This window comes from Hyperolius riggenbachi, chromosome 6 (genome assembly GCF_040937935.1).
Source record: "Hyperolius riggenbachi isolate aHypRig1 chromosome 6, aHypRig1.pri, whole genome shotgun sequence".
NCBI lineage: Eukaryota > Metazoa > Chordata > Amphibia > Anura > Hyperoliidae > Hyperolius > Hyperolius riggenbachi.
The window spans coordinates 358,717,664-358,789,752 of NC_090651.1; the positions used below are offsets into that span (position 1 = coordinate 358,717,664).

Genomic DNA, 72,089 nt, shown 5'->3' on the forward strand with positions numbered 1-72,089 from the left:
ATAACGCAGACAGAGTACATTGGTGGTACCGTGGTAGCGACTGAGTCAGGAGGAGGACAAAGCGGGCGTTCAGTTCAGCAGCAGCAGCAGCAGCAGCACAGAAGGACCATGGCAACATACTGGTGCTAGTAGTAGCAGCACAGCGTCATAGTGCTGGCCAAAAAATTAAATGCACCCGGTGACCCGGGCAGTGATAACGCAGACAGAGTACATTGGTGGTACCGTGGTAGCGACTGAGTCAGGAGGAGGAGGAGGACAAAGCGGGCGTTCAGTTCAGCAGCAGCAGCAGCACAGAAGGACCATGGCAACATACTGGTGGTAGTAGTAGTAGCACAGCGTCATAGTGCTGGCCAAAAAATTAAATGCACCCAGTGACCCGGGCAGTGTGAACGCAGAGTGTAGTAGCAACTGAGTCAGGAGGACAAAGCGGGCGGTCAGTTCAGCAGCTCAGAAGGAGGACCATGGCAACTTACTGGTAGTAGTACCATAACACCAAAAAATTAACCAAGGTAGGCACTAGGCAGGTAGTAACTGTCTTTATAAAGGCAGGCATAGTTAACAACAGCACATGCAGCAGCCACTTCATGTCCCCCTGTGTCCGACAATAGGGGCCAGGAACTCACCTTCCACCCAAGCCTGGTTGATTTTCAGGAAGGTGAGTTTGTCCACAGAGGCGTGGGAGAGCCGAGAGCGCTTCTCTGTGACCACGCCACCGGCCGCACTAAAGCATCTCTCTGAGAGGACACTGGAAGGAGGGCAGGATAGGAGTTCCAGGGCGTACTGGGAAAGCTCGCTCCAGATGTCCAGTCTCTTGACCCAGTACTCCAAGGGGTCCACGGGGCTGTCGGTGTCATTGAGCCCGCTGGATGACCCCATATAGTCAGACACCATGGTGGTCAGTCGTTGCTTGTGCTGGTTGGTGGTGGATGCTGTGGCGGGCACCTCTGTTCTGGGCTGCTGCACTGCATACAGACTCTTGCTTAGGCTCTTCAGGTCTCCGGGGCGCCAGTTGCTGCTGCTGCTGCTGGTGGTTGTTGTTGTGCTGCTAGTGGCAATGGCAGGCACCTCTTGCTGGCTTGGCAGAGCAGTTACAGTGGGGGTGGAAGGCTGGGGGAATTCTTCCAGTAGTCTGCGCACAAGGGCCTCCTTCAACTCCCTTGTGCGTTGCTCGGTGGTGGATGGCGTCATTAAGTCTCTCAGCTTCCCCTTCAGACGGGGATCAAGCATCAAGGTAATCCAGATGTCCTCCCTTGAACGCATCTGGATCACCCGGGGGTCCCTGCGAAGGCAGCGCAACATGTGCACAGCCATGGGAAACAAGTGGGCCCTGCCAGCAAGATCTTCCTCGTCCTCGCCATTGTCCCATAACGCATGCCTGTCCTCTTCCTGTGCCATGTCGTTGTCCTCCTCAAACCGCCATCCACGTACAACGCCTGCTGCACTCTGCTCCTCCTCCTCCTCCTCATTCAGGTTAGGGACCTCCAACTCTTCCACTACCTGCTGTGAGCCCTCCTCTGAGCTGGACTGTGCTGCCATCTGCTCCTGTTCTTCCAACTGCCTCAGGGCTTCATCCCCACGCTCAATTAAATTGTCCATTGCCTGCTCCAGTAGACAAACCAAGGGCACCCACTGGCACACAGAGGCCCGCTCCTCACTGACCATCTTGGTTGCCTCCAGGAAGGGACTCAGCACCAGGCATACTTGCTGCATCAGTGTCCACTGAGTGGCAGTAATCATGGGGACTTGCTGGTTGCTGGGGACACTTGGGTCTAGCATGTAGGCCCTAAGAGCCAGCCTGTGCTGACACAGCCGCTCCAACATGGCCAGAGTCGAATTCCAGCGAACTGGCATGTCGATGATCATCCGGTGTTGTGGCCTTCCATACTGCTGCTGTAAGGTGGACAAGAGTGCAGAGGCAGTGGCTGACAGGCGGAAAAAGCGTACCACCGCCCGGGCATCCTGCAGCAGCTCGCTCATCCCCTGGTAGGTGCGCAAGAAGCGCTGCACCACAAGATTGAGCACGTGGGCCAAGCAGGGGATGTGCTGGAGGTTTCCCTGCTGCACTGCTGCCACCAGGTTTGCCCAGTTATCGGCTGCCACATACCCCACTTCCAGGCCTCTGGGGGTCAGCCACCTCCACTCCTGCTTCCTGAGGGCGGCCAGGACGTTGGTGGCCGTAAGCCTCTCCTTCCCCAGGGTCACCAATTTTAAAAGGGCTTGGCAGTGCCAAGGCTTGGCGCTGCTGCTGCCGAGGCGGGCTTGCTTTCCGGGTGCAGAGGGAGTGTCGTGACAGGACCCTTCTGCATCCTCCCTGATCCCGCGTGGTGGCACCACTAGCTGGGCTGATGCGCTCTTGTCCTCCCTCCCTTCCATCAGTGTCACCCAGTGGGCCGTAAAGGACAGGTAGTGACCTGTCCCAAATCTGCTACTCCACGAGTCCATGGTCACATGGACCCGCTTGCCCACAGAGTAGTCCAGGGAACGGGCCACGTTTTCCACCGCAAACTTGTGGAGTGCTGGGATCGCGCTCCTGCTGAAATAGTGGCGACTGGGGACTTGCCACTCGGGGATGCCAAATTGGAGCAGCGTCCGCATGGCGCTCCCCTCCTGCACCAGGGAGTAGGGAAGCAGCTGTGATGCCATGGCCCGGGCCAGCAAGCCATTTAGTTTGCGGATCCGCCTGTGGCTTGGAGGCAGAGGCTTGGTCAGACCCTGAAAGGTGTCGCTCAGCAGGGTCTGACGACGCAGGGATGCAGGGGAGACAGAGGAGAGAGACGAACACTGGCTGCCAGCCTCAATGTCTGTGTCCTGAGTAGCCGAGGTGGAAGAGCGCTTGCGTGCTACTACTGCTGCTGCTGTGGGGGATTCACGACCCTGAGGGAGGGATGATGCTGCTGCGCTGGTGGGCCTTCTGCTCTCAGGAACCCCTACCAGCAGTGCCTGCTTCCTCTTAAACTCCGCATACTCGCGGCAGTGGCGGCTTCTCAGGTGGCCCTAGAGGGATGAGGTACCCATCTTGCTCAGACTTTTCTTTTGCTGTATAACCTGCACACCGCATACCTTTTGTCATCAGTACATTCCTCAAAGCAATCCCACACTGGTGACTTTAATTTACTGCGGCCCCCACTAGCAGAGGGTGCAGCGGAACAATGTGTGGTAGTAGTTGCCGGGGGTTGCATGGTGGTGGTGCCGGCTGAAGCAGTGTCCTGTCTACTTCCTCCACGCCCACTGCTGCCGATGCCCCTGCCCCTGCCTGACATATGGCGATATCCTTGCCTAGGCCGAGGTGACTCGTCATCCTGCTCTGCCTCTGACCATTCTTCCACGGACTCAGCAGGCTGCACATAGTTAGGGTCCACAACATCGTCATCATCAGCAGCATCTTCATAATCCAGCTCTTCCTCTGACTCCACCGCCTCCTCTTCTGTCCCTACATCCCCAGACACAGACCCCTCTTCTTCATCACCAGAACTCAACAACGCTTGTGATTGTGGCCCGATCTCAATCTCTGCCACATCAGTCCCCAGTAAGTCCTGAGCTTCTTGCATCAGCAGGTTCCCAGAAGCCGGACTGAGGGACAGAACGCTGTCATCCTGGGAGGGCTGCTGACCAGTGGGTGCTGGGGTGGATGTCACAACAAGCGTGGGACGTTGGCTGCTGCTGCTTGGAGTGGTGCTCACAGTAGAGGTCTGGGAGGAAGTCATGATATCCATGAGTACGTCAGGTTCCATTTGCTCAACCACCACACGGGGACCAGAAACTTTAAAATATTTGGACAATGGTGTCCGCTGACTCGGCCCAGGCTTTGCTGCCCCACTTTCTGCTGCATCATGACCACGTACAGCTGGGCGTCCTCTCCCTGGACGTGGAGCAGTCCCAGAAGTGGCTGAAGCAATTGAACTCCCTTTCCTCTCACCCCGCGAAACCCTGCCAGACATGTTGCTAGTAATGAATCACTGGATGCAGTGGGCACAGTACAAGGTCACTGAAGGATGCAGTGGGCACAGTACAAGGTCACTGAAGGATGCAGTGGGCACAGTACAAGGTCACTGAAGGATGCAGTGGGCACAGCAGTGGGCACTGGATATACAACTAGGTCACTGAAGGATGCAGTGGGCACAGCACAAGGTCACTGAAGGATGCAGTGGGCACAGCAGTGGGCACTGGATATACAACTAGGTCACTGAAGGATGCAGTGGGCACAGTACAAGGTCACTGAAGGATGCAGTGGGCACAGTACAAGGTCACTGAAGGATGCAGTGGGCACAGCAGTGGGCACTGGATATACAACTAGGTCACTGAAGGATGCAGTGGGCACAGCACAAGGTCACTGAAGGATGCAGTGGGCACAGCAGTGGGCACTGGATATACAACTAGGTCACTGAAGGATGCAGTGGGCACAGTACAAGGTCACTGAAGGATGCAGTGGGCACAGCAGTGGGCACTGGATATACAACTAGGTCACTGAAGGATGCAGTGGGCACAGCACAAGGTCACTGAAGGATGCAGTGGGCACAGCAGTGGGCACTGGATATACAACTAGGTCACTGAAGGATGCAGTGGGCACACAAGGATGTCACACTGTGTAATGAGATGCTCATATGCCAGCGAGCGAGCAGTGGGCACTGGGCACGGCACAAGGTCACTGACAGAATGAATGAACAGCGCTGGCAGAGAGTGGCGGCGCCGGCGGTGTGACTGGCTGCCTGCAAATAGTACAAGTGTATAACTGTCACTGGAATATACAAGTGAACACTGCAGCTGCACTAACCTGCCTGCCTGCACTACACACAGATAATCCCCACTCCCACTACACTGACTACACTGCAGCACTGAACCTGCCTGCACTACACACAGTTAAATAATCACTAGACTCCCACACTCCCACTACACTACACTGACTACAACTAACTACAGCAATCACTCACTGACTAGCTAACTGTGTACAGTATAAGAGCAGTGTTAGCAAAAAAAAAAACGCTTTGTTTTTAACACAATAAATGCACTTGCTCAAACAACAATGGCCTGGAGATAATCCTCTCAGCACCACAGTCTAGCAAGGACAGAGCTTTTCCATCATGGCCGCCGCTTTATATTCAGAAGGGGAGGGCATAGCTCCCCTCCTGTGATTGGTTGCTAGGGCCTGGCTGGGGCACTCTGATTGGCCTGCAATGTGTCACTCCCGCATAGTTTGACGCATTTCCGCAAACCACGACTTCAGCGCCGGGTTTCACGAGCGTGAATGCGGATTTCTGTTCGCATTCACGCGAAGCCGAAGTAGATTTTCGTGGTTGAAAATCTATTCACGGATTTTCGTGTCCGAGGCGGAATGCGTCAAAATGGTCGTGAATCCACGCGTAAGCGTGATCACGACCTGGCGGTGAGCACCACTGGGCGATCTATTGGTGTGGGTGGGTGATCAGATTGCCCGCAAGGGGCAGGTTAGGGGCTGATTGATGGGTGGCAGTGACAGGGGGTGATTGATGGGTGATTGACAGGTGATTGACAGGTGATTGACAGGTGATTGACAGGTGATCAGGGGGGATAGATGCATACAGTACACGGGGGGGCGGGGGGGGGGGGGGTCTGGGGAGAATCTGAGGGGTGGGGGGGTGATCAGGAGGGGGCAGTGGGCAGGGGGGGGAGATAAAAAAAATAGCGTTGACAGATAGTGACAGGGAGTGATTGATGGGTGATTAGGGGGGTGATTGGGTGCAAACAGGGGTCTGGGGGGTGGGCAGGGGGGGGTCTGAGGGGTGCTGTGGGTGATCTGGGGCAGGGGGGGGAGAAATCAGTGTGCTTGGGTGCAGACTAGGGTGGCTGCAGCCTGCCCTGGTGGTCCCTCGGACACTGGGACCACCAGGGCAGGAGGCAGCCTGTATAATACACTTTGTAAACATTACAAAGTGTATTATACACTTTGTATGCGGCGATCGCGGGGTTAACATCCCGCCGGCGCTTCCGTATAGCCGGCGGGATGTTGCGGCGGGCGAGCGGTGACAGGCGCCGGCGGAGGATCGCGTCACGGATGACGCGATCGCTACGCCCATGCCCTTAGAAGGACCGCCGCCTCTGTGGGTGAGCCGGTCCTTCAGGGCTCCGATCTGTGCGTTAGGCGGTCGGGAAGTGGTTAACCCAATAATGAAGCAATATTTAAGGTCTCAAATGAATCCAGATCAGGGGAGACAACTATGCCCAAATATTTAAAGAGACTCTGTAACAAAATGTTCAGCCTTATTTCTTCTATCCTATAAGTTCCATACCTGTTCTAATATGGTCTGGATTACTGCAGCCTTTTCTAGTTGCACTGTCTCTGTAATATATCTAATCTTCATTTCTTTGTCAAGCTTTGTCGACCCAGGGAGGAAGGGGATGCCTCTGCTGTGATAGGGAGAAGTTATGCACGCCCCCTCCAGGCTCTGTGTGTGTGCATCCCTGCTCTCAGTTTCAGCTTGTCAGATGCAGTTTGTGAGGCTGAGAGGGGAGGGAGCTGCTGTTTGTTACATGCTGAGAAACTGTGACTAATCCCAGACTGGAGTGCAGATAATTCACTATGTAGTAAAAACTTGGAGTATACTGTAACATGATATACACACACACACACACACACACACACACACACACACACACACACACACACACACACACACACACACACACACACACGTGTGTGTGTGTATATATCTATCTATATATCTATATATATAAAATCGTGTGTGTGTGTGTGTGTGTGTGTGTGTGTGTGTGTGTGTGTGTGTGTGTGTGTGTGTGTGTGTGTGTGTGTGTGTGTGTGTGTGTGTGTGTGTGTGTGTGTGTGTGTGTGTGTGTGTGTGTGTGTGCCGCGATCACGCAAAAACACCTTGACCGATTTCAACGAAACTTGGTATACAAATCCCTTACTACCTGGGATGATATGTTCTGGGGGTCTCACATCCCCCCTGCACATCTGGGTGGAGCTACAAACAATGGAAAAAATGGAAAAGGCTGCCATTCTCACAGTAATTGAGCCAGAGTCCCCACACTTGGCACAGTTGGCCACTTGGTGACTGAAGTTGCAAATCCAGGAAAAGTGGGCGGAGCATAAAACAGAAATTTCAGACATTCATTTTAAATGGGAAAATGTAAACTGCAGCCATTCTTACACTGTTAATCGCAGGATTTTCAAACTTGGCAAACTTGGTCACTGGGTGAATGAGATTAATATTCAGGAAAGTGGGTGGAGCCTACAACAGCCAATCAAAATCCACCTATTGATTTTCAAGGGTAATATTTAAACTGCTGCCATTCTTACACTGTTAATGGCAGAGGCTTCAAACTTGCTACAGTCGGTCTTTGGGTGACTGGGTTCCAAATTCACAAAAGGGGCGGGGCCACAAACAGCCAATCAGATTTCCTTGGTGGATAAACTGCTTCCATTCACACATTTTTGATGCCAGGAACCTGAAAGCTCACAAACTTGGTCATTGAGTGACTGTGGGTCAAGGTTACAAAAAGTGGGCGGAGCCAAAAATAAAGTTCACTAGGAAAATATAAACTGCAGCCATTCTTACACTGTTACTGGCAGGGTTCTCAAACTTTGCACAGTTGATCACTGGGTGAATGAGATGAATATTCAAGAGAGTGGGTGGAGCCTACAACAGTCAATTAAAATTCACCTGTTGATTTTCAGAGGGAATATTTACATTGCTGCCATTCTTACACTGTTAATAGCAGATGCTTCAAACCTGGTACTGTTAGTCACTGGGTGACTGGGGTTCAAATTCGTAAAAAGGGGGCGGAGCCACAAACAGCCAATCAGATTTGTTTAATTTCAATGGGAATATACAAATTATTGATGCCAAAAGCCCAAAGTTCATAAACTTTCATTGAGTCATTGAGTGACTGTATGTTAAGGTTAGAAAAAGTGGGCGGAGCCAACAACTACATTTTATTCCAGGGGAAAATATAAAACGGCAGCCATTCTTACACTGTTAATGGCAGGGTTCCCAAACTTGACACAGTGGGCCAATGGGTGACTGGGATTAATATTCAGAAATGTGGGTGGCGCCAACAACAGCCAATCAAATTTCACTTATTGATTTTCAAGGGGAATATTTACATTGCTACCATTCTTACACTGTTAATGGCAGAGGCCTCTTACCTGATAGGTGACTGGGGTCCAAATTCACTAAAGGGATTGATTTCAGCTAATCTGTTATTGGCAGGGTTCTCAAACGTGACACAGTTGGTCATTGGATGACTGGGATTAATATTTAGGAAAATGGGTGGAACCTACAACAGCCAATCAAAATTCACCTATTGATTTTTAAGGGAAATATTGAAACTGCTGCCACTCTTACACTAATAATGGCAGAAGCCTCAAACCAGCTTCAGTTGGTCATGAAGTGGCTGGGGTTCAAATCCACTAAAGGGGTGGAGCCACAAACAGCCAATCAGATTACTTTACTACATAAACTGCTTCCATTCACACAATTTTGATGGCAGAAGCCAAAAAGCTTAAAACTTGGTCACTGGGTGACTGGGATTGATATTCAGAAAAGTGGGTGGAGCCTAAAAAGAAAATCAAAATTCACCTGTTGATTTTCAAGGGGAATATTTAAATTGCTGCCATTCTTGCACTGTTAATGGCACAAGCCTCAAACCTGGTACAGTTGGTCATTGGGTCAAAAAAGGGGTGGAGCTACAAACAGCCAATCAGATTTGTTTCATCTCACTTGTAAATTAAAAATTATTGATGCCAAGGACCACAGAGGTCACAAACTTGGTCATTGAGTGATTGTGTGTCAAGGTTACAAAAAGTAGGCAGAGCCAAAAACAAATTTCACTAGGAAAATATAAACTGCAGCCATTCTTACACTGTTAATGGCAAGGGTTCTCAAACTTTGCCCAGATGGTCACTGGGTGACTGAGATTAATATTATGGGAAGTGGGTGGAGCCTATAATAGCCAATCAAAATTTACCTGTTGATTTTCAAGGGGAATATTTAAATTTCTTCCATTTTTGCTATGTTAATAACAGATGCATCAAACCTGCTACAGTTTGTCCCCCAAACTGGGTACAGTTATTTATTGGGTGACTGGGGTTCAAATTCAGAAAAGGGATGGAGACACAAACAGCCCATCAGATTTGTTGCATTTCAATGCAAATTATTGATGCCAAATACTGCAAAGCTCACAAATTTGGTCATTGAGTAATTAAATAATTGTCTGTTACTGTTACAAAAAGTGGGCATAGCCAACACCAGCCAAATACATACCCAGGCAATGCTGGGTCATTAGTGGGTGGAGACAAATGCAAATTTTACTGGGAAAATGTAAACTGCAGCCATTCTTACACTGTTAACGGTAGGGTTCTCAAACTTTGCACTGTTGGTCACTAAGTGAATTTGGGATTAATATTCATAAAAGAGGGAGGAGCCTACAAAAGCCAAACCAAATTCATTTATTGCTTTTCAAGGGGAATATTCAATTGCTGCCATTCTTGCACTGTTAAAGACACAAGCTCAAAACCTGGTACAGTTGGTCATTGGGTAACTGGGGTTCAAAATCAGAAAAGAGGGTGGAGCCACAGCCAATCAGATTTGTTTCATTTCAATGTAAATTATTGATGCCAAACAATGCAAAGCTCACAAACAAGGTCATTGAGTCATTGTGTGTTAGGGTTAGAAAAGTGGGCGGAGCCAACACCAGCCAAATACATTCCCGGGCAACGCCAGGCAATCAACTAGTACATATATATATATATATCAGCAAACGAGTACTGCCACTCCACACTTTCTAATGCCTTGGCGATATCTAAGGACAAAATCACTGTACGGGTATATCACCTGCATTATCTGCAGGCCGGGCAGTTGCATATTAAGAATTTCTTTAGGGATATTAATTGCTGTGGACTTAGAGGGTATAAATCCAGATTACTCTAGTATAACAATATTCATAATTTCTTTGGCTTACCGATTCTCCAAGACCTTCGACAGAGTCTTCATATCTGCCATCAAGTTGATCTTTCAGGAGCCAGAGTGATTTCTCAATATCGTGTTATGGTTGTGGCTGGACGCACATGTGCTCAAAATAGTGGAGGTTGAAATCATGTGGTGTCTATAATTAGCTCCAGCCAAGTGAAAATTGGGGGGGAAAATCATATTTCATTCCAGGATTTTTTGTCCAGTCTATCTATGGTTCTGCATTGGTTATCTCTTCTAAAAGTATTTCCCATTAAATACACTTTTGGAAAAGAAAAAGTGTAGAAAACGTTAAAGGAGATCTGAAGTGAGATATGACTTGATGAGATACATGTGTGTGAAAAGTCCCAATCCTACATAGAATTAGCCTGTGCTTTTTTTTCTTCTTTGCTTACTCACTTGAATGCATACATGTCAAACTCTGGAGTGTAGGCCACATCTGGGCAGCAGAGCCATCAAATTTGGACCGTTAGTGGAGTCCCCACTTTGCATTATGTTTGACCCACTCTAGACGACCAGGGATGCAATATTTAAGGTCAAGCCCTTGATCACCAGAGAGCTGTACAGGGGAGGGAGGAGGATCATTAGACACCAGGGAACTGTATATGGGAGGGAGGGGTCACCAAGAAACTGTATAGAGGAGGGAGGACCACTAGACACCGGGAACTGTATAAGGGAGGAAGGACCACTAAACACCAGAGAAATGTATAGAGGAGGGAGGACTACTAGAAACCAGAGAACTGTATGAGAGAGGCCATTTGACATCCTTTGCCGGCATTTGGGAAGTGCATTGAATTTTTACCCAAGCAGAGGGATGCTTGAGCTGCACGGTTAGCTGGTTCTGGACAAAGCAGGTAATTTCAGTGCACAGCACCTGAGTTGGGCGCCGCTATAGCACTAGTGCTATAGTCCGCGGTCTGTGCACAGGTAATTCAGCGTTAACTCCTCGAATTATTTCTCCCTCCTAGTTGATACGATTTAGAGAGGGAATACTTTTAAATGCCGCCAGGAAGGGAGAGCTGTCATTCAGACTTTCTGGCAGCATATTATATACGCGGTCCTAAATGCTACCAAGTAGCCTCCAGGACAACATGAGTCAATGGGAAAATATGGGGTCGAGCTTAACGTTTGTGCAAACAATGTAAACAATCATACTAATGGCTATCCATTCATTTAAATGGACAGTGCTTAAACAAGCACTGCAAGTGTTGTTAACTGCCATATACACGTCCTTGTGAACCAGCCCTGACTTAGAATAATATTTTCAGGAGTGTATTAATCTTGCATCAGCTGCTGTCTCTCAGGTCTCTGAACAGTCACTTATGCAGCTCTGACTAAAATTGTCTAGTTCTAGTTTCCTTCTCCAGAGGCAAGGGAGACAGATGATTGCAACTTTAACTGCTAATTTAAGGAACTATATACTGTATATCCTTGAATATAAGTCAACCCCATGTATAAGTAGACTCCAATATTTGACCCTCTTAAGCTGGAATTCTTTATTAACTCAATTATAAGTCTACCAAGCAAAGGTAATGGCGGAACTTAGGGAAGAATTAACAGCTGCTCTTGGGGACCAGGAGGTGTTAATGGTTGCACTGCAGAAAGTATTGCAGCCATTAACACCCCACTGTCCTTAACGTACAGCCAATAACCTGGGATGCTGAAATCCATATTCAGATAAAATCCGGATAGTTGTTATCCGGATTTCATCCTGTTAAATAAAATCACCTGTGCGGGTGGGCGAGGGTCAATCTTACCTATATGACGTCTTCTTAGGTCCGTCCCTCAGCCAGGGCCGGTTTAAGCAACAATGGGGCCCCAGGGCAAAATAAACCTGGGGGGCCCCCCCAACAGATACCCCGGAACAAAAATCGGCATTAAGGGACCTTTTTTGCAGCTGGTATAGTCAGGGTGTGAAGCCCCAATCGGTCGGAGCTCCACATTCTGGCTATCCCAGCCTGCATGGGGGACAAGGGGTTAAAAAGTTTTAGGAGGGGGAACCCCACGTAATGTTTTTTTTTTAAATTCCAGCACTCTAAATATAATTTTTTTGGGGGGGAAATAGGAAAAAATGCCAGGAATCTTCATACAGCCATATTGCGGCTGTATAGCGATCCCTGGCCAAAGCGCTGCGGCTGCGTATGGACCCCCTGGAAACCCCGTCAGGAAATTCATTGCTCTTTCCTTTGATACATGTAAAATTACACTACCGTTGGGTTTGCTACTAAAAGTGACATTTACCGCATTTAAAAGTATACTTTTTTCCTTCGAAACTTTAAAATCGATTTTCTCAAAAAATATAAGGTCTTTTTGAAAAATAGTTTTTTTCCTCTTATTCCCAATGATCTCCTTAACATATCCTGCACATTTAGGGTTTCTAGCATTTAAGGTGGATTTGCTATTAACCATTAAAGTCGGTGGGTTTTTAAATGTGTATTTTTTTTCCTTTGAAACTTTAAAATCAGTTTTCTCAAAAACTATAGTCGATTTGAATTTTTTTTCCTCTTGTAGCTACTGGGGGCCCCTACAAGCTCTGGGGCCCCGGGGCAATTGCCCCCTTTGCCTCTATGGTAGCGCCGGCCCTGCCCTCAGCGCCTCCCACAATGCGGTCCACGCGCGTCACGTGAGTACAAACACTTCCTCTTTCAACCCGGAAGGAGGAAGTGTTTGCACTCACATGACCGCTGCATGGACCGCATCATGGGAGGCACAGAGGGACGGACCTAAGAAGACGTCAGATAGGTAAGATTGATCCCCCCGCCCAGCCCGCACAGGTGATTTCATTTAACAGGATGAAATCCGGATAACAACTATTCACATTTCATCCGAATACGGATTTCAGCATCCCTACCAATAACTTTTCCAGGCCCCCAACTGCAGCAGTTAATCACCCCCTCCTGCACCTCAGTACCTTTCACCCCGGCCCTTTTCCTTGTTAATTGTTGTGGCCAGGAGGACTTTCAGACCAGTGTTTTCTTGCCATTTCCTTTGACAAGAAAGCGTCATCTACCACTGGATAAATTGCTGCAAATGGGAATGTCACAAATAGTACACACATTACTCAGTGTTGCTTGTGACTTGTGTATAAATTGACCCCTGATTGATTATTTAGTGAGTTAGCCCTAAATGTATATACTTATAGTCGTGTACACTGTATACAGTAATATTTCATTTTGTAAATTATTAAAATACCAGCGATTAGAACAGCAAAAATGCTTCCCTAGTTCCACTTTGTTTTATAGTTTGTTATGAAAAGCAATATTCTGATTGTTGTTGTTTTAGTCCCGTCTATGAAATCCTTATTAGTTAATTGTAGATGGAACTATGAGATATCTGTCCATTGGGGGTAGGTAGTTCAAAATCATTTTTTACTAATATAAAAAAAATTCCTTCACCATAGCAATGCAACATTGACATAATGATTAAATAACTATCTCTGTGTAACCTTTATCGACAGGCCACCAAGGAATTACATCCACTGGAAAACATTTTATCACTGCATTTCTGCCAAATAAGAAAGATAACAGTCTTTCTACTTTGGATATTTTAGTAACTGGAACAGTGCCTTCTAATACCAGTGTCTCTATCAATGTCCCCACAAGCAATTTTATGAAGACATTGACAGTTGGACAAGGAGAAACTGCCACTACTACAATCTCTTTTAATGAAGAAGTAAAGGGAACATCTCTGTCCTCTAACGTTGTGGTGATTAAAGCAGATTCACCCATCACTGTGATGTCTCGGAATTACAGAGGCAACAGTGGTGATGTGGCTTTGGTTTACCCTGTTGTAGAGTGGGGAGCAGAATATTACGTATCCACACCACCAGTTGGACCAGAAACTGAGAATAAACAGTTCTCTGTTATTGCAGGAGAACTGCCAACAACTGTTGACATTTATCTAACAGGAAGTGTACGTTATGCAAAAAGGAAATTTACAAAGGGTGAGAAGATGACCATCAACCTTTCGCCACTTCAAGCTTTCCTAATGCAGAGTAAAGACGATCTTTCAGGAACAAGAGTGCTTTCTCAATACCCTGTTGCAGTTATAGCTGGGCACTCATGTGCTGAAGGTAGTGGAGGTTGTAGTCATGTCTATGAGCAACTGAGTCCTGTTAGTCCCTCATGACATACATATTATGAGATGAGTCCCTAAGGTAACTATTCATGTATTTTATGTATTTTTTTTTAAACGTTGTCACTTTTTTTTTGACAAATGTAGTTATAAATGTCAGGCTGTACGCTGCATACGTTATATGCCACACACAGTTACTTAAAGGACAACTGTAGTGAGAGGTATATGGAGGCTGCCATATTTATTTCCTTTTAAGCAATACCAGTTGCCTGGCTATCCTGCTGATACTCTGCCTCTAATATTTTTAGACATACCCCTGACCAAGAATGCAGAAGATCAGGTGTTTCTGACATTTTTGTCATATCTGACAAGATTAGCTGCATGTTTCTTTCAGGTGTGATTCAGACACCACTGCAACCAAATGAATCCGCAGAGCTGCCAGACAACTGGTATTGTTTAAAAGAATAATAAATATGGCAGCCTCCATATACCTCTCACTACAGTTGTCCTTTAACCACCTTAGCGGTATGGACGAGCTCAGCTCGTCCATTACCGCCGGAGGGTGCCGCTCAGGCCCTGCTGGGCCGATTTTGATAAAATAAAAAGCAGCACATGCAGTCGGCACTTTGCCAGCCACGTGTGCTACCTCATCGCCGCCAAAGTGCGGCGATCCGCCGTGTGCAGCGGCGAAAGAGGGTCCCCCAGCCGCCCGTGCCCTGAGCAGCCGGAACAAATAGTTCCAGCCAGCGCTAAGGGCTGGATCGGAGGCGGCTGACGTCAGGATGTCGGCTGACGTCCATGACATCACTCCGCTCGTTGCCATGGCGACGAGGAAAGCCAAACAAGGAAGGCTGCTCATTGCAGCCTTCCTTGTTACTTCTGATTGCCGGAGGCGATCAGAAGTGCGCATCGGGAGCGCCCTCTAGTGGGCTTTCATGCAGCCAACTTTCAGTTGGCTGCATGAAATAGTTTTTTTTTAATAAAAAAAAAAACCCTCCCGCAGCCGCCCTGGCGATCTCTAATAGAACGCCAGGGTAGTTAAGCGTTCGTCAGCAGTGGCCTTCTGTTTACAGGCAGTCTGATAACAATAGTTCAATTCTGCTGCACAGCAGGATTGAACCAAGTGTTTTATTTAGGAAACTATGGGGTTGGGGTATGGAAGGGGTTAATAATTAATGGGGACTTTACTTTTCAATTTATTTTAGTGTATTTAACATGTATTTTTACCTTTTGGCCACTAAATATCCCCACCCTGTCCTCTGTACTGAACAGTACGCAGGACGTAATGTGTACGTGTGTGTTTTTACTTTCATTTTGTGACTGACCACAGGCATCTCGCTGATGCCAGTGATCATTCACTATGGGCACTTTGCTCAGCTTTGGGGACACATGTTCCCATTCACTGATTATGGACCGGTGGGACAGAGAGGTGCTTATCTACGCTCCTGATCTGCAAATGGGTGTAGAAGATAAGCCTGGCAAGGATCCAGAACTGTTTAATATTATTATTAACTCTATTTATCTTTTCACTTAATTCTGCAGACAGTCAGGATCATCCACTAGGGTAAGATCCAAGGTCTTCCAATCCTCACTGCACGGAGTCTATGGAGTTCAGAGAAAAATCATGTAGTCAGGATTCCCCAAGAATCTCTCCTGGATCCTCTTGTTAGCTTATTTCTGAATTTTTTTCCCAGAATCCTCCTGTCCTGGAACGTCTGGTTTGTTGATTTCTGTAACTCTTCATAAAATCCTCCTCTCACAGCTCCACTGGGTGACTCAATTCTGTGGCTCTCTGTTCTGTGAACTGATCTCTGGAAATATTACCTGCAATATATACTGTCACATGTAATCATAAAGAATCAATAAATACTGCAATACTCACCTTTATCTCCACAATAAACTATTTTGTTCTGTGATGGTAGTTTTGCTTTTAACCACTTCTGTACCACGCTATGTTTTGCTGATCGGTGCTGCGTGGGCTCTCCAGCCCGCAGCACCGATCAGATAGCAGCCAGGGCGATCAGACTTCCCCCCTTTTTTCCCCACTAGGGGGATGTCCTGCTGGGGGGGTCTGATCGCCGCCGGCTGCTTGCGCTTGCGGGGGGGGCTCTTCAAAGCCCCCCTCCGCAGCACTTCCTGGCCTCCTTCCCCTTCCCTCCCTCTCCCTCCCCCTGTGAGCGGCGCAGGACGGATTTCCGTCCTGCGCCTGATAGGATAGGCTTTAGCCTATCAGATGCCGGCGATCCCCGGCCAATCAGAGGCCGGGGATCGCCGATCTCCTCTACGGCGCTGCTGCGCAGCAGCGCCGTATACATGTAAACACCGGGGAAGGTCTTCCCCGTGAGTTTACATTTACCCTGCGAGCCGCCGATCGGCTCGCAGGGTGTTCACGGAGACACCCTCCGTGAACTGGCATGGAACGGCCGCTCATACGAGTGGCCGTTTCCATGGAATACACTTCAGGATTCAGGGGCCTGTATATACACTCCGAGAATCCGGAAGTGGTTAAAGCACATTTTATTTGGTTCATTTAATTTGTTTTTTAAGATTTACTTTAACCTTCAGCTTTCACTGGGACCTCAGGTAGAGAGATGAATAGAAAGCATAGAATAATAATGTATTGGCTAATTCTATAGAAGTAATTTTTTGATATCATTAATAACTTCTCAAATTACATTACTGTGTACTGTGACTTACAAGACAAGACAAATAACATTTATATTGCACTTTTCTCCGGGTGGTTTTAAAGCACCTGAGCTGCAGCCACTAGGGCACGCTAAGTAGGCAGTAGCAGTGTTAGAAATCCTAGCCCAAGGACTCTTTACTGAATAGGTGCTGGCTTACTGAACAGGAAGAGCCGAGATTCGAGCCCTGGTCTGTGTCAGAGGCAGAGCCCTTGACCAGTACACTATTCAGCCACTGGTTAAGCTTAACTTACTTAAACTAGATACACATCATTAGACATTTTAAATAACTTCTTGTAGATGTTGTGCTTGATTCACAAGAGGGCGCTTACATAGTTAGCACGCCTAAAAGCTTTGGACGTGCAAACTAGGGTGCTAAGTAGTTTGCACGTCCAAAGCTGTTACTGATCGCGCGTTAAGTTGGTGCGCCCGAAACATTGCACCGGTGCGCATGAAACTATGCACCGGTGCGCACGAAACGTTGCACTGTGCGCGTGTAAAATAGCTTATCAGGCTATTTTGCATGCAGATGGTGCAACGTTTTGCACGCAACGGTGTGACGTTTCGTGTGCACCGGTGTACGCCAAACTAAACTTTGCATGCGCAAACCTTTTTTTGCACGCATATAAAGGGCTTTTCACTGGTGTGCTAACACTTAGCAACCTTTTGTGAATCAAGCCCGTTATATTTTATATAGAACACTGAGAGCCTGATTCAATATCAGAGGATAAAAGACTGCTGCATGGGAGTGTCCAATCACCCTGCAGCACACACACATAAATGGCTGATCCAGGTTAATTAAATACTCCTAAATCCTGTGAAAATACAAACCTGCCTTTCACTTTAAACTAAAGACATTATATAAGAGAGTTTATGTGGACAACTGGATGATCTGAATTGTATTTCATGAGCAGTGTCCAGCATTGTGCATCATCTGTCACCTCACCTTTTTTATATTTATAACTAACTGGTCGCCCGGCGTTGCCCGGGTATGTATTTGGCTGGTGTTGGCTCCACCTACTTTTTCTAACCCTAACACACAATTACTCACTGACCAAGTTTGTGAGCTTTGCATTGTTTGGCACCAATAATTTGCATTGAAATGAAACAAATCTAATTGGCTGTGTGTGGCTCCACCCCCTTTTCTGAATTTGAACCCCAGTCACCCAATAACCAACTGTACCAGGTTTGAGGCCTGTGCCATTAACAGTGCAAGAATCGTAGCAATTAAATATTCCCCTTGAAAAGCAATAGGTGAAGTTTGATTCACTTTTGTAGGCTCCACCCACTTTTCTGAATATTAAGCCCAGTCACCCAGTGACCAACTGTGCAACGTTTAAAAACCCTGCCATTAACAGAATGGCTGCAGTTTACATTTTCCCAGTGAAATTTGTATTTGTCTCCAGCCACTGATGACCCAGCATTGCCTGTGTATGTATTTGACTGGTGTTGGCTCCGCCCACTTTCTAACCCTAACACACAAACACTCAATGACCAAGTTTGTGAGCTTTGGGATCCTTGGCATCAATAATTTGTATATTCCCATAGAAATTAAACAAATCAGATAGGCAGTTTGTGGCTCCACCCCTCTCCAGCATTTGAACCCCAGTCACCCAATGACCAACTGTAGCAGGTTTGAGGCATCTGCTATTAACAGTGTAAAAATGGCAACAATTTAAATATTCCACTTGAAAATCAACAGGTGAATTTTGATTGGCTATTATAGGCTCCACCCACTTCCCTGAATATTAATCTCAGTCACTCAGTGACCATCAGGGCAAAGATTGGGAATCCTGAAATAAACAGTGTAAGAATGGCTACAGTTTCACTTTCCCAGTGAAATTTGTTTTTGGCTCCGCCCACTTTTTGTAACCTGGACACAAAGTCACTACTCAATGCCCAAGTTTGTGAGTTTTGGGGTCCTTGGCATCAATAATTTGTATTTTCCCATGAAATGAAACAAATCTGATTAACTGTTTGTGGTTCTGTCCCTTTTCTGAATTTGAACCTCAGTGACCCAATGACCAACTGTACCAGGTTTGAGGCTTGTGCCATTAACAGTGCAAGAATGGGAGCAATTTTAATATTCTCCTTGAAAAGTGACATGTGATTTTTGATTGGCATTTTTAGGCTCCACCCACTTTTCTGAATATTAATCCCAGTCACCCAGTAACCAGCTATGCTAAGTTTGAGAACCCTGCCATTAACTGTGAAGAAGGGCTGCAGTTTCCCAGAAAATTCTGTTTTTAACTCCACCCACTTTTTGTAACCTTGACACACAGTCACTACTCAATGACCAAGTTTGTGAGCTTTTGGGTTCCTGGTAGTGTTGGGCGAACAGTGTTCGCCACTGTTCGGGTTCTGCAGAACATCACCCTGTTCGGGTGATGTTCGAGTTCGGCCGAACACCTGACGGTGCTCGGCCAAACCGTTCGGCCATATGGCCGAACTAAGAGCGCATGGCCGAACGTTCCCCGAACGTTCGGCTAGCGCTGTGATTGGCCGAACGGGTCACGTGGTTCGGACCCGAACGCGCTCTGATTGGCCGAACTGTCACGTGGTTCGGGTAAATAAATACCCGAACCACGTCATATCTCCGCCATTTGTCTGTGGGTTTAGCTTTGGGTAGGCAGGCAGGGTAGTTCGCGCTCCAGCCACGCTAGCCAGGGTCCCCCCCAGTCATTGTGTGTCGCTGCTGGGAATAGTAGTACACCGCTCGCTCAGCATTCTGTTTACTGCCACTCTGTGTACCTCGCTCAGCCACACTATATAGCATTCTGTTTACTGCCACTCTGTGTCTGCTGGGAATAGTAGTACACCGCTTGCACAGCCACACTATATAGCATTCTGTTTACTGCCACTCTGTGTACCTCGCTCAGCCACACTATATAGCATTCTGTTTACTGCCACTCTGTGTCTGCTGGGAATAGTGGTACACCGCTCGCTCAGCCACACTATATAGCATTCTGTTCACTGTTCTGTGTCTGCTTGGAATAGTGGTACACCGCTCGTTCAGCCACACTATATAGCATTCTGTGTACTGTTCTGTGTCTGCTGGGAACAGTAGTACACCGCTCGTTCAGCCACACTATATAGCATTCTGTGTACTGTTCTGTGTCTGCTGGGAACAGTAGTACACCGCTCGCTCAGCCACACTATATAGCATTCTGTTCACTGTTCTGTGTCTGCTGGGAATAGTGGTACACCGCTCGCTCAGCCACACTATATAGCATTCTGTTCACTGTTCTGTGTCTGCTGGGAATAGTGGTACACCGCTCGCTCAGCCACACTATATAGCATTCTGTTTACTGTTCTGTGTCTGCTGGGAATAGTGGTACACCGCTCGCTCATCCACACTATATAGCATTCTGTTCACTGTTCTGTGTCTGCTGGGAATAGTGGTACACCGCTCGCTCAGCCACACTATATAGCATTCTGTTCACTGTTCTGTGTCTGCTGGGAATAGTGGTACACCGCTCGCTCAGCCACACTATATAGCATTCTGTTTACTGCCACTCTGTGTACCTCGCTCAGCCACACTATATAGCATTGCGTACTCTGCCAGTCAGTGTGTATATTGCTGGGATCAGTAATACTCCACTCACCGTCAACCACTATATGAGCTCAACATGAGTTCCCCAGAGACCTCCGCTGTGAGCAGCACTCCCAACAACAGCAACAGCCAACGCCCCACGCAAGCTATAACATCCACCCCAGCAGCCAGTGGTCAGCAGCAGCCCTCCCCGGAGGAGAACGTTGTGTCCATCAGTCCGTCGCCAGAGCGATTAATGAGGGCTGCCATTGAGGAGATGATGGGGCCTGATGTGGAGGAGGAGGTCTGGCTCAGGCCAGCATCCCAAGTTAATGTTGAGGACGATGAGGGGTCTGTGTCTGGGGATGTTGGGGTGGCAGAGGTGGTGGGTGGGTCAGACTCAGGAGAAGAGTTGTATGATGAGGATGATGATCGGGACCATCTGTATGTGCCTCAGAGTCCGACCCCGGAAAACATGTTGTATCGTGTGTTTAGGTACTAAAATCTGCGTTCCCTCCCAGTAGTGTTGGGCGAACAGTGTTTGCCACTGTTCGGGTTCTGCAGAACATCACCCTGTTCGGGGTGACTATATAGCAGACTATATAGCATTGTGTTTAATGCCACTCTGTGTACACGGCTCAGCCACACTATATAGCATTGTGTTTACTTCCACTCTGTGTCTGCTGGGAACAGTAGTACACCGCTCACCCGCCACTGTATAGCATTGTGCTCTGTGTCACTGCTGACAATAGTGGTACACCGCTCACCCACCACTGTATAGCATTTCTGTACTGCCACTGTACTGCTGCCAGTCAGCGTGTACTTTAAGGATAAGTGAAATGAGGAAGAAATCCGGTGAAAGAGGGAGGGGCAAGGGAAGAGGTGTTTCCCCTGACGGTTCACGTACAGGCCACAGGGGAGCACCCAAGAAAACCCACTCAATACTGCCCATGTTGTCCAGGACAACAACCCTCACAGATCCAAAAGAACAGGACCAGATAATTACTTGGATGACCTCTCAAGCGTCCAGCAGTGGGTTAAGCAGCACCAGCACATCACGCACGAGGTCCGAGTCCTCAGCCAGTTAAAGTCTGGGCTTTCTTTGAAGACTGCACTGAGGATGTTACCATGGCGATTTGCAAGGTGTGCAAGACCCGCCTGAGCAGGGGGAAAAGTATTAACAACCTCTCCACCACCAGCATGAGCCGCCACATTCTATCCAAACATCCCACTCTGTGGGCAAACGCGGCAGGACAGGGTACCACCAGCAACACTGCCTCCCTTGGGTTCACCAGACTCACCACCAGACCCGCCTCAGCAGCAGCAGTAGCCCAGCCATTGCGTGGTTCACAACATTCACAAACATCAGACGATGCTGACACTGTCACTTTCCGGACTAGTGCTCTTGAGGTCTCCCAGTGTTCATCAAACACAACAACCAACAGCCCTTCGGTGTGCAGCGCTACGGTTGAGTTGTCTGTTTCTGAGATGTTTGAGCACAAGAGGAAATTGCCAGCAAATGACCCCCGGGCCGTGGCAGTAACAGCCAGCCAGCATAGCCAAGCTTCTGGCCTGCGAAATGCTGCCATATCGAGTGGTGGAGACAAACAGCTTCAAGGGCATGATGTCAGTGGCCATCCCACGTTACGTGGTTCCCAGCCGCTACCACTTTGCGCGCTCTGCAGTGCCTGAGTTGCATGAGCACGTGGTCAGCTAAATAACCCGAAGCTTGAAGAATGCCGTTGCCTGCAAGGTTCACCTCACCACTGACACCTGGACGAGTGCGTTCGGCCAGGGTCGATACATCTCCCTTACCGCGCACTGGGTGAACCTTGTGGAGCCTGGCAGCGATTCCTCACCTGCTACGGCGCGGGTGTTGCCCACGCCGCAAACAGCTGGATAACAACAGCAGCACCTACCTCTCTGACTCCTTCTCCTCCAACGCATCTCAAAGCTGTACCTCATCCGGAAATGCTAACCCAGCACCAGCAGCAGTAGGATCGTGGAAGCAGTGCAGCACAGCTGTTGGCATGCGTCAGCAAGCGTTGCTGAAGCTGATCTGCCTTGGGGATAAGCAGCACACAGGGGAGGAAATTTGGAGGGGAATAAAGGAACAGACGGATTTGTGGCTGGCACCGCTGGACCTGAAACCGGGCATGAAGCTAGACACCTGGCACGAACTGGCAATGTACGCAATAGAGGTGCTGGCTTGCCCGGCAGCCAGCGTTATGTCGGAACGCTGTTTCAGTGCTGCCGAAGGCATCATCACAGATCGGCGTATCCGCCTCTCCACAGAAAATGCAGACCGTCTGACTCAAATTAAAATGAATCAATCCTGGATTGGAAACGACTACGCAACACTCCTGGACCCCAACCAAGTAACATGACCGATGAACATCTGGGATGGTTTAGCGTTTCCGGTCCCTGTTTATTGAACCTCTCATCTGTATTACATTTATGACTGCATGGCGGCAAAAAGCATTGCTGCTATATCCGCACGCTTTTTGTCCTCATGCAAGGCCTGGGTTGTTGTGTCTCACAAAGCGTGGCCTTCTCCTCCTGCGCCTCCTCCTGTTCCATCACGTGTGCTGCTGCTGCTGCTGCTGCTGGGTTAGCGTTGCCGCGTGGTCCCTGTTTATTGAACCTCTTATCTTTATTACATTTATGACTACATGGCGGTACAAAGCATGCTATCCGCACGCTTTTTGTCCTCATGCAAGGCCTGGGTTGTTGTGTCTCACAAAGCGTGGCCTTCTCCTCCTGCGCCTCCTCCTGTTCCATCACGTGTGCTGCTGCTGGGTTAGCGTTGCCGCGTGGTCCCTGTTTATTGAACCACTTATCTTTATTACATTTATGACTGCATGGTGGTACAAAGCATGCTATCCGCACGCTTCTTGTCCTCATGCAAGGCCTGGGTTGTTGTGTCTCAAAGCGTGGCCTTCTCCTCCTGCGCCACCCTCCTCCTGTTCCATCACGTGTGCTGCTGCTGGGTTAGCATTACCGGTCCCTTTTCCTGGAACCTCTTATATGTATTACATTTATGACTGCATGCCGACAAAAAGCATGCTACCTGTGCAAAGAAAACAGACATTTCCCGCATTTAAAAGACAGTTTTCCCTTTGAAACTTTAAAATCGATTTTCTCAAAAACTATAAGCTCTTTTTGCTAAATTTTTTTTTCCTCTTGTACCCACTCCCAAGGTGCACATACCCTGTAAATTTGGGGTATGTAGCATATAAGGAGGCTTTACAAAGCACAAAAGTTCGGGTCCCCATTGACTTCCATTATGTTCGGAGTTCGGGTCGAACACCCGAACATCGCGGCCATGTTCGGCCTGTTCGGCCCGAACCCGAACATCTAGATGTTCGCCCAACACTAGTTCCTGGCATCAAAATTGTGCTAATGGAAGCAGTTTATCCAGCAAAGAAATCTGGCTGTTTTTGGCTCTGCCTCTTTACTGAATTTGAACCCCAAACACTTAACGCCCGACTGTAGCAGGTTTGAGGCCTCTGCCATTAATAGTGTGAGAATGGCTGCAGTTTCAATATTCCCCTTGAAAATCAATAGGTGAATTTTGATTGGCTCTTGTAGGCTCCACCTACTTTTCCAAATATTAATCCTAGTCACCCAGTGACCAACTGTGTGAAGTTTGAGAACCTTGCCATTAACAGTGTAAGAAAAGCTGCAGTTTACATTTCCCCATGTAAAAAGTTAGTTGTTTTTGGCTCCGCCCACTATTTCTAATCTTGACATACAGTCAGTTAATGACCAAGTTTATGAGCTTTGGGGTCTTTGGCATCAAAAAGTTGCATTTTACCATTGAAATTAAACAAATCTGATTGGCTGTTTTTGGCCCGCTACCATCAGAATTTAAACCCCAGTCTCCCAGTGACTGACTGTAGCAGATGTTAGGTCTCTGCCATTAAGAGTGCATGAATGGCAGCAATGTAAATATTCCCCTTGAAAATCAAAAGGTGAATTTTGATTGGCTGCTGTAGGCTCCACCCACTTTTCTGAATATTAGTCCCAGTCACCCAGTGGCCAACTGTGTCACGTTTGAGAACCCTGCCAATAACAAAATGGCTGAAATCTAACAAATCTGATTGGCTGTTTGTGGCTCCACCCCTTTAGTGAATTTGGACCCCAGTCACCCAATGACTGACTGTATCAGGTTTGAGGCCTCTGCCACTAACAGTGTAAGAATGGTAGCAATGTGAATATTCCCCTTGAAAATCAATAGATACATTTTGATTGGCTGTTGTAGGCTCCACCCACATTTCTGAATATTCCTCCCAGTCACCCAGTGGCCAATTGTGTAAAGTTTGGGAAACCTGCAATGTAAAAAATGAAGTTGTTGGCACCGCCCACTTTTTCTAACCATGACATACAGTCACTCAATCATCAAGTTTATCAGCTTTGGAGTCCTTGGTATCAATACTTTGTATATTCCCATTGAAAAATAAACAAATCTGGCTGTTTGTGGCTCCGCCCCCTTCCTGAATTTGGACCCTAATCACCCAGTGACCAACTGTACCAGGTTTGAGGCATCTGCTATTACCAGTATAAGAGAATGGTAGCAGATGAAACATTCCCTTTGAAAATCAAAAGGTGAATTTTTATTGGCTGTTGTAGGCTCCACCCACCTTCCAAAATCCTAATCTGTCACCCAATGACCAACTGTGCAAAGTTTGAGAACCCTGCTATTAACGGTGTAAGAATGGCTGCAGTTTATATTTTCCAGTGAAATTTGTTTTTAGCTCCGCCCACTTTTTGTAACCTTGACACACAGTCACCCAGTGACCAAGTGTGTGAGTTTTCAGGTTACTGGCATCAAAAATGTGTGAATTGAAGCAGTTTATCCACCAAGGAAATCTGATTGGCTGTATGTGGCCCCGCCCCTTTAGTGCATTTGGACCCCAGTCACCCACTGACTGACTGTAGCAAGTTTGAAGTCTCTGCCATTAAAAGTGTAAGAATAGCAGCAGTTTAAATATTCCCCTTGAAAATCAATAGGTGAATTTTGATTGGCTGTTGTAGGCTCCACCCATTTTCTTGAATCTTAATTCTCCTCCCTTACCTCCTTCAATCCTGTCACGGTGGAGGAAGTCAACCAGCTGCTGGCAACTTCACCTGCCACTTCCTGCCCCCTAGATCCGGTCCCATCTGATTTTCTGCGCCTACATTTTTTTGATCTGGCCCCTGTCCTCACCCATCTGTTCAACCTCTCCTTCTCCACCGGCATCTTCCCCTCCGTATTCAAACAGGCCACTGTGCTTCCCCTACTAAAGAAATCTTCACTTGACCCTGCTCTGCCATCCAACTACCGCCCAATCTCTCTCCTCCCTTTTGCCTCAAAAATTCTTGAACGCCTGGCCCACCAACGCCTGACCAGCTTCCTTAACTCCAACTCCCTTCTCGATCCCCTGCAATCTGGTTTTCGCACAGCCCATTCTACAGAAACCGCCCTCACCAAAGTGGTAAATGACCTCGCCCTTGCCAAAGCCGAAGGTAAATACTCCATCCTGCTCCTCCTGGACCTCTCCTCGGCATTTGACACTGTCGACCACTCCCTCCTCCTCCACTCCCTGCAGCTAATGGGCATTCAGGACCTAGCCTTAGCCTGGATCTCCTCCTACCTCTCCAACCGCTCCTTTACAACATTTTTCAATGGCTTCTCATCCACTCCTACACCCCTCTCAGTTGGTGTTCCTCAAGGTTCCGTCCTAGGACCCCTACTGTTCTCACTCTATACTGCCTCAATTGGCAAAATCATCTCCTCCATGGGCTTCAATTACCACCTGTATGCCGACGACACCCAGATATATCTCCACACCCCAGACCTCTCCTCCTCTACCATGGACAAAGTCTCTGCCTGCCTCACATCCATTTCCTCCTGGATGGCTGCCAGGTACCTGAAGCTTAATTTGGACAAGACTGAGCTTCTAATATTCCCACCCCGCACAGCTGCACCCCTCCCAGATCTGCACGTCACTATTGAAAATACTATAATCCACCCTACCTCCCAAGCCCGCTGTCTAGGCGTTACTCTGGACTCTGAACTTTCCTTTACCGCCCACATCCAAGGTATTGCCAGATCCTGCAACTTCCACCTCCGCAACATCTCCAAGATCCGCTCCTACCTGTCCCCTGACACCACTAAACTCCTTATCCACGCCCTTGTCATCTCCCGCCTAGACTACTGCAATTCTCTTTTATCTGGCCTCCCCTCTAACCGTACTGACCCACTTAAATTGGTAATGAATGCGGCAGCCAGACTGATACATTCTTCTCACCGCAGCGCCTCTACAACTCCGCTCTGTAAAGCACTACACTGGCTCCCCATCAGCTTTAGGATCAATTTCAAAATCCTGTGCTTTGCCTACAAATCAGTGCACAAGACCTGCCCAACCTACATCTCTGATCTGGTCCACAGGCACATACCAGCCCGCCCCCTCCGATCCTCCAATGACCTGCGCTTAGTCGCACCATGCATAACTCAGTCACACGCACGATTGCAGGACTTCACCAGGGCCGCCCCTACTCTCTGGAACTCTCTCCCACCAGCCGTCAGACTCGCCCCCACCTTTAATTCCTTCAAACAAGCTCTCAAGACTCACCTCTTCACGCTCGCATACCCCCCTACACCAGCACCATAATATGTTCTGTTAGACCCCCTCTCAAAAGACGCACCTATTGTCTCCACCCCACCCTTTAGATTGTAAGCCTCCGGCAGGGCCCTCCTCCCTAACGTATCCAGCTTGATTATGCAATCTTACTCGCAACCACCCCTCTTGTAGACTCGAACAGTCTCTATTTTGACCTATGATACTGTATTGTTATCAAATCATTTGCATGATCTTGTTTTGTTGTGAGTTTCCGTATGTTCTACCTGTATGTTAACCCATTTATCTATTGTGCAGCGCTGCGTAAGATGTTGGCGCTTTATAAATACAATAAATAATAATAATAATAATAATTCACCCAGTGACCAATTGTGCCAAGTTTGAGAACCCTGTGATTAACAGTCTAAGAATGGCTGCAGTTTACATTTTACGATGTAAAATGAACGGCTGAAATTTGATTTGCTGTTTTATGCTCCGCCCACTTTTCCTGGATTTGTAACCTCGGTCACCAAGTGACCAACTGTGCCAAGTGTGGGGACTCTGGCTTGATTACTGTGAGAATGGCAGCCTTTTACATTTTTTCCATTGACTTGAATGGGTGGAATCTGATTAGCTGTTTGTAGCTCCGCCCACATGTGCAGGGGGGCCGCAAGACCCCCAGAACATATCATCCCAGGTAGTAAGAGATCTGTGTACCAAGTTTCGTTCAAATCGGTCAAGCCGTTTTTGCGTGATCGCGGCACACACACACACACACACACACACACACACACACACACACACACACACACACACACACACACACACACACACACACATCCGATTTTATATATATAGATATACTAATTTAAAAAAAAGTTGGCATAGCCCTCCCCTTCCAAGCTTCTTTTTACCATTTGTCCCAAATGCGTGCTGGTAGAACAATACCAGCCTGCACAGTCTATGATATATGTTAGGCAGGGCCGGCCCGTCACTTTTTGCCGCCTGAGGCAAATGTGGCAGAGCTGCTGCCGCCGCCCCCCCCCTCTCCGGGGGGGGGGGACCGGCCGCCGAGCCGGAGGGGTAGCGGGCAGGTCGGGGGTATTGTGCCTAGCGGTGGGGAGGGGGGTCGGACCCCCCCTCCCTCGCCTGGGTCCCCCGATCTGCGCTCCCCTCCAGCCTGTAACTAGCAAGCTGCTGTCATATCGTAAGAGGCACGGGCGGGGAGGACTCACCTTTTCCGCGTTCCATCGTGCGCTCCATTGACGTCACTTCCTGCATCGCCGTCCACTTACAATACAGTGGGCGGCGATGCAGGAAGTGACGTCAGTGGAGCGCTCGCTGGAACGCGGAAAAGGTGAGTCCTCCCCGCCCGTGCCTCTTACCATCTGGCAGCAGCTTACTAATTACAGGCTGGAGGGGAGCGCAGATCGGGGGACCCAGGCGAGGGAGGGGGGGGTCCGACCCCCCTCCCCACCGCTAGGCACAATACCCCCGACCTGCCCGCTACCCCTCCGGCTCGGCGGACGGCCCCCCCGGGCGGGTGCCGCCCTTTGAAGTTTGCCGCCTGAGGCAAATGTTTCACCCCGCCTCATGAGCGGGCCGGCCCTGATGTTAGGGGTGCAACAATATTTTCTCCTGCTTACAATGACCCACCCCTTTTCCATGCCAAGAACAAGGGGAGTTAGGCTCCCTGCACACTGCAAATAGGGCTGCTCAAAACTGAAACCGGGAGGCATCCGGACAGTTGCTATCCGGATATCTCCCAGTAAACCTGTGCGGGGGGGGGGGGGGGTCAATCTTACCTGTCTGATGTCTTCTCCGTCTGTGCCTCGGCGCCTCCCACGATGCGCTCCACGCGCATCACGTGATTACAATCACTTCCTCCTTCAATCCGGAAGGAAGAAGTGTTTGTAATCATCTGACCGCCGCTTGGAGTGCATCGTGGGAGGCGCCGAGGCACAGACGGAGAAGATGTCAGACAGGTAAGATTGACCCCCCCCGCACAGGTTTACTGGGGGATATCTGGATAGCAACTTTCCGGATGTCTACCGGTTTCAGTTTTGAGCAGCCCTAACTGCAAATCCGTTTTGCGATTCCGGAATTGGAATCGGATGTAAAAAACGATTAAAAATTGGAATTGCATGCAGTGTGCAGGGAGCTTTACCCAACACAACTTCCCTGGACTTATGGTGGAATCTGGGAGTCCTTTTTAATAATAAGGGGATTCTTGGTGTTCTACCCCTTGCAAGTAAAGAGGTAGAGAACCCTCCCAGGTAGAGGACTCTCCCAGGTAGAGAGGTAGAGGAGGTAATTTGTGACCGACTACCTATAATGAAAAGTAAATGCACAGTACGGAGCCGCCCATCTTCTGGTGCACTCGGATACATGGGTGCTCCTGAGGCCTCCTGAGGGCTCCTGGAGGTGGTGTAACTTTACAGTGGGCAGAGTTGAAATGAGGGGACTGAGAGGGGACAGGGAAAGCTCTATGGGATCCAGAGGCCCCCCTCCTCTCCATAGGTAAGTATCAGACTTTTTGTTTTATGCCCTCGCTTCAGATTAACTTTAAATTAATTTTCTTCTGTAAGTGTGAAAAGTTTGAGATCTAACAGAGAAGAGATGAATGTTACCTAATTTGGTTCAGGGTGCATACATCTGAAAAGGGTGCCATGGTAATTTGGGGGCTGGAGAGCAGCTAGTAGAATATCAGTAAAATTACCAATCCTCTACTATTGGGCATTGGTAATTCCAATAGTAAAGTACAGATATTTTACGATCAGTAAACCTAACCCTATTTTCACACGAGCCCTCTTTCTACTAACTAACTAACTAATGCTAACTAACCTACAATCTGCAACCCAATCTTATCACCTATTTAGCACATATCCCTATTCTCACACAAACCCACCATCTACCATCTACCCTGCTGAAATCTCTGCCAATGTGAGCGCCAACTTCCATCACTAAATACTCCCTCCTCCGCAATTTATTGGGTGCTGCTTCCTAAAGGTGGCCACACACGATACAATAAAAGGATCCAATTTTACAGCAATTTGCTAAAAAAGATCAGATTTCCAGAAAAATCAGAAGCTTTTTTTATTTGAGCACAAAATCCAATCGGATTTCCCATTTTTATTTGATAAAAGTCGATCGGGAATGGTGGATTTTTCTGATTAATTTTTCTGAAAATTGAATGGTGTGTGGAAGATTGTCAGTTTATTAATATATGCATCCAAGCAATTTTCTCAGAGTTTCCAATCATTTTTACCATAATTGAGGAGAAATTGAACACACGTTGGTCGGATTTTTGAATTGTTACAATCAGTTAGAAAAATTGATTGCAATTCTTGAATTGAAAAAATATTTAAAAAACTGTATGGTGATATTTATTGGGCACCAAAATGACCCTCTATACCACTATATATAAATTACCGCATAGACTGTTATAGCCGAAATTACGGTCTATGTAGTGCCCATATTACCATAGCGCTACTGGCGGACAAATTACCTGCTCCAGAAAAATATATCTCTGCGTTTCCTGCAGATACTGAAAGCCAAGATTATAAACGTTATACAAGCGTGTATTATTATTACTGATTTTTCTTTGATAAAAGCTTTCTGGGCTATCTGGGTTCTGGCCTGTGGAATGCCTAAGCCTGCCTGTGAATAGAAACAGAAACACAATAGTTTAGAAGAATATTATTAAGATTTCCCAGTTACACATTGTCATTTCATATTTTTATTTCAGCCGTGCTTCTCTCTAAAGAGAAAAATGGTGGGAATAACATTGTGGTTAAAGCTTAAAAGGTTCTGAGCACATACTTTAAGCATATTTCTCCTCCAAAATTCTGGTTTCAATGGTTGTTTCACTTTCCACCACCAACTTCTTCTTTGCAAGCTGTGACAAACAGGGCACCTTCATAATCAGTTAGATGACTCTTATATTTGGTTGGGGTAACTTCACATTGGAGAATGGACATTCCAGGCGCATGCGCGCAGCTGCAGAGGGTAGATGTGCTCTCTGTAAGCTCCGCACTACGGGCGGGATTACGCCTACCTAAACCTCCGATACCGGGACTCTGGCACATCAAACAACGCAGGAAGACTTGGGCTACACGAGGAACCTTCTCCGGACGCTGAAAAAGAAAACACAAAAGCGTCAGTTAGCTCTTACCTCCGCTCATCGCCAGCAACACGTGGCATACAAAGAAAATGGCCGACGCTCCTTAGAGCCCCGCCACCTAGACCCGCATGGATGCCTCCGCAGCGGCAGTCTCCGCCTAGTGATATTGCGACTCTGGCACATCACTCGATGCAGGAGGACCCGGGCCATGCTTATCTCGAGCACACATATTAGGTCTACTGCACATAAAGCAACATAGAAGGGCCTGGGCAATACGAGGGACCGCTTCTGGACGCCAGTGAATTCCGCATTCTGAGTGAAACCACGTTTACTTAAAGCACACATATCTGGACTGCTGCATATAAACCAACATAGGAAGACCTGGGCAATGCAAGGGACCCCTTCTGGACGCCAGACCAGAAGTAACACAAGCGTCAGACAGCTTCTTTCACCACTCAAGACCAGCTACAGACGCTACACAAATAAGATGGCTGAGGAATCTCAGAGGCCTACCTCCCAGACCCACATGGAAGCCTCCACAACCACAGTGAGTGTTCCCCCATCTTCCCCCTACCCCCCACACTCCCAAACCTACGCTCAACCCCAGCACGTGGGCAATATGACTATAGTTGAGCTTGAGGGCACAATCTCCCGCATTATCAGAGCGGAGATGCGCCACGCCATGGGTGAATTTGCCGCGCAGATGGCGGAAATAGGGGAGAGGGTCCACACACTAGAAAAACAATCAGACGACCTTACAACAGCAGTAAACGAAGATAGAGCGCAGCTAGTCAAACAAGACGATCGTATGGAGGGAATGGAGGCGAAATTAGAAGATCTAGAAAATAGGAGTCGCCGGGCAAATATCAGAATTAGAGGTCTTCCCGAGAGTGTAGAGGATCTGGGTGCCATGGCAGCTAACCTGTTCACAGCTCTACTACCTCAAGTGGACCCATTATCTCTGCGGGTGGTGAGAATCCATAGAGCCATGACGAAGCCCCGCAACTCAGAACTTCCCCGAGACGTCATCGCCAAAATATGTTCCGAGGACGCCAGGGATAGAATTTTGCTGGCTGCCAGAGATCTAAGCAATCTCCCTGATCTTCCACAGTCTGTACAGCTGTACGCAGACCTCTCGCCTACCACGGTCAATAAAAGACGATTGATGCGTCCCTACACGCAGGGCTTGAGGGATGCCGGCATACGATATAAATGGGGTTTCCCATTTTCTCTTATTTTTAAAGCTGGCCGCCGCCAATACATTTGTAGAACCGTGGAGGAAGCAGCTGACGCATTGAAAGATGCCGACATTTCATTCACTTTGCCCACCGACTACCAGATACCATCCACTACTCAACGTCCCCGACTGAATCGCAATTGGTCCACGGTGAGCAACCGCTCATCCCCTTCAAGATCACCAACTGCCAACGACACTTGATGGATCAACAACCACCCTAATCATCTCATTGACAAGATGGTTCAGATCCCCTGCACACATTGTTACCATCTGTCCTCTTTAAAAGCGGACTCCTTTATGATGTGAGCCCACCATGTCCTTACTACCTAATCATTACTGCTCTGATATTCTTATGCCTGGCAACTCTGCTCCCCTTTATGATGTGGGTGCAGGGTTCTCTTGTTTTGATCTTCTACTTCAGTCTCACACTAGTGTGATATGTCCCATATACTTGGTGACTCATCCTATACTCGTTTTAACCTACTAGGAACTTCGGAACATAGGTAAATAGCCTTTGCCACATATACCATTCTATGCAGATGAGACGGTGTCCCCTGATCGCTTATTTGAACATACAACGAGAACCAGTTTTACTTGCTCTCTGTCATAATACGGAGTGAATTTACTCCATCGTTTTCCACGTTTGTAGTTATAAGTAAATAGTTATTATAGAGATCTGTTCTATCTCAATCACCCTCTTTCCCATGAGCGTGATATAACCCACACTAGAAAAGCTTAGCTTATTTTAACATAATTTCTAGCTAATATCTCGTGACTTTTGTGTTGTTTTACTTTCATCTCTAATACTTATAGATGACGTTTATTGGATATGCACAGCATGTTTTTGATGTTACAGGAGAACACTCTAGAATGCTTTGGTCTGCACTGCTGGCAGGCGGACTCAAGTACTTGAGACTAAATAGGTGTTGATATGTTTCCCTCTGTTATTATGGTTTGTTGTTTATAATCTATATTGTACATATGACCCCCTTGAATTTTCCTCCTGACCACCTAGAGGACAGAAAGCCCATAAGGTCCATTAATAGACTCAAATGACCCCCTCTTCCACTTTAAAAGTTTTAGCTGTCCAATATGGTATCGTATATTTTACTACATTTATTTTACTTGGGTGGTCCTGCCCGTACGATTTGTTGCCCCCCCCGGAAGGCACCGTGGGAGCGACCCAACTACGGGGCTGCCCCTTCGAGCCTTTCTGGCACTTTTGTGCTCTTTATGTAATGTTCCCCTTCCCCCCCACCCCCCCCCCCCCCCCCACACTCACTCTATAGTTCAGGATGAAACCAGCCCACTTAATATTCTACATACCCGATATGGTAACGATTATTTCTCTGCTCAGGTTGTGATTTACTGCTCGATAGCTTTTTCCACACCACCTTATGGCCTCTAAACCCATAAAGATCTTAACCCACAATGTTAATGGGCTAAACTCCCCTCATAGGAGATCTAAGGCATTTTTGGACTACACCAGACAATCACCTGATGTTTTATGTCTCCAGGAAACTCATTTTGGGCCCTCATCACACCCAAAATATTTTCATAAAAAATATTCAAGGTTTTTCCTCTCTTCCTACAAAAAACGCTCGAGAGGAGTTGCTATCCTACTCTCAGACTCTTTCCCATTCGAGGTTACCTCCAGTCTGGGAGATGATTCGGGAACCTACTGCATTTTATTGGGATCTTACCAATCCAAAATTTTATGTATAGCTAATGTTTATGCCCCTCCAAATCAATCTTTTGCCTCTCTCTCCAAAATATCAGATATCCTGGCCTCACTTAAATTCGATTCCTTGATCTGGGCTGGGGACTTTAATAACACTCCCAACGACGGATTAGACAGATCGGTTCCCCCTAGACAATCCGATATTAAAAAAAGTAAAGATTATTTTGATAATTTATTTAAAACCCATTCCATAGTCGACTCTTGGAGAGAGGCCAATGGATCAAAAAGAGGTTACTCCTTCCTCTCCGCCACTCACAACACCTACTCTAGGATCGATTTAATATTAATCTCAGCCCACTGCTCTCCAGCAATACTTTACTCGAGACATCTTCACTCAGCTTGGTCCGACCATGACCCGGTCCTAACTGTCCTTACATCCCCTATACCGAAACTATCTCACTCCCCTTGGAGGCTGAATGAGGCCCTCCTTCTCAATCCCGAGATTGCAGACTCTGTCCAATCCTGCATCTCTTCTTATTTCAGAGAGAATAACACAGAAGATGTAACCCCTGGAATCTGCTGGCTCGCCCATAAAACAGTAGTGAGAGGCGAGCTCATCAAAATTTCATCAAAATATAAAAAAGAAAAGGGAATCACCATTTCTAACTTAGAATTTAAAATTCATTCTCTACACTCAATTAATCAGGCCCAACCCTCTAGATACTTGTTAAAACAAATAAAAGATCTTCAATTACAACTAGACACAATCCTAAATGGAGAGATTGAGAAGGCCATTAGATGGACGAAAGCTATAACCTATGAACAATATAACAAACCTGATAAGTGGCTGGCCAAAAAGCTTAGAAATCAGCAAACCCTCAATCGTATTATTAGAATTTGTGATGCCACTGACAAAGTAACCACCAACCCCGACAAAATCTACAAAGTATTCACCCAATTTTATAAATCCCTCTATGAAGATAATAAACCTGATGATGGTGCATCCGACAAAACTGAGTTCATCAATCAAACAATCAATAAAGTGATAACCGCAGAAACAGCCAACGCTCTTAGTAGCGATATTTCCCCAACAGAATTACATGAGGCCATTAAAAAATTAAAAAGAGCAAAAGCCCCTGGCCCCGACGGCCTCACAGCACTTTATTATAAAAAATACGAAGCCTCTTTGTCCCCCCATCTTTTGCGTTTTTTTAATGATATTATGAAAGGCAATGTTCCTCCACCAGACTTCTTGAGCTCCCACATAGTTGTTATTCCCAAACCGAATAGAGATCCACTTTCCCCTAAAAACTATAGGCCAATTTCCCTATTGGGCATTGATTATAAATTATTTACCTCTATTTTAGCTAAAATAATCAACACTGTCCTCCCGGGACTGATACATAAAGACCAGGTAGGATTTATTCCAGACAGACAGGCCCCCGATAACATTCGAAAAATCATGAATATCCAAAACCATTGCATTATAAAAAAGAAGAAATTAGCCCTACTCTCTCTGGATATGGAGAAGGCGTTCGACCTTATAAAGTGGCCATATATGATCTCGGTACTTCAAAAATTTGGATTCACGGGCAATTATCTTAAAGCAATTCAAGCCTTATATTCAACTCCTACTGCCTCCCTTAAATTGCCCACATCTGGTCGGACGTCTTTTCCAATCCAGAGAGGCACAAGGCAAGGATGCCCCCTTTCACCGGGGATTTTCGCCCTTATGATGGAGCCATTGGCTATCATGATCCGTAAATCAGTGGACGTTCAGAGGGTACGGGTAGGACCATGTGATTACAAATTAAGTATGTTTGCGGATGATATATTCCTCACACTCACCTCCCCACACACATCTATTCCAAATCTATTGTCTATTATCAAAAGATTCTCTACATTTTCGGGGTTCAAACTGAATCTAGATAAATCTGAATTAATGTTATCCCTTACTTCAGCACAAGATGGCCAGAATCTGGCGAATTCCCTAGGCCTTAAATTCCAACCTAAATATCTTAAATACTTGGGCATAGAACTTCCCATTGATCCCTCGAAGGCATATGAATTAAATTATTCTAAATTGTATAATAAATTGACCAACGATCTGACCACTTGGATGGACTACCCTCTATCTTTACTGGGTAGAGTCGCATCTGTCAAAATGACATTACTACCTCGCATATTGTATCTTTTTAGAGTTCTCCCTATACCCGTTAAAAAGGGCCCCCTCAAACTCCTCCAACGTAAAATTCAGCAATTTATCTGGAGGAGGCGCAAACCCCGCATTAAATATCTTACTCTGGCCAGAAGGAGGGATGCAGGAGGTCTTAATGCTCCCCTTCTTTGGCAATATTACATCGCTGCACAACTATCTCAGATGGTGGCCGTTAACGCAGGCCAGAGCGCCCCCTTGTGGGTGTCTCTGGAATCTCAATTGATATATCCCTTATCTATGCCGGGTGTAATGTGGGCTAAGCAAATCCCATTTAAAACTATTCGTAAATCCTCCCCTATCTCAGCTCACTCATTAAAACTCTGGAACATCCACAGATTTGCCCATGGCTTTCAATCTAAGGTCTCCCGCATGACGAACCTATTTAACAACCCAGATTTTCCCCCTGGATTAATTCCTAGCCGATTTGTATGGTGGAGGAATAAGGGCCTATATAGAGTAGGAAACTTCATAAGCGCATTTAAGCTTATGACCTCCACAATTTTCAGTGAAACTAACACAATCCCACTATCTGAACGAGGTAGATGTATGGATATTTTTAACTTTCTAACACAATTAGATCCGGATAAAGAGGTCCTAATATATACACATTTCGAAATTTTATGTAAAGATAATCCTATAGGAAAAGGTATGATTTCGGACATATACTCCATCCTTACCCAGTCCATTTCTCAGACCAAGCTCAAGGTACAATCCGACTGGGAGACAGACTGTGGAATCACCATGTCGGATGCTAAATGGGCTCACTGCTCAACCACACTCACAAAATCAAGCCTTTTTTACTCATCTATCGAGTCTTCTTATAAACTTTATCATAGAGCTTACTATACACCACATAGACTGAGCCTCTTCTCTGATTCCCACTCGGATAGATGCTTTAGAGGCTGTGATGCTATAGGTACAACACGACATATATGGTGGGATTGTCCCAAGGTGGAGGCATACTGGAGGGAAATTTGGAATAAGCTTTCACTTATATTAAAAATCAATATTCAATTAGACCCTTCAATTGTTTTGCTTGGCAACAAACCATCCTCCCTCCCGTATGCCTCGCACAAACTCATCCAGTTTTTCATGGCTCAAGCCAAAAGACACATTGCAACCCAATGGAAATCACAGACTCTGAATGTTGATAGAGTGTTACAAGACCTTAACCATACCATGCTATCAGAACACATTCTCGCAAAACTAAAGGATAGACTAGAACACTTTTTTAAGGTATGGTCCCCCTGGATCCAGTGGCAGGATAATCTTGGCTTGTCCTATACACTACATAATTTCTAAACCTTTCCCGCTGATTTTTCTTAACCTTTTTTGGTGGAACACACCCTGAGCATATAACCATATAGTGAGTAGTTTTGGGCTGGTTCCCGATAGGTTTCACCCTACTGTTCTACTTATATGTGAGTGTCCCCCTACCCTATTTTCCCTATCTTTACCCTGTCTTTTCCTCTGGATGATACCATTGGCATGCTGCGGGTTTCGCCCCGCCCATGGTACATCCTTATATACCCCATCCCTGACCCTCTCCCTTCCTCCCTAGCTTTACCTTTTTCCCTTCCCCGTTATATAACATAAAAAATTATTATCTGATATCTTATATCTGATTTGAAGGCTAACATGTATAAGCAATTTTATCTTTCTATATTATTTACTGGCATCACCCCTAAGGGGGACTTTTTGCCTCAGTTTATGCATAACCTGTAATATGCCTTCTTTATAAATAAACACCCTTGAAACGAGAATGGACATTCCTTCTGCGACAAGAGCGTTTCTCACAAACTTTTCATCATATGTCAACATGTGGATCCTGTGATCTCCAACTGTATAATACGTGGCATTTGTTCCCCCAATTAAGATCAAATGTCCTCTTGGTTTTAATAGATTTAAGATCTTTCTCAAGTTTCTCTTGTAGTCATCTTGATCTTTGCAGACCACGTCCAGAAACCCATAGCTGATAATGCAGTCAGCCTGAGTTACTCCTAACAGGTCTGTTAGAGTTTCTGTCTCTGGGTCAAATTTCACCACATGGGTAATGGCCGACTTCAGCTTCAACTCTTTTACCTCACATTCATCACTGGAAAGAAAGAAAGATACACTGAGGTTTAAAGAGGATACAAATACTACATTGTCATACACAAATGCAAGAAGCCAGTATTAATAAATTCAAAGGTGATGTCATTCAGGAGTGTAACATTGGCTCTCATAATGACCTCACTGGCCACAGGGGCCCCAGGGCCCATTCAAGAAAGCTTTATTCACAATACAGCTATTGCAGCCATCCTAACATCTGGCTATATACAAATGTGGGCATTTCTTTCAACTTAATACTTTGGAGCTATGTTTGACTGCCGAAAATGCGGTGACTCTTTCTGGCCAACCAATGCTGGGGATGTATCTGGCTACCTAATACAGTGAGCCTATCTCAGGCTACACAATAATGGTAGACAACTCTTGCTATCTAGCTAATACTGGGGGTGGGGGGCACCTGACTACCTAATACAGGCAGGCTATCTCTGGCTACCTAATACTAGTGGACACACTTGGCTACTTAATGTTGGTGAGGGACACCTGGCTACTTTCAAATGGGGTGCAGATCTGGCTCCCTAATAAAGGGGCACCCCTTGCTATTTAATACTCAAGGGCTATCTCTAGCTACCTATTTTCTGGTTATCTAATCATGGGTGGCAAACTTTGGCCACCTAATTCAGGGGGGCTATCCTTGTCTATCTAATACTGGGGGCCCTTCTGGCTACCTAATACTGGGGGGGCACATCTGGTTACCTGCTCCTCTCCCACAGGTTCTCCCTAATTGGCAGAGTATCACAGCTGAGCTTTTCCTGCTACAGCACCAGGTAGGTTTACTCTTCGGTTTGCAGCTGCTCTGCACGCATTCCTTTGCTACTTAAAGGTCTTGGTGCATGTCACATGACATACATTGGGAACCATACTGTAACGAATGTGGAATAATCTCCGTGGTCAGCGCACAAGACGTGCGCTGACACGGCGGAAATCCTACACAAGCGTATGAAGGGGGGAACCCAGCTTTGGTGCAAGCACCAGTAGAGGGCAATTCCCACCGGCAGATGGTGCTGTGGGGTGCAGAGGAGTACAATCGCTGCACGGCCACAGATGCCAGATGGGGATTGTACAGATCAAGACAATGCAGGGCTGAACAGCCCTTAAAGAGAAAGAGCACAGGTACAGGATGAATGTGTGTTCACCAATCTAGTCGCGACCCAGCGACGGTAAACACACATCAGCAGAAACAAAGTAGGAACGCAATCGCGAGAGAGGCAATTGCCAGAGGTGACACAAGGCTTAAGCAAGACAGGGGATGAGAGTAGCAAAGGCACAGCAAATCATACAATGAGAAGATAAGGAAAATAACAAACGCTAACTAAACGCGAACACCGCACTCATTCGCAACAGCGAACACGTTTACAGTGCGGTCTCCGCGTGTTAAGCACAACAGAGACAAGCACGCCTAACTAACCACCGACAGACAAACACGAAACAGAGAACGCAAGCGCTTGCTTAAAGGTTACCTCACCGAGCCTACAGCAAGCGTTCATATCAGACAAGACAGACAAACGGAAAACAGGAATAAGCTAGGAAAGATCCACTGCTCTTACTGCCAGAGCGAGTGCGATCCAGGTACAGAAACAGAATTGCAGATCAGAAGGATCCACAGCCGCTACCGCTAGGGGCTAGTGCGATCCAAGCAAGACAGACAGATGAGATAGCTGGTAGCAACCGCTGCTCCAGCTATACTCCAGGAAAACAGAACAGAAGGATCCACAGCACCAGCGCAAGGCTAGTGCGATCCAGGCAAGACAGATCAGAAGGATCCACAGCACTACCGCTAGAGGCTAGTGCGATCCAGGAAAACAGAACAGAAGGATCCAAAGCGCTAGCGTAAGACTAGTGCGATCCAAGCAAGACAGATCAGAAGAGGCTATGGGTAGCAACCTCTGCCCCGGTTAGCACCCAGACAAACAGAACGATTTCCTGTCGACCACCGCTGGGACAGGACAATCGCAACAGACAGACAATATGCAATCTAACTGCACTAGGAACTGCCTAGTACAGTTCCAAGAATTACCCTAAGGTAAACTTTAACAGATCAACAATGGCTGACACTCTAGGAGTGTTTACAACAAACCCTGAAGAAATGACCAGCAAAGGACTCTGGGAAACATAGCTTTTTATAGTGCCAGTCATCACAGGAGGCAGGTAGGGGATCTGCATAACGAATGTATGCAAATTCCTCAACAGCAGAACAGACCAGAAACTTGCAAAGGAAAGACAGGTCTCTCTTCCAGAGACCTGTAACCTTCAGACTAGAAGAATGGTCAAACAGCTGTCTGCCAGTGCAGCCAGCCGAGCGGATCATCACAGTACCCCCCCCCCCCATCCTCTAGGGACGGATTCCAGACGTCCCTCAAAACTGGTATAAGCAAAAAAACTGTAACTGAAGACTCATGAAGGTTAGGACAGCCCGACAAGGCCCAATTCCAGAGTTAGTCCACTCGAAACCGACCTCATCAGAAGCAGAAGCCACCGAAACATGCCCATCAGTACTACCAGTCTCAGCATAACACCCATCAGGACTGTGAACGCCAGAGAAGAAGCCATCGACACCCTCCAGACAATACCCGCCACCTTCCAGGGAGAGTCCGAAAATACCAAACCTGCCACAATACCTGTTCGAAGTGTCTCTTTCAACACAAAAGCCACTGTTGATCTTATCCAGGGTACCAAGCAAAAATTTCTCCCAGAATCTCCCAGAACCCTTTGAAGCTCCGCAGAGATCCCAAGAGGCCAGAACGCTCACCAGGCCCACATGGAGAACTACCAAGAACCCTTATGGAACCTATGATTATTCCGGATTCAGAATTACTAGGACACCCATCAAGGTCAGGACTTTCAGGGACCACTTCTGGGCATGCAAGCAGGCAGGCAACATCAGAACATATCTCCGCCGAGGAAGCATCTGAGCATGTTGGTAACCGAGGCACACTTGGGCTTTCTGGGTCACAGAGCACATCGGGGTACACCAGCACAGGAGAAACCTCAGGACATGTCGGGGAACTGCCAACCTCAGAGTCCGGCACGACCAGACCAAAACCAGGACCGGGCAGAAAATTATCACGAGTAGAGGTCACAGGTACTGGTCTTTCAAAAGAAGACTCGGAGTCAAATTCAGAAATTTCTGTGACTGTAATATCATCATTGACTACACATGAGTGAAGCTCCACAAGAGCAGCAAAGGTAGTCAGCACAACATCCATGCCCACTAAAGTGGGCAAAACCTCAGACGGATCTGGGGGGCAGGAGGTATCTCCTAGAAGTTCTGCACCCTTTAGGAGGGACTTGGAAACCTCCAAAACATCAACTAAGACCTCAGAAATGTCATTTTCCAAGTTTTCTATGAAGGATTCTGAACTATTCATGTTACAGGGCTGAACATTAAATACCTCCTGCAGGCAGGGCAGATGTCCCAGGAATGGTTCCACCATAAGCTGAGACTGAATTTCATCATCATGAGCAGGATGAACAGGAATATTTACTGGAACACGCACTGACTCCTTAACTTCAATCTCACTGCACCCAGAATTCTGCGTAGCAGTCAAACTAGTTTGTAACTCCAAAATTGCAGAAAAACAGGTGAGAATAGCAGCAATACATATACGAGCCTCTAGGGTCACTGCAGGAGATTCTAAGCAAGGTCATATTGACTCATCCAGAGTACAGGGTGCAGAATCAGCACTTTCCTCAGAGCAAGAAAGGGACTCACAAATGTCAGTGCGAGTGGAAATCATGTTTTCATTCATGGTACAGGGCAGGTTCAGAGAAAGCTTCTCTGGACAAGACAAAGAAGCTTCAGCATCAAATTGGCAAAACCGAAGCGCTGTCTCACTCTTTGATTCAGCTAACAATGTCGAATCCGAGGAGTCAGAACGCAAAACGTGCGAATCCAAGATCGCTTTAGGTTGTGAAACTGATGCTTCCATGGCGCAAACCTCAGAATTCTGCGGAGCAGACCGCAAGGTGTTCAGGACAGAAACACTGGAGCAACTGTCATCAGGCAACAGGCCCTTACAGGTGTGAATAGGATGAGACAAAGATCTATTTGCAGGAGAAGGAACGACAACAACAGGAGAAACTTTATTAGACACATTCATTTTACTTTTGATGCTGCACAGTTTAGGAGTTTTCCCCTTAGCAGGATCATAGATAGAAGATCTTAAAGATCTGTTTTTAGATGACAAAGGATCCCGCATATCTTTGAGAGGAATAACACATTCATGTTGATCACACTCTGCAGGGACATCTGAGAAGCAGGCACCAGATCGCACAGATTCAAACTGCACAGTCAGGAGAGAATCTTTCAGGATTCGCACAGGAATCAACCACAGTGGCACACCCATTCATCTCAGATCGAAGGCAGGAACAATCATCCGATAACGATGTCTCTCCATTGAAATCAATTGATTGGTGTGTGTGCAATTCATCCAAAATCGTCTGCCACACACACATCACCGGATCCACAAAACACTCGTCACACTCATCAGGATCAATCAAAGTGTACACAGACTTTCCACTAGCGTCCAGCGTCCCTGCGCTTTTTGCGATGTAGAAATCGCAAAACGCCTTCCAATCAATCTCAAACTCATCGACCAACGCTCCAATTTCCCATGGAGCAAATGGGGGCTCAAACAACCCGGTATCTAAATAGCACTCATAAGGGTTGGGGTCAGGAACATGTATAGACATTCTTACACCTTTAATATAGAAAATAATTCTGCCTATTAAAGGATCCACAAATGCTTTTGCTTGGGGCAAGAAAACCTGAGCCTGAGGAGCCCCTAAGGGTTCATCACAATCAAGTGTGTTCCACATTTCAGACCTTATAGAAATAATGTCTTTAATTGTAGTTGCTATGGGCAACGGATCTTTCCACTGGGAAGCCTTCCTAGATTTTTTACGTTTAGACTTAGAGGCTTTGGATGGCTGCTTTTTGGATGAAGGTGAACTGTTAATGCAAATCTTTGCAGGCTGAGAGATTTTGCACTGAGTAGATGGAACAGCTGATTGAGCTGCCGACAACAACTCGTTAAAGCGGATCCGAGATGAAAAACTAAATATAACAAGTGACTTGTCTTTATATCTTATCTAAAGTTTAGATAGTTTACACAGCAAATCTATCTTCAAACAGCTTCAACAGTATATTAATATTTTTTCCTGTGATACAATGGGAGCAGACATGTTTTCTGCTTGTCACTATTACACAATTACACACACAGGCAAGCTTATCTGTATCTAGGCATGCTAATCTGCATATTCTGTGAAAACTCCACTCTTATCTCCTCCATTACACAGGCAACTGATCTGTATCTGCACTGCAGCTCTCAGATTGTGAAAACTCTGCCTCTGAAATCTATAGCTAGTAACACCTTTTTCACCTGCCCAGACTGAAATCCCACAATCCCTTGCAAGCGCCAAGGCACTCTGGAGAAGCTGTGGGTGTGGCTTATTTAGTTTATAGGAAATTAGGATATTAAAACAAAACAAAACAAGTATTTGGCTTGAGGAATGCCCTATAAACTATATGTAAGGAACACAATTATGCAAGGAGTAAAAGTTCATCTCGGATCCACTTTAAGGGGGTATGGTAACTGAGGTAGTCTCAGCCAATTATGAATTGTAAAGGCCAAGAATTCCAGGGATCTTTGACTCAGGGTGGTATGATCTAACACATCATAAGCCCACTTTAACATTTCGCCCCCAAACAGAAGGTAGGCCATTTGGGGGGCCCAGGTAGACACTAGGGTGCATTGGAATTCAGGATTCGCTAAAAGTTTAGTGCACTCAGACAAAAATTCATCCGCTGTTTCAGGTTCAAGATTTTTAAATCTCTTAAAGGTACAAGAGCCATATTCGACAAAATCGTACAAATCGGAAATTCCCTCTACACTGGGAATTTTGGTTGGGCTGGTCATTCTGTAACGAATGTGGAATAATCTCCGTGGTCAGCGCACAAGGCGTGCACTGACACGGCGGAAATACTGCACAAGCGTATGAAAGGGGGAACCCAGCTTTGGTGCAAGCACCAGTAGAGGGCAATTCCCACCGGCAGATGGCGCTGTGGGGTGCAGACGAGTACAATCGCAGCACGGCCACAGATGCCAGATGGGGATTTTACAGATCAAGACAATTCTGGGCTGAACAGCCCTTAAAGAGAAAGAGCACAGGTACAGGATGAATGTGTGTTCACCAATCTAGTCGCGACCCAGCGACGGACCGACGGTAAACACACATCAGCAGAAACAAAGTAGGAACTCAATTGCGAGAGAGGCGATTGCCAGAGGTGACACAAGGCTTAAGCAAGACAGGGGACGAGAGTAGCAAAGGCACAGCAAATCATACAATGAGAAGATAAGGAAAATAACAAACACTAACTAAACGCGAACACCGCACTCATTCGCAACAGCGAACGCGTTTACAGCGCGGTCTCCGCATGTTAAGCACAACAGAGACAAGCACGCCTAACTAACCACCGACAGACAAACACGAAACAGAGAACGCAAGCGCTTGCTTAACGGTTACCTCACCAAGCCTACAGCAAGCGTTCATATCAGACAAGACAGACAAACGGAAAACAGGAATAAGCTAGGAAAGATCCACTGCTCTTACCGCCAGAGCGAGTGCGATCCAGGTACAGAAACAGAATTGCAGATCAGAAGGATCCACAGCCGCTACCGCTAGGGGCTAGTGCGATCCAACTAAGACAGGCAGATGAGATAGCTGGTAGCAACCGCTGCTCCAGCTATACTCCAGGAAAACAGAACAGAAGGATCCTCAGCACCAGCGCAAGGCTAGTGCGATCCAGGCAAGACAGATCAGAAGGATCCACAGCACTACCGCTAGAGGCTAGTGCGATCCAGGAAAACAGAACAGAAGGATCCACAGCGCTAGCGTAAGACTAGTGCGATCCAAGCAAGACAGATCAGAAGGGGCTACCGGTAGCAACCGCTGCCCCGGTTAGCACCCAGACAAACAGAACGATTTCCTGTCGACCACCGCTGGGACAGGACAATCGCAACAGACAGACAAAACAGATATGCAATCTAACTGCACTAGGAACTGCCTAGTACAGTTCCAAGAATTACCCTAAGGTAAACTTTAACAGATCAACAATGGCTGACACTCTAGGAGTGTTTACAACAAACCATGAAGAAATGACCAGCAAAGGACTCTGGGAAACATAGCTTTTTATAGTGCCAGTCATCACAGGAGGCAGGTAGGGGATCTGCATAACGAATGTATGCAAATTCCTCAACAGCAGAAGAGCCCAGAAACTTGCAAAGGAAAGACAGGTCTCTCTTCCAGAGACCTGTAACCTTCAGACTAGAGGAATGGTCAAACAGCTGCCTGCCAGTGCAGCCAGCCGAGCGGATCATCACACATACAGAGTGGGTGTGTGGTGGGGTGTGTGGTGAACAGAGCAGCTGCAGTGAACAGCAGAGTGGACAACCTCACACTGGAGTAGGTAAAGCTCCGCTGTACGTCTGTGGTTGTGTGGAAAGTGGGTGGAGAGAGAGAGAGGTGCTACATTATCCATACTTGCTAAGGGAAAGTGCTTATGCAGCATGGGTGGGAAGACCTGTTATGTCGGTCACATACGTTATGGTTTGTAGTCCACGCTTGTCTGCGGAAGGGGTGGGGTTAAGTAAACCACACATTTTATGGGAGTTAACCACTTCAGGACCACAGGTTCCTTCAGGAAAAGAGCAATTTTCACATCATGCTCCTCCCATTAATTTGTCAATATCTTTATTGCTACTTATCACACTGAAATGATCTATATATTATTTTTTGCGGGACAAACGAGTCTTTGGACAGTACTTTTTGCTAAGTATAATTTTATTTATACACATTTTGCAGGGAAGAAGAAGAAAAAAAATGAATAAAATTCACCATTTCTCAGCTTTCAGCCATTGTAGTTTAAAATGAAAATATGCTATTGATGATGAAACAGACACATTTTATTTGTCCACTTGTCCCGGTTATTACATTTAAATTGTGTCCTTAGTATAATGTGGGTGATAATATTTTATTTGGAAATAAAGGTGTCTTTTTTCCATTTAGTGTTTTTTTATATTGTAATAATAGTTACAAGTCTTTATTTACAAAAGCCACAGTAATATACCCTCATGACATACTTATTAAAAAAGTCCTTAAGCAGGGGCATAACTACAAATGACCGTGCCACCCTGCAAAAATTTAGATGGGGCCCCCCTCCCGTGCCCCAGGTCCATTTTTTGGGGCTGGAGGTCGCAGCACGAGACGAAAGCATGGCCCACGCATCGACGGGGAGGGGGGACAGTCCCCTCCTCTCTCACCTCGAGCTTTCTTCTCTGCGCTCCCCTGCAGCACCTATTATCAGTGGCAACAGGCAGGCAGCAGCAACACATACCTCCATCCCGGAGGTCTCTGATCTCTGATGTTACTTCCTGCTTAAACAGGAAGTAGCATGAAGCACTGAGAGATCGGAGACCTCCGCGAAGTAGGTATGTGTTGCTGCTGCCCGCCTGTTGCCACTGATAATAGATGCTGGAGGGGAGCGCAGAGAGGAGAGTTCAAGGTGAGAGAAGGGGGGACTGTCCCCCATCCCCGCCGATGTGTGGCCATGCCTTCCTCTCATGCTGCAACCCCTCCAGCCCCACAAAATGGACCTGAGCGGGCCCTGGAGGGGCCCTGCCTTCCCCCCCATGGGGGCAGGGGCTGCATCCCCTATTGTTATGCCAGTGTCCCTAAGGTGACTATTTATACATTTGTTTTTAAATTGTGTATTTTTTTTACAAGTGTTTTGTTATGCTAACTATGGGATAGGGGAGAAAGGGGTTAAAAATAATAAAAAAAAAACGATTTAATTTTGCTATAGATGAATGCTATAGAGCAGGCTTTCTCAACCAGGGTTCCTTGAGGACTCTGCAGGGGTTCCTTGGCATTTTCCCCCATCGTGGGGGAAGTATAATAGAGCACACTATAATAGGTAGTACTGTACCAAGAAGCACTAAATTGGGGGCTCAGGAGACAATAGAATGAGTGGCAGTGTAATGGGGGTAGTGAAATAAACAGCCACACCTACTTTCAAAGGCCATGCCTCCTGCAAAATAAATGCAGGGGTTTCTCGAGATAAAAAAAAATGTTTGCAGGGGTATCCTTGAGATCCAAAAGTTATTTGTAGGGTTCCTCCAGGGTAGAAAGGTTGAGAAAGGCTGTATTAGAGTGTATTTGGATGCAATGTTACTTTTTGGCCACAAGATGGTAGTACACTGAGTTCTGTGTTGAATAAATATAACACAGAACCAAGTGTTAAATTTGTTTCTTGGGGTTTTTTTTTTTTTAAATCAGAGCTGCCAGAAGCTCTGACTCATCGCAGACACATTGATCATGGATGGAAACAGCTGTTATCCATTCACCGATTACGGAGGGACAGAATTACGGTGAATGTGGACAAAAGACATGTGACAATCGTGAGCGGCGGCGGTAAGTAAACAGTGCGCATATCTACGCCCCTGAGACTAAAGTGAAGTTTTGTGGGGCGTAGATATGCGTAGCGCAGGTCTTGAATTGGTTAAGGTGGCAACATGGGGAAGGAAAACTCTGTCTGCATGTGTTAATTGCACAGATGAAGGGGGATTGTCCACATGGATTCATTGAAAGAGGGAGGGGGTACATTACATTTTCACATTGGGATCCCATGGTTTGCAGCCAGCGAGGCCCCTGGTTCCTTGAGAACTCACCTTTTTCCTTCTAAGTTGGTAGCGTGTGCAGCCACGTGCCCCCAGCTGAAGGCTCCAGTACGATCATTCTGCCATTTCATTATCTCCATGATGCACTGCTCATTGGTCCTCATCAGGATGATCTCTTGGAAAAATTCACAGGCAGGATAGAGATCATGGATTAAGGGGCCGGTGCTAATGTCAATCATGATATTTCCGGTCATGCGACCTGCAAGGTTTGCACAGCATGCTGAAGAAAATGTCTGCAGTTTCTACCACATCATTGTAACAAGGTAATGTGCGTATTCAAAAAGATCACACTTGAACATAAAGTGAATATGTCTGCACTGTTACACTTTCGTTTCCATCGAATAAGAACTTTGCTTTTATGAGTTTGGCAAATCATGTGACACTTAGTGTAATGGAGCGCACACGCAGCCCAGGGGAGGCAGAGGAATCAGCGTGCTTCTGAGCCCAGCATTATGCGCCGGCCAGAAGTGACGAGGGGATGACATACTGCGCGCACAGGGCGCAGTATGTCCAGGTGGGGGGGTCAAGAGAGTCGGCAGACACCCGGAGAAATATTAGAGGAACGGCGGCAGACGGAGGGGGGCAGGAGGAGCTGAAGGTATTTACTTGTACTCCCCCACACACTGCTGCAATCTTAGTTTCAGTTGTGATATCCTTTAAAGCGAACCTTAAGTCAAGTAAAAAAAATGAGATTTACTCACCTGGGGCTTCCCTCAGCCCCCAGCAGCCGATTGGTGCCCTCGCAGCTCCGCTCCGATGTCCCAGGACCCGCCGGCGACGACTTCCGTTTTCGCCGTCACCGGCCGACAGGCATGGGAACGCGAGTGATTGTTCGCGTTCCCAGCCTGTATATCGCCCCCTATGCTGCTATTGCGACCTCCTGGCCGCAATAGCAGCATAGGGGGCGATATACAGGCTGGGAACGCGAACAATCACTCGCGTTCCCATGCCTGTCGGCCGGTGACGGCCAAACCGGAAGTGCTCGCCGGCGGGTCCTGGGACATCGGAGCGGAGCTGCGAGGGCACCGATCGGCTGCTGGGGGCTGAGGGAAGCCCCAGGTGACTAAATCTCATTTTTTTTACTTGACTTAAGGTTCGCTTTAATTCAATTGACTTTGTATTATCATTCGTGATTACACATGAATTTATGCATAATTTCCTGCTGACTTTGATGGAGAATAGCAAAGCCCCATACATGTTATTGCTAAATAAATTGCTACATGTTAGGAAGAATGGTGGATAGAAGTAAAAAAAAATTGAATTTTTCAAAAAGACCTTGTAGTTTTTGAGAAAATCGATGTAAAAAATGCAAAGAAAAATGTTTTTTAAACTCAGAAAAAAAAAAACTTTTTTCTTAGTATTTTTAAAATCGATTGTCTCAAAAACTACAAGGTCTTTTTGAACAATGCCTTTTTCAACTTGTACCCACTATTCTTCTTAATATATGCAGCAATTTTGGTAGCAATAGCATGCACGGAGGCAAGAAATGACGTGTAAATTGGGCGTAATTCATGCAAAATGACGAATGCTTACAATTAACTACGAAAGTAATTACGCTTTTCCATTGTAATTGTGAATTACGATGCGTAATTGCGCATAGGCATAATTTCTACTCATCACTAATCAAAATAGGACTTGGTATTGTCGAAACAATAGATTGGAATGGCTGAAATAGAAGATTTAACCATTTTACCTCCAAGGGTTTTTCCCCTTAAAAAAAACAGAGCAATTTTCACCCGTCAGTGCTCCTTCCATTCATTCGCCTATAACTAGTGTTGGGCGAACAGTGTTCGCCACTGTTCGGGTTCTGCAGAACATCACCCTGTTCGGGTGATGTTCGAGTTCGGCCGAACACCTGACGGTGCTCGGCCAAACCGTTCGGCCATATGGCCGAACTAAGAGCGCATGGCCGAACGTTCCCCGAACGTTCGGCTAGCGCTGTGATTGGCCGAACGGGTCACGTGGTTCGGACCCGAACGCGCTCTGATTGGCCGAACTGTCACGTGGTTCGGGTAAATAAATACCCGAACCACGTCATATCTCCGCCATTTGTCTGTGGGTTTAGCTTTGGGTAGGCAGGCAGGGTAGTTCGCGCTCCAGCCACGCTAGCCAGGGTCCCCCCTGTCATTGTGTCACTGCTGGGAACAGTAGTACACCGCTTGCTCAGCCACACTATATAGCATTCTGTTTACTGCCACTCTGTGTACCTCGCTCAGCCACACTATATAGCATTCTGTTTACTGCCACTCTGTGTCTGCTGGGAATAGTAGTACACCGCTTGCTCAGCCACACTATATAGCATTCTGTTTACTGCCACTCTGTGTACCTCGCTCAGCCACACTATATAGCATTCTGTTTACTGCCACTCTGTGTCTGCTGGGAATAGTGGTACACCGCTCGCTCAGCCACACTATATAGCATTCTGTTCACTGTTCTGTGTCTGCTTGGAATAGTGGTACACCGCTCGCTCAGCCACACTATATAGCATTCTGTTTACTGTTCTGTGTCTGCTGGGAATAGTGGTACACCGCTCGCTCAGCCACACTATATAGCATTCTGTTTACTGTTCTGTGTCTGCTGGGAATAGTGGTACACCGCTCGCTCAGCCACACTATATAGCATTCTGTTCACTGTTCTGTGTCTGCTGGGAATAGTGGTACACCGCTCGCTCAGCCACACTATATAGCATTCTGTTCACTGTTCTGTGTCTGCTGGGAATAGTGGTACACCGCTCGCTCAGCCACACTATATAGCATTCTGTTTACTGTTCTGTGTCTGCTGGGAATAGTGGTACACCGCTCGCTCAGCCACACTATATAGCATTCTGTTTACTGTTCTGTGTCTGCTGGGAACAGTAGTACACCGCTCGCTCAGCCAGAGTATATAGCATTGTGTTTACTGCCACTCTGTGTACACCGCTCAGCCAGACTATATACCATTGTTTACTGACACTCTGTGTACACCGCTCAGCCAGACTATATACCATTGTTTACTGACACTCTGTGTACACCGCTCAGCCAGACTATATACCATTGTTTACTGCCACTCTGATTCTGCTGGGAACAGTAGTACACCGCTCGCTCAGCCAGACTATATACCATTGTTTACTGACACTCTGTGTACACCGCTCAGCCAGACTATATACCATTGTTTACTGCCACTCTGATTCTGCTGGGAACAGTAGTACACCGCTCGCTCAGCCAGACTATATAGCATTGTGTTTACTGCCACTCTGTGTACACCGCTCAGCCACACTATATAGCATTGCGTACTCTGCCAGTCAGTGTGTATATTGCTGGGATCAGTAATACTCCACTCACCGTCAACCACTATATGAGCTCAACATGAGTTCCCCAGAGACCTCCGCTGTGAGCAGCACTCCCAACAACAGCAACAGCCAACGCCCCACGCAAGCTATAACATCCACCCCAGCAGCCAGTGGTCAGCAGCAGCCCTCCCCGGAGGAAAACGTTGTGTCCATCAGTCCGTCGCCAGAGCGATTAATGAGGGCTGCCATTGAGGAGATGATGGGGCCTGATGTGGAGGAGGAGGTCTGGCTCAGGCCAGCATCCCAAGTTAATGTTGAGGACGATGAGGGGTCTGTGTCTGGGGATGTTGGGGTGGCAGAGGTGGTGGGTGGGTCAGACTCAGGAGAAGAGTTGTATGATGAGGATGATGATCGGGACCATCTGTATGTGCCTCAGAGTCCGACCCCGGAAAACATGTTGTATCGTGTGTTTAGGTACTAAAATCTGCGTTCCCTCCCAGTAGTGTTGGGCGAACAGTGTTTGCCACTGTTCGGGTTCTGCAGAACATCACCCTGTTCGGGGTGACTATATAGCAGACTATATAGCATTGTGTTTAATGCCACTCTGTGTACACGGCTCAGCCACACTAAATAGCATTGTGTTTACTTCCACTCTGTGTCTGCTGGGAACAGTAGTACACCGCTCACCCGCCACTGTATAGCATTGTGCTCTGTGTCACTGCTGACAATAGTGGTACACCGCTCACCCACCACTGTATAGCATTTCTGTACTGCCACTGTACTGCTGCCAGTCAGCGTGTACTTTAAGGATAAGTGAAATGAGGAAGAAATCCGGTGAAAGAGGGAGGGGCAAGGGAAGAGGTGTTTCCCCTGACGGTTCACGTACAGGCCACAGGGGAGCACCCAAGAAAACCCACTCAATACTGCCCATGTTGTCCAGGACAACAACCCTCACAGATCCAAAAGAACAGGACCAGATAATTACTTGGATGACCTCTCAAGCGTCCAGCAGTGGGTTAAGCAGCACCAGCACATCACGCACGAGGTCCGAGTCCTCAGCCAGTTAAAGTCTGGGCTTTCTTTGAAGACTGCACTGAGGATGTTACCATGGCGATTTTCAAGGTGTGCAAGACCCGCCTGAGCAGGGGGAAAAGTATTAACAACCTCTCCACCACCAGCATGAGCCGCCACATTCTATCCAAACATCCCACTCTGTGGGCAAACGCGGCAGGACAGGGTACCACCAGCAACACTGCCTCCCTTGGGTTCACCAGACTCACCACCAGACCCGCCTCAGCAGCAGCAGTAGCCCAGCCATTGCGTGGTTCACAACATTCACAAACATCAGACGATGCTGACACTGTCACTTTCCGGACTAGTGCTCTTGAGGTCTCCCAGTGTTCATCAAACACAACAACCAACAGCCCTTCGGTGTGCAGCGCTACGGTTGAGTTGTCTGTCTCTGAGATGTTTGAGCACAAGAGGAAATTGCCAGCAAATGACCCCCGGGCCGTGGCAGTAACAGCCAGCCAGCATAGCCAAGCTTCTGGCCTGCGAAATGCTGCCATATCGAGTGGTGGAGACAAACAGCTTCAAGGGCATGATGTCAGTGGCCATCCCACGTTACGTGGTTCCCAGCCGCTACCACTTTGCGCGCTCTGCAGTGCCTGAGTTGCATGAGCACGTGGTCAGCTAAATAACCCGAAGCTTGAAGAATGCCGTTGCCTGCAAGGTTCACCTCACCACTGACACCTGGACGAGTGCGTTCGGCCAGGGTCGATACATCTCCCTTACCGCGCACTGGGTGAACCTTGTGGAGCCTGGCAGCGATTCCTCACCTGCTACGGCGCGGGTGTTGCCCACGCCGCAAACAGCTGGATAACAACAGCAGCACCTACCTCTCTGACTCCTTCTCCTCCAACGCATCTCAAAGCTGTACCTCATCCGGAAATGCTAACCCAGCACCAGCAGCAGTAGGATCGTGGAAGCAGTGCAGCACAGCTGTTGGCATGCGTCAGCAAGCGTTGCTGAAGCTGATCTGCCTTGGGGATAAGCAGCACACAGGGGAGGAAATTTGGAGGGGAATAAAGGAACAGACGGATTTGTGGCTGGCACCGCTGGACCTGAAACCGGGCATGAAGCTAGACACCTGGCACGAACTGGCAATGTACACAATAGAGGTGCTGGCTTGCCCGGCAGCCAGCGTTATGTCGGAACGCTGTTTCAGTGCTGCCGGAGGCATCATCACAGATCGGCGTATCCGCCTCTCCACAGAAAATGCAGACCGTCTGACTCAAATTAAAATGAATCAATCCTGGATTGGAAACGACTACGCAACACTCCTGGACCCCAACCAAGTAACATGACCGATGAACATCTGGGATGGTTTAGCGTTTCCGGTCCCTGTTTATTGAACCTCTCATCTGTATTACATTTATGACTGCATGGCGGCAAAAAGCATTGCTGCTATATCCGCACGCTTTTTGTCCTCATGCAAGGCCTGGGTTGTTGTGTCTCACAAAGCGTGGCCTTCTCCTCCTGCGCCTCCTCCTGTTCCATCACGTGTGCTGCTGCTGGGTTAGCGTTGCCGCGTGGTCCCTGTTTATTGAACCACTTATCTTTATTACATTTATGACTGCATGGTGGTACAAAGCATGCTATCCGCACGCTTCTTGTCCTCATGCAAGGCCTGGGTTGTTGTGTCTCAAAGCGTGGCCTTCTCCTCCTGCGCCACCCTCCTCCTGTTCCATCACGTGTGCTGCTGCTGGGTTAGCATTACCGGTCCCTTTTCCTGGAACCTCTTATATGTATTACATTTATGACTGCATGCCGACAAAAAGCATGTTACCTGTGCAAAGAAAACAGACATTTCCCGCATTTAAAAGACAGTTTTCCCTTTGAAACTTTAAAATCGATTTTCTCAAAAACTATAAGCTCTTTTTGCTAAATTTTTTTTCCTCTTGTACCCACTCCCAAGGTGCACATACCCTGTAAATTTGGGGTATGTAGCATGTAAGGAGGCTTTACAAACCACAAAAGTTCGGGTCCCCATTGACTTCCATTATGTTCGGAGTTCGGGTCGAACACCCGAACATCGCGGCCATGTTCGGCCTGTTCGGCCCGAACCCGAACATCTAGATGTTCGCCCAACACTACCTATAACTTTATTACTACCATATTTTCCAGAATATAAGACACACTTTTTCTCCCCCAAAAGTGGGGGAAAAAGTACATGCATCTTATGGTCTGAATGTAACATTTGGGACCAGCACCGCAGCCCACACATACACATCGGTCAGACACGCTGACCCCTGCTGCCCACTGCACCTATGCCCCAGCGGGTCACTCACTTTAATGGTAATTTCCATGTGGCCTCTGCTTCTATATTGTTCCTTCAGATGCCAGCCAATCATGTGGGGGCTCTGTCAGTCATGGCCACTATCAGGCACCATCAGCCAATCAGGTGGGGGCCAATGGTCTTGAGGGCAGGACCAGGCTCTGCCATTCTGGCCAATCACTGCACTCGCTCAGTGCTGAGAAGTGATTTGGTGCCCATAGACTTTAATGCATTTGGTGAAAATTAGTTTTCTCATGCCCATATATCTTCATAAATATTCTCAAGGGAGACAAAATGTGCCATTTTTGTGAAATCATTCATTCGCTCATCACTACTTACCAGCAAAGCCAATATTCTGGGACGGCCACATAGGTCATGGCTTTGGGCAGTAAAAGCAAAAGGTCGGCACAACATGGAGATATATGAGGTCACATATCAAAGTAAATCAAAGTAAATCATCTCTCCTGGTCAGGATGACATCTGAATGACATTTATTTATAATTGCAAAACAAGCTTTGTATCGCCTGATGCTGAATGTATACAGAGGCGTATCTAGGTAATATGGCGCCCATGGCAAAGACTGAAATTGCGGCCCCCCTCCTCGCGGCACAGGGGGCAGGGTGGCTGGGGAAGAGTGGCTGGGATAAGGTTCAGGGTGGCTGGGGCAGAGTGGCTGCGTCTGGGCACAGGGTGGCTGGGGAAATTGGCTGGGACAGGGGACAGGGTTCAGGGTGGCTGGGGCAGAGTGGCTGGGACAGAGTTCAGGGTGGCTGGGGCAGAGTGGCTGGGACAGTGTGCAGGGTGGCTGGGACAGATAGGTTGGGTATGGGTACAGAGTGGAAGACCCAGAGTGGCTGGGTCTGGGCGCAGGTTGGGTCTGGGTTCAGGGTGGTGGTTGGGTGCAGGGTGGCTGAGACAGGGTGCAGAGTGGCTGGGTCTGGGCACAGGGTGTCTGGGATAGGGACAGGGTGTCTGGGGGCTGGGTCTGTGTGCGGGGTGGCTGCCAGCTACTGGCTGGGACAGGGTGGCTGGGGCAAAGTGGCTGGATGAAGGGTGGCTGAGTCTGGGTGCAAGCTGGGTGCCATCACAGACCTGAATCCTGGTGCCATTCGCTCCCCCACTGCTGCTTTAGTCGCATCAGTCACCGCCAGCGCCATGGTAACAGACATCATATCAGCAAGACACAGAGGGCGCACGCGCTACCTGTGCCCAGGGAACTCCAAATGCAGGAGATGACCTCACTTCCGCATTTGGAGTACAGCGGGCGGCGGGTAACTTGAGCGTCCTCTGTGTCTCACTGATATAATGTCAGTTACCATGACGCCGGCGGTGACGTAAGTAAGGCAGGAGTGAGTGGCCGAGTGGGGGAGTGAGCCGCACCAGGAGAGGAGGCATACAGAGGTGAAGTGTCTGGTGGCATGGGGCAGGCATGGCGCCCATGGTGCAATAGCGCCCAAGGCTCCAGCCATGCCTGCACCCTTGTAGATACGTGTCTGAATGTATATATAGCTTTGTGCTCTAATATCTTTTCAATACACAGAGTCTGAGGAAGGCTTATTAGCCAAAAGCTTACTGTTTTTCTTTTAAGTTAGCCAATAAATGGAATTATCCTGTTTCAAAATTTCCTGCTGACTCATTTTAAGATCTGTCCTCCCGTGCCTTGTCTGAAGTCACCCTTGAGAGCTAAATTGACATTGTTTAAAGGACACCTGAGCTGACACTACATCTGTGCCAACGGGTGTAATTTGGATCCTTCTACTTACCTGTTTGTGGCTCTGACTACATCCAGACACACAGTGGATAAAGAAGCGCTCCATGTGATTTCCCTCTCTGCCTGGATGTGCACAGCAGCCAAGGCCAGGAGTGTTATGGGTATCCATATTTGACATGTGCTGCTCATACATGAGCGTAATTTCAGAAGTATGCATGCCCAGAACGCTGTTGTGCACATCCGGGCAGGAATGCAAAACTACAGGGAGTGCCAGTGGAAAGAGCATGCACTGCTTCTTTGTCGAACGTGGAGGCAGAGCAGCAAAATGGAGGGTAGCCCATGTAAACCAGTGACAGCTAGTCAGAGTGCTAGACAGAATGGGGTGGGGGGAGGTTGATGACAGTGGGCCTTGGGCAATGGAAAGTACAAATCCGGCCCTGCGTACTCAAACTCTGAACTCTGCTCAAACATCAACGGTGCCAGCCCAGGTGTCCTCCTCTGTCAGATGTGCTTCCCAGGTACACTGGTGCACAATGCTGAGCTATTTAAACCCCGGCTAAACCGCTTTTTCCTTCCCCTGCAAGCTTTCAATCCTGATCCCAGCCTTTCATTCTCAGCCCTGTTTTGTTGCTGCCAGTTATACTTTGGCCTAATTCTGACTTTGGTGGATTGGTTACCACCCATTTTCCAATTCTGGTCTCATTCTGTCTACACTGCAGGGTTTGTCCTCCTACTTTTCTTGCTACCAGTTAGAGTAGCCCCATAGACAGCAGCCTGGTGGTCACTTGTAGCAAACCAGTCTGCTGTTTTTAGGGGTTCTGGCCTCCATCCACCAGTTATTGATCTATTGGTTTAGTTAATTAATTTGCTAATGTATTTATTGACTAATATTTTATTAAATTATTTATTATGTCATTTATTGTATCGTTTATTGTATCATGGATAAATCACAGTAATCACAGCAGCTTTGTTCCTGGTGTTTATAGATGAGGTAAATAAATAAATACTTAAAGAGACTCTGTAACAAAATTTTCAGTCTTATTTCTTCTATCCTATAAGTTCCTATACCTGTTCTAATGTGGTATGTCTTACTGCAGCCTTTTCTAGTTGCTCTGTCTCTGTAATATCTCTGTTATATAATCTAACCTATTTTCCTTTGCCGGCTTTTTCAGCTCAGGCAGGAATTTGCTGCTCTGCTGTGATAAGGAAAAGCTATACACACCTTCTCCACGCCCCTGCAGGCTCTGTATGAGTCACAGACTGAGCTTCTCTCAGCCTATCACATGCTGGTTAGCAGCCACGTTTTTTGTTTGTAAACACTGCCTAAAACTGTCAATTACAAGCCAGGATTGCAGCAGGGAGTGGCAGAAACAGCACAGAGGGGCACAGGGGAACATAAGGAATAGAATGGTATGCTTGTTATTGTAAAAATTTAGAGTACAGATTCTCTTTAAATGTATGCAACTGGAATATTTATAAAGGCAAGATGTCACAGAATAAAATGAAGAATGTGATATACAGTACAGTATATTTTTGTTTTTCAATCCTTACTTTTTTCCCCTTTTAAACCTATGTAAATAAAAAAATATGTATTTATGATAAAGAAAAATCTACCTCCCCCCCCCCCCCCAAAAAAAAAAACCTAAAAAAAAACAGTGTCCAAAATTCAGTTTTCTATCATGAGAAATAAGAGTTGTTGATGGTCAGACCGACTGTGCACAAATAGGAAAACATTTCTGGTCCTCAAGGGGTTTACTGCACATGTTTTGAAGGGGTTGTAAATCTGCATGATTTAAGATTACAATGGGAAAACAATGACTAAACAATTTATAACATAATATTGTAAACATATAAGTTAATATAATAATGCCATTAGTGTACTTACCCATGGCAAGTGCATTGTGCATTTTCTCCACTGGTACTGTTAATGTGTCATCTTTTAATGCCGTGTCAAGGTCTCCAGAATAATAAGTCTCCAGCATGGTTCTGGAGTCAGGCTCGTGTTTATGGTAGAGCTTATAGGAGCTGCGATCCATCTTGTATGACAGACAGAATACTAGCCACAGCTTTCCCCTCTGTAATTCTTATAATGCCAGTGTAACGATTGTGGAACTTTCTCCGTGATCAGCGCACAACGCGTGCGCTGACACGGCGAAAATCCTCCACAAGCGTATATTTGCAGGCACCCAGCAAAAGGTGCTACGCACCTGTAGAGGGAAATTCCTGTTGGCAGATGGCGCTGGGGAGTGCAGAGGAACCAATCCTCTGTACCTCCACAAGTGCCAGACAGGAATTGTACGAAGCGCAGAACGCAATCGCAAGAGAGGCGATTGCGAATGAGATTGAGCAAAGGGACAGGTTGTATGTGTGTGCGCCAATCCAGTCGCCACCCCGCGACCGCGCACACGCACAACAGCAGATACGAAATAGGAACGCGATCACGAGAGGTGCGATCGCCAGACGTGACACAAGGCAGATCAGAATAGAAAACGAGGGTAGCAAAGGCACAGCAAATAATACAATAAGGAGATACGGAAAACAACAAACGCTAGCTAACCGCGAACACCGCACTCATTCGCAACAGTGCACGCGTTTATGCGCGATCTCCACGTGATAAGCACAATAGAGACAAGCACGCCTAACTAACCATTAACAGACAAACATGAAACAGAGGACGCGAGCGCTTGCTTAACGGTTACCTCACCGAGCCTCTAGCAAGCGTAGCGGACAAGACAGACACACGAAAACAGGGACAAACGAGAGATAGGATCCACAGCACTAGCAAAAATTGGCTAGCGTGATCCAGGTACAGAGTAGCAGAACAGAAGGATCCCCAGCGCTAGCGAAAAGTAGCTAGCGCGATCCCAGGAGACAGAACAGAAGGATCCCCAGCGCTAGCGAAAAGTAGCTAGCGCGATCCCAGGAGACAGAACAGAAGGATCCCCAGCGCTAGCGAAAAGTAGCTAGCGCGATCCCAGGAGACAGAACAGAAGAGATAGCTGGTAGCAACTGCTGCACCAGCTATACTCCAAGAACAGAGATCAGAACCATTTCCTGTCGACCACAGTAGGGACAGGACAATGGCAACAGGCAAGACAAGACAGAACAGGCCATACAGATAATACAACCTGACTGGGCTAGAAGGGGAGCCTAAAGCAACCGCCAGGAATTAACTATACTAGATAGCAATGGCTGACACTCCAGCAGTGTCCATCAGGAACAGACCATGGAAAGGAAATGACCAGCAAAGCCTTCTGGGAAACATAAAGCTCTTATAGTGCCAGTCATCAAAGAAGGCAGGTAGGGGATTTGCATAACGAATGTATGCAAATTCCCCAGCAAGAGAACAGACCAGAAACTTGCAATGGAAAGACAGGTCTCTGTTCCAGAGACCTGCAGCCCACAGACTAGAGGAATGGACAAACAGCTGTCTGCCTGCGCAGCCAGCTGAGCGGATCATCACAGCCAGTGCACTGTAGCCTGTGTTATCATCATCAGAATAAACAATTCTAAATATCATAAGACCATCATGTGTTCAGGATCTATTCATGGGAACTCAGCTGAATGTATACTTAGTTGGTCATATGCTAGCGATAATTAACAGTAACTGCATTTTCGTAATTACATAGGATATAGCAGAAATCCAGCAGCAGATGCTCAGCTTTCCACTCAAAATATTCTTCTGCATGACTATCTGCCTTCACATTGGGACCCTAAAGTTTATACATTACTATAGCTATGCCAACAGCAAAGAGCAGCCATAGAGCATGTGGCAAAGGTAGTGTAGGTGAGATGTTTTGGCCACATTCACATGGAAGGCAGACAGAGCCATAGCTAGGGATTTTCAGCACCCATGGACAAAGTCAGTTTTTGTACCCCCTTTCATGACAAGGTGTGAACCATAAGGAGGTCCATCATGCTTTCCCAGAGATGTTTGAGTTTTAGAATAATTTCCAGCATGTCCGATCTGCACCTGATTGCAGGAACAGGATCGATTTTCAGATCAGCACTGCACAAAATCGTTCCTGTTCTTCATCAGTAGCAGATCGGACATGCCGGAAATGATCAGTTCATCCACCTGGCAGGAAATTGCATCATGTGTACCAGGCATTAGAAAGTTGGGAGATACGTAGAAATACACATGATCTACTTTGCTGATGCAAACATGGCAAGCGCTGATTACAGCAGGGAGATAAAATAAACCAAAACTCTGGGGCAGAGAGCAAGAAGAAGCAGGGGAGAAGATTGGATCCTTCCACCATCTTTCATAGACTCTCGACGGGGAAGCATCAGGGAAAGTAAAACCCGTAACTGCGCCCCCTAGATGCTACGTCCGGGGACAGATGTACCCCCCCCCCCCCCCCCAATAGCTACTCCTCTGGAAGTAGACCTGCACTCTTCTTGGGCATTTCACCCTTCCAACTGCACTTGGAACCGCTGTGTTCCTTTTGTTTGCAATTTCATGCAGCTGGAGGGCCATATTTGTAGCCCCAGTTGTGTTAGTGTTTGACATGCAGCTACAGCAGCAAATAATTGTACCATGTCATATCTGAGCATGGCCTGCTCAGTTGTGACTAAATGCAGTAGCCACCTCCTGTGCCCACTACTAGCAAGTACTTGGATGGTGCTTGGGAACAGCCTCAGGTACTAGGCTCCACTACTGCTCCTTGGAGTTTTTTACTTTCTTTATATGCCTGAAGAAGCAGGAACCTAGTCCTGAGAAACTAGTTGCAATCAATTAGAGTTTTGTTAATTTGGCTCGGTCCTTTATTTACCCAATTGATTTTTTTTTCCTTGAGAGGAGGTAGGTTTACATTTACCACTTCTATTTTTAAACAGTTTTTAATCATTTTATTTCACTTTGGTGCCTTTTAACCATAAGTATAACCATACTGCTACATGGACCAGGGACTTAAAGGAAACCTGAGACCTTAAAGTGAACCAGAGACGAAGCACCCTCGTGTATTTTACCATATATATTAGTGGGAACATTAGAGAAATCACCTACCCTGCTCTCTGTTTTATTCTTCACCATTCAGCCTGCTTCCTTATCAGCCCTGATAAAATCTCTAACTGAGCATTCAGTCTGGCTTTGCTCATTTATCCTTATAGCTGAGTTTGTCTTCTGTGATGTCTTTTCAAGCCCAAGCCTGCCCCCTTGTGACTCTGCTCAGCAATCATTATAGCTGAGTCATTATAGCAAAGCCAGACTGAATGCTCAGTCGGGGATTTTATTAGGGCTGATTACAAGCAAGCTGAACAGTGAAGAATGAAACAGAGAGCAGGGTCTGTGTTTTCTCTAATGTTCCCACTGGTAAATATGGTAAAATACATGAGGGTGCTTCGTCTCTGGTTCACTTAATGTATCAGTATATTTATACTTACCTGGGGTATATCACAATGGTACATGCTAGGCTGGCTTCAGCATGTAGCATTGTAGTGTGTTGTGTTGGTGGTATAATGGTTAGGATAGCAGCCTACCGCGTGGTAGGCCTGGGTTCAAATCCTGGGCCTGGCCAATATATGTGAGTTGGCTTTTAAAATCCTACAAATCCATAAGCAAGCTCATTTTTCTCTTGGATATATCATAATGGTACATGCTAGGCTGGCTTCAGCATGTAGTGTTGGTGGTGGTATAGTGGTGAAGAGAGCTATCTACCGAGCACTAGACCTGGGTTCAATTCCCAGCCAAGGTATGTAAGCTGGCTTTTGAAATTCTACAATTCCCTGGAAGACGAGAAGGAGTCTACTGAGTAGAAAGACTTCTTATTAGGCAGAAATCAGTTAGGGGGAAAAAATTTGAATTCCGTAAAATTCAGCGGAATTGTGAAAAACGGCGATAGCAATTCCATTCCGTCGCTTCGGAACCGGAATCACCAACTTCCGGCAGGAATTTTAAATTCCGCGGAATGCAGAAACCATCCCTACGTTGTGTACCCCAAAACGAAGCCTATTGGTTCTGGTGATCCTACCCACATAAAAATGATTGCACCCACAGTCTAACAGTTGCACAACATGAGTGGATATACAATAAATGGGTTTTTCCATGTACACTATTTGTACCCTATGGTCCAAAAAGGACTTCAGAACATGTGATATGAAGTCACAACTGCCAGTTGCACCTGAGCCTGCAAAATTGCTGCTGTGGGATATTCAACTTCCACTTAGGGTTGTGACAGCTGGCTAAATATGAACTCCTTCTTGTGGGCTTAAAATCCTTAAAGTCATACAATCTGATTGGTATCATTATGCAATAGCTCTAGATCCAGGAATATCAATTTGTTTTCATCAACTATATTTGTGAAATGTATACCTTTAAGATTCTTATTGCAATACTCCACCAATGACAGAAATTTTGCCTCTGTGCCATCCCAAATAATAATCATATCATCTATATAGCGTGTGCAGAGGACAAAGTTTGCCTCAAATGGATTCTGGGACCAGGTATATTAATTCTCCCAGAATGCCATAAACAAATTTGCATAATTTGGGGCAAACTCTGCCCCCATAGCTGTCCCACACACCTGCCGATAATAACAGCTCCCAAAAGAAGAAGAATTGTGGTGAAGTGCAAACTGGATTAACTCCACAACGAAGCAAGCTTTGATAATTTTGATTCCTACATCTATGACATTACTTTGGGCATGTAAAGAGGTAACCCTAGATGGGTGATAAGGAGTATAGAAAAAGGTTTAAATTCTGGATTATGGCGAACGGAAACTCCTCTCATGGGATTTTGAAACCACCCCCCCCCCCCCCTTAATGTCAAATAATCACTTATGATAATGGTTATGCACATTGTTTGTGCACTTTTCTCACCAAATCTGGCACATCTCAAGCATTGGAAATGGTTTATTTCATATTTTCAGAATTGCATCTGCAATGTTACAGATGGTTTTAAACATTTTCATTAAAATTAACTGTAATGCAATGAAAGCATTGGCTAACTGTAATGATTGGTGTCAGCAATAACAGATTTTCTTATTTTTGGTGATCTGCAGTATCACCAATAATACAGATGCTATACCTGATTATGTGGTGATCTGCAGAATCACCAATAATACTAGTATAGCTAAACACAAGAGTACCAGGTGTGTAGATAGGTGATTGGTGCAACAGTACTACAAGTGAAACTGATCAACCGAGGAGCGGGTGATTCTGACTGCACTGCAGCTATAGGTCACCTGAGGAGCAGGTGACTAAGATCGTGCTGCAGCTACTGACCACCTGAGGAGCAGGTGATTAAGACTGTACTGCAGCTACTGATCACCTGAGGAGCAGGTGATTAAGACTGGACTGCAACTACTGATCACCTGAGGAGCAGGTGATTAAGACTGTACAGCAGCTACTGATCACCTGATTAGCAGGTGATTAAGACTGGACTGCAACTACTGATCACCTGAGGAGCAGTTGATTAAGACTGTACTGCAGCTACTGATCACCTGAGGAGCAGGTGATTAAGACTGTACTGCAGTTACTGATCACCTGAGAAGCAGGTGATTAAGACTGTACTGCAACTACTGATCACCTGAGGAGCAGGTGATTAAGACTGTACAGCAGCTACTGATCACCTGAGGAGCAGGTGATTAAGACTGGACTGCAACTACTGATCACCTGAGGAGCAGGTGATTAAGACTGTACTGCAGCTACTGATCACCTAAGGAGCAGGTGATTAAGACTGTACTGCAGTTACTGATTACCTGAGGAGCATGTGATTAAGACTGTACTGCAACTACTGATCACCTGAGGAGCAGGTGATTAAGACTGTACTGCAGTTACTGATCACCTGAGGAGCAGGTGATTAAACTGTACAGAGAATCCCTCACCAGAGACTGGCTCCCCGGTGAGGGTAGAAGAGTCAGACAAGCAGGTTCGGCAACAGACGGTCAGATGCAGTACAGAGACAGAAGACTAAGTCAGAGTGATATTCAGGCTGAGGTCGGCAGCAGAATCAGATAGGCAAAAGTACAGAATCAGAAGGCAGAAGAGTAATCAGGACTAGCAGAAGGTCATAACAAATAATACAATGCAATTAGTACTTTAAGCTATCAAGAAGTCTCACTAAGTGTGGATCCCCAGCTCCTGCCGGTTCTAGCACACTTTAGGATCTGACTAAGGTCTGAGTGCTAACACATAGCATTTGCAACAGCAGACACCGAACGACTGACAGGTAGGTCCTATATATAGTGAGAGCGCTCCACAGCGCCACCCCAGTCACTCAGCCAATCAGAAGTAGTGCTGGAGTCAGCTGACCGGGCGATCAGCTGACTCCCCTTCTATTCGCATAAAGGTCCTGTCGCCTGGCGCGCGCGGGCGTAGCCCTCAGTCTATGTACAACTGAAGGGCCAGGCAAAACCCCAACATGTAACTGCGCGGCGGAGGCCGCCGGCTGGGACGCGGAGATAGTCGCCACGTCGCTCCCTGTTGCGGCGGCATCTCCACTATCCATTACACTAAGATATACAACACTTGGCTAACAACATATTGAACAATTTTTCTTGTTGTGGGATAAGTATGAAAATAAATAGACAAGCAATGGGAGTTACCTAGTTTGGCTGAGGGCCGAAAATACATCTCTGCATTTTCTTCAGACACTGCCAGCCTAGGCTACTGAAGAAAGGGGGAAATGAGTCATATAAGTTATAAAAAACTCTTTGCCAATAGTTTTCCTGCCAACAGTTGTTTATACTATGTCTGGGCACTGGCCAGTTGAAGGCCCTTAGAATGGCCAGATTGTGTTGCATGGTCAACCACACTCTGATGTTGATGTTCTGCTTGTGAAAAATAGAGATACAGAAGTTTAGAAGAATTTTATTGAGATTTTCTAGTAACATGTCATGAATTACCACGTTTATCCCAAATGTACTTCTCTTTCAAAACATTGAAGAGCATAATGATTTTTTTTGTGTGAAATCTTACTAGTTTAATAGCATATGACAAACCTTTTTTCCAACTTTCTAGTTTCAGTAGGTAGCATGACACATTCAGTTTACTTTGGTTTGCAAGCTATGATAAATAGGCCCCCGTCATAATCAGTTAAATCACTCTTGGATTTCTTTGGGGCGACTTCACATTGGAGAATGGTCAGCCCTTCTGCAACAAGAGCGTTTCTCACAAAATGTTCATCGCATGTGAAAATATGGAACCTTTGACCCCCAACTGTGTAATAAGAACCATTATCTACCCCAAGTAAGAACAGATATCCTCCTGGTTTTAAAAACTTTAAGATTTTTCTCAAGTTCCTCATGTAGTCATCTTGGTCTTTGCAGATCACATCCAGCAACCACATGGTGATGACACAGTCGGCCTGAGGAACCCCTATCTGGTCTGTTAGACTTTCTGTCTCTGGGTCAAATTTTATAACTTGGCTTATGGTTGACTTCAGCTTCATCTCTTTCACCTCAGATTCATCACTGGAAAATAAAATGTTTTATTAAATGGAGGATCACAGATGACACAAATTCTACTTTAGCATACAACAATGTCAGTAGTCACTACTATTAACCTCCTTGCCGGTCTAATTAATCCGGCAAGGAGGCAGCGCAGCACTTTTTTTTAATTTTTATTTTTTTTAAATCATGTAGCGAGCCCAGGGCTCGCTACATGATAGCCGCTGAGCGGCGGCATCCCCCTACCCACTCCGATCGCCTTCGGCGATCAGAGTAAGCAGGAAATCCCGTTCAGAATGGGATTTCCTGCAGGGCTTCCTCGGTCGCCATGACGACTGGGCGGGATGACGTCACCGACGTCATGGACGTCGTAACGTCAGAGGGAATCCCGATCCGCCCCTTAGCGCTGCCTGGCACTGATTGGCCAGGCTGCGCAGGGGTCTGGGGCGGCTCGGCGCGGCGGGTAGCGGCGAATCGGCGGCGAGCGGCGGTGATCGCGTACTACACGCAGCTAGCAAAGTGCTAGCTGCGTGTAGGAAAAAAAAATTATGCAAATCAGCCCGGCGGGGCCTGAGAAATCCTTCTGCGCAGGTTACCCCGAACTGAGTTCGGGATAAGCGGCAAGGAGGTTAAATACAAAGGTCATCCCATAAGATCTCACCTTCTTCCTTCTAAGTCGGTAACATGTGCAGTCATGTGCCCCCAGCTGAAAGCTCCAGTACAATCGTTCTGCCATTTCCTTATCTCCATGATGCACTGCTCATTGGTCCTCATCAGGATGATCTCTTTGAAGAACTCACAAGCAGAATAGAGGTGGTGGATTAGGGGGCCGCCACTGACGTCAATCAAGAGCTTTCCAGTAATGTGACCTGCAGCATATTAAAGGAGGTTTCATCTCAAACAAACATGACATTTATTTCTACCATGTCAGTGTTATTATTAATTATTATGCAGATTCAGAAGGAGAAAAATCTGAAGGAAGAAATGATTGAAGACTAGAGCAGGGGAATAGTGATGTAGCAAACATCAAATTTTTTGGTTCACCCCAAATTTACCACTAATGTTTGCAAACAGGCGAATCTCACAAACCACCACAGACTTTAAATGGCAAGAGAACGTCAAAACTTTCAGGGCAACTCTCCAGCCACAATGTCTTTAAAAAAATAAAAAAAAAAGTGTACCAAAATCTGGACAGTGGCATGGCAGAGAACGATCAACTGCAAAATACTTGTCACCCAAAAATACTTATTTTGCGTAGTGTTTTTTTTTTTTTTTTACATAAAGTTAATAGCAAAGCTCCCGTACATGCTAAAAACACCATATTTGAATGGTATGTGGGAACACTGGGAACCAGAGGATTGCTTTTTTAAAAAAGACCTTAGAATGTTGGAGAAAATCGATGTTAAAGTTAGGGGAAGAAAGTCTATTTTAAAATGCAGTGAAATAGCAGATAATGTATCAATATATATATATATATATATATATATATATATATATATATACACAGCTTATATGTTCGGAGTGTGGGAAATAAAAAGAAAATGATGTGGTGTCCCCCTGTAATGCTGGGGAGGCATACTCTGCATCAGCGTGTGCACTCCAGACTATGTAGCTGGGTAATGGAAGATGTTCCACAGATGGACACAGGAGTAATGAACACGAGAACAAGATTGCCTAGAGCAACTGCAGCTCTGGGCCACCTATCAGGCTAGATGCTAAGTGATACAATACACAACAGACGTAGTCGGTAACAGGCTTGGGTCATACTCGTAAATTCCGATGTCAGTCGTATTGGAAGGATTAGGCAGATTCGTAGTCAAGAGACAGGCAAAGGTCGGTAAACAATTCAATATACAACATTACAAATAATACAATACTGACTGACTAGAGTACATATATATCGTGCTGATGCGCAATATATGAAATGTAGCTCTCAAATAACTCACCAGCTAAAGCACAAGTAATGACAATTAACAAGACAGACAACAGCCTATCTAGTCGCTGTTTCTGCGACGGCAACATTCACACTGAGATAGACAAGACTAACAGGTAGGAGCAAAACTAATGGCAACCGCTGCTATAGTTCATCCTCAAGAACAGGGCAAGAACAAGGCTAGAATGAATACTACCAGTCACCAACGTGGTGCTGGCAGAATCCAAACTATCAGGATCAGAAGGACTTCACTGATCCCCGCAGGTCAGCAAACGTCCAGCAGACATGAAAATACAGAGCAAGGCATTATACATTTTTACAATAACAACTTTCACAGCATAGACCCAACGACAACTCAGAGAGCTGAACGCTATGTCGGGCGGGGTCTGAAATGGGAGGCAGACTTTTATGCTGGCATCAGCAAATGGTGGATGCAGGTATGCAAATTCCCACACAGCTGAATGGTAATCATTCAATCCTGAGCTGGCTTGATTACCATTTGCTAACTGAAAGACTAACTTATATCAGAGTGGTGTGGGTGCTACAGGGTGATGGCGTGAGTGGGCGCTATATGTGCGGTGGGACACAGGACAGGAGAGAGGATGGAGCAGAGCTCTGGCTATAAAAAGTACTTAGTATAGCTAGAGCTGCGACGAGAAGTGGCGTATGTGGTGGCAGGTGCGCATAAATCTACAATTAAGGTCACAAGTTTAGAGGATATTGGTGTGGGATTATTTATGAAGATGTTGGCTTACCTTAAAGGTAAAGGTAAGTATTCATGTTTAATTAAGAACATTAAAGGACTTTTTTGTGGTTGTGTTTTTATTTCAATTTAACCCTTAGTGGAAATGTGTAAGGAGTACTTTGTACCCCTATACTAATTTCTCCTGGGGAGGGGGCTGGCATCTGGGGGTCCCCTTTTTAAGGGGTCCTCTCAGATGCCACCCCCAGGGTGCCGTTGGCCCCCACCTCCTCCTGGGGCAAGGGAGGTGGGATAGAGCCCCTTGTCCATGGATTAGACGAGTGCTCTGAGGTAGAGGGGGAGCCTTGGCTGCCCCTCTCCTCTAGAGCCTCCTCTTTTATGGACCATGTAAGCTGGTATAGCTCAGGGTGCAAAGCCTCATGCGGCCAGGGATCCGCATTCTGGCTATCCCAACCTGCAAGGGGGATAAGGTGTTAAAGAGGCTCAGAAGGGGGGACCCCATATCATTTTTTTTATATTTCCCAAAACAATGAACAAAACAAATGGTCCAAAAAATAGTTAAAGTTGCCAGGGATCCTAATATAGCCATAATGCAGCTGTATAGCGATCCCTGGCCAAAGCATTACCACTTTCACTGGGTTTCTGTCATGAAATTCACTGCTCTTTTTTTTTTTATATATACTGTATGTAAACTTAAACTACCATTAGGTTAATACATTATCTGTCATTTATCACATTTAAATACAGAATTTTTTCCTATCGTAACTTTAAAATCGATTTACTCCCAAACTATAAGGTCTTTTTAAAGTTTTTCTTTCCTCTTGTTCCCACTATCCTCCTTACTAGAGATGGCCCGAACCTCCGATTTTCGGTTCACGAACCGGGTTCATGAACTTCCGCAAAAGGTTCGGTTCGTGCAAACTTTGAAAACTAGAAACACTTATGCTGGCCACAAAAGTGATGAAAAAGATGTTTCAAGGGGTCTAACACCTGGAGGGGGCATGGCGGAGTGGGATAGACGCCAAATGTCCCGGGGAAAAATCCGAATTTGACGCAAAGCAGAGTTTTAAGGACAGAAATCACATTGAATGCTAAATTGCTTTAAAACATCTTTCATGTGTATACATCAATCAGGGAGTGTAATTAGAGTTCTGCTTCACACTGACACACCAAACTCACTGTGTAACGCACCACAAACAGTATAGGTAGATAGGCATAGGTAGGTGTCCCAGTATAGGTAGGTAGGCATAGGTAGGTGCCCCAGTAATTAGCTAGGCATAGGTAGGAGTCCCAGTATAGGTAGGGAAGCATAGGTAGGAGTCCCAGTATAGGTAGGTAGGCATAGGTAGGTGCCCCAGTATAGGTAGGTAGGCATAGGTAGGGGCTCCAGTAGTTAGCTAGGCATAGGTAGGTGCCTCAGTATAGGTAGATAGGCATAGGTAGGTGCCCCAGTAGTTAACTAGGCATAGGTAGGGGTCCCGGTATAGGTAGGTAGGCATAGGTAGGTGTCCCAGTATAGGTAGATAGGCATAGGCAGGTGCCCCAGTAGTTAGCTAGGCATTGGTAGGAGTCCCAGTATAGGTAGGTAGGCATAGGTAGGAGTCCCAGTATAGGTAGGTAGGCATAGGCAGGTGTCCCAGTATAGGTAGATAGGCATAGGTAGGTGCCCCAGTAGTTAAATAGGCATAAGTAGGAGTCCCGGTAAAGGTAGGTAGGCATAGGTAGGTGTCCCAGTATAGGTAGATAGGCATAGGTAGGTGCCCCAGTAGTTAGCTAGGCATAGGTAGGTGTCCCTGTATAGGTAAGTAGGTGCCCCAGTAGTTAGGTAGGCATAGGTAGGTGTCCCAGTATAGATAGTTAGGCAGGGCCTGGCTGGCACAGTAATAGCAATTACCAAGGTCCAGCTGCAACAGATAGGGCTGTATAATGCAGTGTCAGTGGGCAACACAAAAAAAAACACACATCAGGAGAACATTAGCTCTCAAAAGAGCTGTTGAGGGGTGCTATTTTAGCAATAACAATCAGCCAGGAGCACGCTAACAAGCCTACAACTAATCTTTCCCTATGAGAGTCTGCTAGCAGCTGTCCCTTAACTAATTACTGCAGGCACACGAGTGAGTGTAATAGCCAGCGCTGCCTGCCTTCTATAAGGGGGGGAGTGGCTCCAGGAGAGAGTGTCGCCTAATTAGCTACAATGTGCTTGCTAAGTGTGATGTAGAGGGTCAAAGTTGTAAAGTTGACCCTAATGGCGCACTATGGGGGCGAACTTCCGCAAAAGTTCGCCTTTGCTGGCGAACACAAACCACTGAAAGTTTGCCTGGAACCGATCGCCGGCGAGCCATTCGGGCCATCTCTACTCCTTACCATAGGCTGCAAATTTTGTTTGGTCTTACAAATGTTACAAATTTTCTTTGGCTATTGTGACAGGCTACACAATAGCCAAACTCCACTGCCCCAAATTACCGGAGCCTATGGCAGTGCCCTTGCCCAAATGACTTGCTTCAAGCACCCTAAAAAGACACTGCTCAATTCTCAGTTCTGCAACTAGTGTAAATAGAGAACTTTCCCCAACTGATAAAATGTAATAAGAACAGAAAGGTAAGAATTCAGATTGTTATAAAAGCCCATTTGTGACAGAATATTCCAAATTTATTACATTTTAGGCATCCATATCATTAGTCTACTTACCTATACTAAACGCATTGTGCATTTTCTCCATTATCAATTTGATTGAGTGTATAAATGGCGTGTCTGGGTTTTCAGAACAATATGTTTCCAGCATGGCTCTAGAGTCATGTAGCTCATCGTCTTTATGGTAGAGCTTGTAGGAGCTGCGGTCCATCTTGTATGTCAGGCAGAAGACTACTCACTGCTTTCCACTCTGTAATCTTGATAATAACTAGAAGCACCTGGAGACTCTGTTATATTATATCAGAACCATCAGCATTTCTGTGAATCACAAGCACACCATGTGGCCCGGATCTGAACTTGAGATGTCAGCTGCATGTAGACGTATGTGATCATATGCTAGGCATGATTAACTGCAGCTTCATAAAAACAAAATAAAAAAATGACACAGCATGTACTCTAAAGTCCGGCGACTGGCTCCGCCCCCTCGTGCTGTAACCCGCCGGCCGTTCGGAAGCGCCGGCGGGTTACTAGCACCCGGATCGCCGCTGACACAGAGTATAATAGGCTTTGTAATGTATACAAAGCCTATTATACAGGCTGCCTCCTGCCCTGGTGATCCCAGTGTCCGAGGGACCACCAGGGCAGGCTGCAGCCACCCTAGTCTGCACCCAAACACACTGATTTCCCCCCCCCGCCCCCTGATCGCCCACAGCACCCCTCAAACCCCCCCTGCCCACACCCCAGACCCCTGTTTGCACCCAATCACCCCCTTAATCACCCATCAATCACTCCCTGTCACTATCTGTCGACACTATTTTTTTTTATTCTCTAAACTGCCCCCTGCTCCCTCCTGATCACCCCCCCACCCCTCAGATTCTCCCCAGACCCCCCCCCCCCGTGTACTGTATGCCTCTATCCCCCCTGATCACCTGTCAATCACCTGTCAATCACCTGTCAATCACCCATCAATCACCCCCTGTCACTGCCACCCATCAATCAGCCCCTAACCTGCCCCTTGCGGGCAATCTGATCACCCACCCACACCAATAGATCGCCCGCAGATCCGACATCAGTGGGTGCAGCTGCATTGGGGGAGAAGATGGCTAAACGGTTGGAGGAGATTTTAAACTGAGATCTGGGGGGAGCCGGGAGGATAAAGTC

The 72,089-nt window shown here is 46.7% G+C and overlaps 2 protein-coding genes across 2 annotated transcripts; both read right to left on the reverse strand.

Moving 5' to 3' along the window:
• Window positions 1-37,778: 37,778 nt before the first annotated feature.
• On the reverse strand, window positions 37,779-58,308 carry LOC137522258 (indolethylamine N-methyltransferase-like). The gene is made up of 3 exons (XM_068242287.1): window positions 58,158-58,308; window positions 47,948-48,155; window positions 37,779-38,208 (listed from the first exon to the last, which is right to left on the reverse strand). The coding sequence occupies exons 1-3, from the start codon at window positions 58,306-58,308 to the stop codon at window positions 37,779-37,781; spliced, it is 789 nt and encodes a 262-aa protein (XP_068098388.1).
• A 6,783-nt stretch (window positions 58,309-65,091) lies between these two features.
• Window positions 65,092-71,203, reverse strand: LOC137522998 (nicotinamide N-methyltransferase-like). The gene is made up of 3 exons (XM_068243173.1): window positions 70,986-71,203; window positions 66,323-66,530; window positions 65,092-65,685 (listed from the first exon to the last, which is right to left on the reverse strand). Exons 1-3 carry the CDS (start codon window positions 71,137-71,139, stop codon window positions 65,262-65,264), a joined length of 786 nt encoding a protein of 261 aa, XP_068099274.1. The 5' UTR covers window positions 71,140-71,203; the 3' UTR covers window positions 65,092-65,261.
• Between the last annotated feature and the right edge of the window lie 886 nt (window positions 71,204-72,089).

What these genes read in the sequence shown, in the direction of transcription:
- LOC137522258 (XM_068242287.1), bottom strand. Translation starts at nt 58,308, where the DNA reads ATGGATCGCAGCTCCTATAAGCTCTACCATAAACACGAGCCTGACTCC. An exon ending in GCACAATGCACTTGCCATGG is followed by an intron (nt 48,156 to 58,157) that starts GTAAGTACACTA and finishes CAAACCTTGCAG; the next exon opens with GTCGCATGACCGGAAATATC. An exon ending in ACCAACTTAGAAGGAAAAAG is followed by an intron (nt 38,209 to 47,947) that starts GTGAGTTCTCAA and finishes CTTTCTTTCCAG; the next exon opens with TGATGAATGTGAGGTAAAAG.
- LOC137522998 (XM_068243173.1), bottom strand. Translation starts at nt 71,139, where the DNA reads ATGGACCGCAGCTCCTACAAGCTCTACCATAAAGACGATGAGCTACAT. An exon ending in GCACAATGCGTTTAGTATAG is followed by an intron (nt 66,531 to 70,985) that starts GTAAGTAGACTA and finishes AATATGCTGCAG; the next exon opens with GTCACATTACTGGAAAGCTC. An exon ending in ACCGACTTAGAAGGAAGAAG is followed by an intron (nt 65,686 to 66,322) that starts GTGAGATCTTAT and finishes TTTATTTTCCAG; the next exon opens with TGATGAATCTGAGGTGAAAG.